A 72089-nucleotide genomic window follows, 5' to 3' on the forward strand; every position below is an offset into this window, starting at 1 on the left:
TTTCGAGGATAGATGGATTTTTTCCCAGTAACAAAAAGCCCAACTTGAATGGTATTCTTGTATAATTAAGTGTTAAATTTCCTAAAAGCTTGAGTGATCACTACAGGAATTTGGTCCTATAGAGACAGCAATATAATTGATATGGACCTCACACGTCTCAAAATTGAGACAGAAATAAGAGACCGAATTTGAGACGAATTTAGGGACGACAAATTCTGTCTCATTATAAAGAGAGACGGAAATGTCCATCTCACTTTCTGTCTCTTAAATTGGAGCGGTGGACTTTCTAAAAAAATTTTAATCAGAGTATTGGGTATTCCTCCAATATGGAAAAAGTTGGGCTCAAATCATATTAGGCTTTTATCAGACTTTAGTAGGCCCAAAGACCCATTTTGTTAGGGTTTATTTTTCAGTACAGAGGCAGCAAAACATCTGTTAATCTGTAGTACAAAGAAGCTGCAGAAACAGAGCTGAAATTCGGGTACAGAGGGCAGTGCGCAGTTGGAGATCAAACCTCGATCGGGACGTCAAACGAACTCCAATTGAGACGAAATTTTGACAGCAGTTTCACGACACGTGGGTTAAGTTTTGAACGGTCAAAATTCCTATTAGAGCTTTGTAGATGCTGTTTCAAATGATTTTGTAAATCACCGTTATGGGTGACGAATTTCGCTGTTTTGGTGATCCAAGAGAGTGTCTCTTGAGTTGGCGATCCATTGATTTATCCTTGATGAAAAACATTGTGTAATCTTCATTGATAGTGGATCATTGATTCGGAGTTGGTCCCGTAGTTTTCCCCACATCGGGGTTTTCCACTTAAAATTCTTGGTGTTCTTTTACTTCACTGCTTATTGGTTGATTTGGTTGGTTATTATCTCGATTACACTAGTAGATGAGGAAGATTAATCGTTGCGTTGTTATTTGGCTGAGCACACCCTTCCCAACAGCAAGTTAAGCACAATTCAGCTCACGAAGAATTATCCTCGCTCATTTCTCTTTCCTATCTGACAACTCTTGTCCCGCCATCCAAGACTGCGAACCACCAACCAACCCAGGAATGGAGTTCTTAAGGAGAACAGCCTTATTTGACTCGACTAAAGAAAGAGAGGGGGGAGACTCTGTACTAGTCTTTTCCTCGTCTAGCATATGGCTTGCACCCTATTTGAGACTAAGGCAGGTTTGGAACTGGAAATGCCATAAAGCGTGAACCAAGATCTATACAATGTCCGTCTCCATTTCCGCCTCTATTTTGAGACGGAAACAAAGACGAACTTTGCCATCTAATGATAAGGCGAGAGGGAAATTTCCCTCTCTATGTGCTTCTCTAATTTTAAGACGGAAAAGTCCATCTCCAATTCTGTCTCTGTCTATCTAATATTTAATGAACAGAATCGTCTTTTTGACCTTTTCATCAACTTCGGTCTTAGTGCTACTTCCTCTATTTTCAGGAGCCGAACCCGAACCTTTCTAGGGTTTCCATCATCTCCGTTTTTTGAGGCAGATCATGAGACGGAAAACTCCGTCTCTTAATATGATGAGACGGATTTTTCTATCTCAAATTCTGTCTTTCATTGATACGAGACGGATAATATTGTCTCCCTTTCAGTCTCTAGACTAAGACATAACATGAGACGGACTATTGCATCTTAAGGAAATGAGATGGAAGTTTCTGTCTCAAATATTTATCTTTATCCATATGAGACGAAAAGTTTTTGTATCAAATTTTTGTCTATATGGATCCAAGTACTATTTATAAATCCAAACCTTTATTTCTCCTTTTTTTCCCTCTTTTTCCATTATGTATTTTTTCCTCTCCTTATGTAAAACTCAAAAGTTTTCTATACAAAACGTTTCAAAAATTATCAAAATGAAATAACTAATACTAATTTTACATTAAAAGTTTGAGTAAACTAATAATTTGTCCTTCAAAAGATTGATGTTACATTAAATCAGACCTTAAAAATTTTTTACATCAAATTGGACCATGACAAATTAAATGTATATCAAATGACCCATTTCATCTGCCCACCGTCCAATAGTGAGCGGAAACATCTGATGTGACATTATTTCTTACTTTTTTTACATTAATTTTGACATTGACTTATTAAATGTACATCATATTGCCCCTTCCGTTAGAGGGTTCTGTCGAGTTTTTAATGGCGGACAGACAGAAGGGGCAATATGATGTACATTTAACAGGTCAATGTCAAAAATGATATAAAAAAAATTTTGAGATCGGATTTGATGTAACATCAATCTCTTGATGGGGTAAATTGTTACTTTATTCTAAAAGTTTTCTAGATGGAAAATAAATAAAATACAGACAATAGATAAATAGTATTACGAAAAAATATATGAACTACAATAAGGGTGTAGATATCAAATTTGATGGAGGCATTTAATACATAAGTAATAGAAAACGTCAATATTAGTTTTAAAAAATATCATATATAGAATAAATACAATAAAGTTAAAAGGTAACAAGTGGGAGCGGCTGGGGATGTAATGCGCGCGTAAGCCAAGGTAAAGCCCCCTGTTCGAGTCTCTGCCGTAGCACTCACACATAATTAATTCTAGGCAGACGAGTTAGAGAGAGAGATGGAAATTTCCATCTCAAAATGGCCGTCCCTACGCAGTGTGAGACAGACTTTTTCTTCCCATGGTTTGCAACAAGGAGTTTTGTGAGACGGACTTTTTTGTCCTATGGTTTGCAACAGGGAGTTTTGAGACGGACTTTTCCGTCTCAATTGTTGTCTCTATAGGCAGGCGAGGTGGAGAGAGACGGAAATTTTCGTCTCAAAATGGTCATCCCTACGCAGTATGAGACAGACTTTCTCATCCAATTATTTGCAACAAGGAGTTTTGTGAGATGGAATTTTTCGACCATGATTTGCAACGGGGAGTTTTGCAACGTGGTGCTTGAGAAGAAAATGTTCATCTCTATATCATATTGAGACAGAGTTTCCCATCTCAATTGTTGTCTCTATATAGTTGAATTCTTGTAGTCGATGATTACTACGTAGAACTTACATGACCCACTTCTTTTAAATATCTTTCTAATAGTTATAATGGTACTAATGCATGTTATGTTGATATAGCGATTCTAAAACCATCAATAATTGACGAACTTATGGATCCATTTGCAATTCTTTTGGACATATTACCTAAATGGTACTTCTTTTTTATATTTCAAATCTTCCTAAGGTATATTACTTCGGAGGCAAAAGTTTCTAAAGTGTAACACTTTTGGGTGAAAAGAAAAAATTGTAATAATTTGGTGCACAAGGTTTCAAAAATGTTTTAATTAAGGGTAGTCCGTCAGCTCCAATTCGAAACCGTTAGCCCGATGCTTACGTGGCTTATGATGTGTCAGTACTTATCCAACATGGCTTATAACCTTGTGCCCCATATTGTTATAACTTTTTCTTTTTGCTCCATAGTGATACACTTTAAGAACTGTTTGCCCCCGGAATAATTTACCCTCGATTTCTTATGAATTGCCTGCGAATAATCAATTGCAGGCTAAACGAACTCCGAAAACTATCAAAAAAAGCAAGTTTCACTAGTGTGCAGACCCGAATTTCATCTCATTAGGACCCGCATGTGTGCACACTAGGCACGCACTGCCGCCCACGCAACTAACGGTGGGTCGTGCCTACCTTTGCAGGTGAACTACCAGCAGCTCTCAATCTCCACCGATACTAGACGATTCACAATCCCGAGCGCTAGTCCTACCCACGACACTATCACCCTGCGGCAACATCCAGAAGCAACTGAAGCATCCTCAACGAACAGAATGATGGATCTTCCCAGCCACGCGCAACAATCCAATGTCATCCCCAATGAAGACCCAACCGTACGCCTAGTGGACCAAAATCAATCCCTTTCTGCGCTTTGCACAATTCCCAAACACCATCCGCCCCATGCACTTTAAGACAAGTGCCATCTTTAAATTCTTGTCGGGCCGAGTCTCACCTTTAAATTTCTACCGGTCGAGTTCTACCTTTATATTCCAATCGGGTTGAGTCCCACCTTTTCTTACATGTTAGGCCAAGTCCCACTTTTAAATTCCAATCAGGTCAAGTCCCATCTTTATATTCCAGTCGGGTCAAGTCCCACCTTTAAATTCCTGTCGAGCTGAGTCTCACATTTAAGTTCCTATCGGATCAAGTCCCACATTTACATTCCAATCGAGCCGAGTCTACCTCTACTTCCCTATCGGGCCGAGTACCACTTTTACATTTCTGTCAGGTTGAGTGCCACTTTACTATCCTATCGGATCGAGTTTCACCTTTACATTCCAGAGTGGATGGCCTCTAATCACAACGCACCTCGCCGTGGAGAGGAGAATACTACAGGTGGTCTACTCGCAAAGATGGGCACGAACTCGCTGTCTTGCGAAGATGTGGGGGCCAAGATGGACTCAGCCTCTAGTCACAGCGCATCTTGCTGTGGAGAGGTGAAGACCACCAGTGGTCTACCTGCGAAGGTTAGCACAACTCACCTGTCTTGCGGGAATGCGTGGTGGCTGCTGTGCAAAACAATAAATATATAATGCATGTGATGGGTGAGTTTTGAAAATAATAATACGGTCATTCATATTGACTCAATAGATTCAAATTACAATGCAAGTTTTGAAAGTAAAATCCTAAGTCGGTTTTCCATTGCGCTCGGGGCACGAGTGAGAGTCCCTTTGGAAAGCACCGGTTCTAGGCAGAGACCTCAATGAGGTATCTATCCTAGGGTGTGTGCGTGGACCTCTATGGGTCTTCTTCCTAGTCTTCTCTAAGGCGGCGTTCGCTCGAGCCAACTCTTGGTCGCGTCCTTAAAGTTCGGCTCGAGTACGAGCGTTCCCTTTGGAGTTGATGTTGGTCGGTGAGTTCTTCGTCCTTCCCAGCTATCTCCTAGTGAAGACGATCCTGCTTGATTATGGTATCGGTGAGCTTGAAGAGGAAGATGTCCTGGCAGGTGTGCCGGTCCCGGTCTGTAGAGGCTCAGTGAGATCCTCGTGCGCCGGTGGATGAGGGTGCAATACTTCTCGATGGTCGGTGTGGGTTCGGTGCTCTAAATGTTGAAGACGACATGTACTGAATCCCAAAATGTAACGGTTGGCCCCAGAAAGCTCCAGTTCACCCGGCGAGTGGCAAATAGGGGTATATTTCCGACGAAGGCGGTGATGTAGTCGTGGTCGATTGGGTGCAAACTCGTCCAAATGTGGGTGATCTCGTCTAGCAGCAGTGTGACGCAGTCGAGGGGCGACCAAGAGGTCGAACGTGACATCCCTTATCAAGATGGTAGAAAAACCGACTTAAAATTTGTCAACATGAATGACAACCAAAATTTCAAAACTGCGTGAACATGTTTGTGGAAAAATAAATGACGGCGGCTTAAAGAATAGTTGCATGTACATATGTCTCAAAACAAAAAAAGACTCAAACGCCCATAGGTCGACTCAAAGGATAGTCGTTGAAGTCGATTGGAGGATGGCATGATGGCATAGCATGATGCAGGGTTTGGTACTAAAGGGACCGTACTATTTAGGAATGGGGGCCCTTGACTCAATAGTGTGAAATCCTTGAAATCAGGTAGGGTCTTTTCAAGGCCGTAACAGCATCCTAGTTGCGCGCTGTGCCCCTACTTTGAATCCCTATATAATCTTGTGCTTCCTAATATCGGTTGTGGGACGCGACCTATAGGTACCTAGGACTAGAATGATATACAATGCATTTGCATAAAATTGCTTTGCATGAAGTAAATAAGCAGAAAATAAATAAAAACGGTAAATACATAAACACAACGAACATGCAAACGAGATCGAGCCCAAACCCTCTAATGTCCCCAGTGGAATCGCCGAGCTGTGTAGACCTGAATTTCATCTCCTCGGGAAGCGCATGCGTGTACACTAATCGCACGGTTTGGGAATGTCCACCTTCCCGAGAGACACGTGACGGACATGCTTGAGAAAGAGTCGCCAATAGCTGTTTACGTCACGGAGGTCGATGGCCAGCGAGTTGTCCGAATCTAAGGGTAATAGATACACCTAGTTTGCTAAGACACATGATCTGCGGAACCGAGAGTTTCAAGTTCGAAGATTCTGTTAACTCGATTTTTTATATATTAGTTTTATATATTTCTTATTATTTTAGAATTATTTAAAGGTAATCATTTTCATGATTCATGATTCTTATTTTTAACATGTTAAATATTACTTTTCAATATGCTTGTACTTATATATGTTTAGTTTTGATGATAAATTATACATATGTTTAATTAATTTTCGTAAGAATATCGAAACTTTTATATCAATTTCTATAAGCTAGGCTCAATTTTTATAATGTCACGTTAAGTTAATTGCTTATATACATTTATCACTTATATAAAATTAAGAAATTACAACAAAATTTTTCTCCTAATTGTATTTAGTAAGAGATATAGGTAAATTTAATTGCATTTATTAAACATTTTAAATTATTATTCTTTGTTTTTTTAATTTTTTTATATTCTTTAATTTTTTTTTAATCATTATACATAGTGAGTGGGAGATTTAGATATATAACAGCATTTATTAAAAATTATTAATTATTATATTTATTTTTAAATTTTCTTTTTTCATATTTTAAAATTTTCTTTAATGCATTTATTATGCACCCAATCTCATTTATTAAGCATGCAAGTAAATTTTAGTTATATATAGATTAGCACTAGCATTGATGGTAAAAACACTATTATGAGACCATTTAACGCAAAAATTAGTAGACTTTACCTTTTATAGCCAATTTATTAGTGTTGGGAGATAGAAATTAATAATTTTAATATCTTATTTAAGAATTTCAATTATTGATCGTAATTTATTTCTCTCCATATATGTGTATATGTCATATCTCTTCGCTGAGATATATTGACAACAAGACATTATACACTCTAATCCATTAATTGTAGCTCCAATTTGTATAGTTTTAGCTAAAACGACTCAATTTTTTTCATGTGAGATCAAAGTATATTTATTTTGATCAATTCTCATACAATTATTTGATTTTTGAGGAGTAATTTTAAAAAAAATTATTTTTTATTTTTTAATTGTATATATATTTACAATTACTTCACTCTTAATTTGCATTTAATTGATGTAAATATATCATTAATATAGTATTTATTTTCTTTGAATTAGAATATTATTTATACATTTACATTTATGACCTTATAATATTTAAAAGATTATCTTTCTAACCCTATTTAATGTTTAGGATACAACTTTATATATGTATATAGATTAGGATATCTTTAAAAAGAATCTAATAATTTTAGAGATTACACAAGGTGGAAAGACATTACCACATAAAAACATTAAGTCTTATTAATTTATGACCTTTTTTATTAAATTACTTTTTGCTAATACTTAAGTTTTTTTTTTTGTGGACATTGGTATCCGGAAGTCCAATTGGATCCCGACTAATTCAGTCGAGTTATGTCGACCCAATAAGAAGTAAAAGTCTCCCAATGGGGATTTTCTACATTCACAAGAACTCAAACTCAAAACCTTACTTAAGCGGAACAAGTATCGAATCGATTAAACTAATCCATGTTGATAATTAAGTTGTTATTCAAATAATACAAAGTATTAGAAATTTTGAAAAATACGTGAACTCTTGTAAAGGGATAACATAAAGTTCTTTTTTGGGGCAAAAAAATGAAGTTTCTTATTTGAAGTGAAAGGAAATGTGGAAAATATTTTATGGGATTTTTCCAAAAAAAATCCCAATCAGCAGTATTTGACCGTTCTCTTTAACCTTTGTACCTCTTCCACCTTCTCTTCTATCAATATTTGACACATGGCAAACTTCGGATAGTTCTTTGGAACTCTCCTTCGGCAAGTTATATATATATATATATATATATATATAGTTATCTAGTCCTTGAGTTTCATAGTAAAGGTGGTTTGTGTTTGTTAGCGAGACTTTGTTACTAAAGAATGTATCACCAGCTTAGGAGACTTGTTGAGTTAAAGAATGCAGCACTGGGGATTGGAATCCGATGGCAAATTTCCGAAATCTTCTTATTAGGTAAATAAAATGTCTGTATACAGAGTTGGAGATATATATCGTCTTGGAGCTTGACAGTAATGATTTCTATCGAATATATCCTAGGAGGGCTGAAACTTTATATAGAAAACATAGCATGAGCATTGACAAGCCTTGAGATATAATCAAAATCATAAATAAATAAACAAACTGCGTTGAACAATCTGAAAAGGAAAAGAACAGGATCAAACGTAGCATGAAATGATCAACTAAAACCCTAAATATCAGTGATCCATATTAAATTTCTATTCCATTCCAACAATTCCATTACATCGAACCAAACATGACCTAAATATCAGAAAGGGATCATCATGAAGGGCAAAAAGAAAAACTTCTGACAATGAAGTATAGTTGCTACTGTGATTTAGAAAAGTTGGGAAGGCTATTAGCATTGTTGTTGGCTCAGATATCATGCTTGTTGCTTGACTCTCTGTCTCGGTTCCAGCCAATCGCCTCAAGCATCACCTCCTTCCTCAGGCAGCGTCGACCTTCTCACGACAACTATGGCCATGTAAAGTTTCTCCGGAACTCTGAACGACCAAACCTGGATCACATCGCCTCTTCGCAAATTTTTATCCTCCACAAAATCGCTCCAAACCCTTGTCGTGAGCACATACATAATAGATGTCTTCCCATTTCCCTTATTCATGTGCCATCTCCTGAAGCTCAGCGTGTGCCTATGGCGTGATGGACCTATTACCTGAACTGGAATGCCTCTCTTTTCCGCTTTTGTGGTCGGCAACTCCATTATTTCTTTCTCCTCTTCTCTGAGGAACTCGAGGGATAGGATATGCTTCTTAGATAGCAACAGACGCTTGTGATACCTTGCCACATCAGTCTTGGTCAGCTCTTTTTGGATGACAGGAGTAATGTTGGTCCCACTTAGCTCGCCCTCTATCCAGTCCCTCCACTCTTGAGGCATGTCCTCAGGATCAAAAGGCGTAGGGCCTTCTCTCCGATTTCAGGTTTTAATCCTCCCCTAAAGTCTGCACTTCCTATATTCTTAGAGTTCTCCAATCAATAATGGACAGATGGCCCCTACATTTATAGGGGAAATAGATAGATCCTTTCGGATATTAGAAATAGATAGATCCTCTTATCTAAACTCTTATCTCCAATTTTACTGGCCGTCTTATCTTTACAGGAAAGAGATTCATAATATGTAGGAAAATAAGATCTTGTTGCAGTAGAAGATCGAAATGCTGCTAATCAATGAACCTCCAATATTACAAACTGAATATTTGTAAATCATATCTCACTCCTTCAGGTATATAATGACATAACTGAGTTTAAATTAGGATATCCTTCTAGAATGATATCGCAGTATCTCTGCACCAACCCAAAAAAAATTATGTGAGATATTTCATAATTTATACTTATCGATTAATCCAATGGATCCTAGCTCGTCGAAAATGCAGGATCGATTCGGGTCATATATTTCAATTTGCTATTGGAAAAAGGAAAAAAAGAAAAAAGATTATAGTCTTTTAAGATAAATGAAATTGTAATGTAACAGGTACCAAACTGAAATAGATAAAGAAAGAAAATATTGTAATCCATTGGTTTATTTTGATTTGTGGCGCGGATTCTGCTCCGTGATCTTGACTCTGATCTTTTGGGGAGTTTTATATATCCCCGAGAATATAAAGATGACTATCGTTCAGTATCCCTTGAATGAATTGCTTATTACCAAAAGAGATCTGCCAAAATAAAAAGGAAATTCTAGCATAGGACGCTAAATAATGTCCATGGTAGGACATATACTTTTTTCATCTTTTAAGTATTAAACTTATATTTTAACCCGCAGTTTTTTCAATCTTATTACAATATCATCGGGTCACATTAAAAAACAATCAAATATGTTGGATTGATAATGTGTCGCATGTAGACGTTGACACATGTCACAATTACTTTTAACTGTTCCTACCCGAGCCATGACAAGCCTGACCTGACTTTTTTGAACCAAACTGTTTTTCAAGAAAACCGATTTAATACGAAACTATTCATAATTAAATCGGTTAGATTTATTGGTCAGATTTGTAGACTCGGTTTAAACATTTAGTTATTCTTCTGAAACAACATCGTCGGCCATGGCATCCATCATCGCCGGAAAATAGAAAGACGGATTTAGGTTTTCATTTGAAGAATTACAATCGAATGAAATAATACATAATCAAGTGAATCAAACGAATAACTTTAGTCAACTTATGATTAAGTTTCATGAACGATTTATGTCCGACTATGCTCTTATGTGCTAAAGACGACCATTGGTGGTTGTCTTGTTGTGCAGCTGGACAAAAATCAGAGTTGGACGAACACAACATGGTAAAACACAAATTTATGAAACGAAAACGAGATTGTGAAAAGGAAACGAGATTATTGTAATAAGGCTCAACATATTTTAAAGATCATGAATGCTGTCGTCGATAGCGGCTTCTGATGAATGAACAATTGTCTTTTCTTTTCAGTTGTCTAAAAAGAAATAATATGGGAAAAAATAACTTCCTAATTTAACTTCCTAAAAATATGAAATATTAATTTTTATGGGGATCACTATCCCTAAAATTATGGAATTAAAAAAATAAATTAAATTTAGGAAAATAGGTAAAAAAAATCTAAAAACACGATTCATCCAATCGTCATTTACCTCTAATCGTGCAATAATTCGTGTCATCCTTTTAGTTAGATTTGCTTAAGCGGATTATAGAATTGTCCAAGGCCAATATATAAATAATATGAACTTGTTAGTTTTTCATCAAGGTCCTTTTCACCGATGATTTTTTTTCCCTCTCTGGCAGATATGATAATTAGCTTGAGCCAATATAAAGAAACAAAATAGAATTTAGTTTTGTTCCAAATATTTGTTTCTATCTGATAGTCATCATCATTGCTACATTCATTAACAATTGAGACTATAAAAAAGGAATAGAATATGAAGGCCGCCCTTGGCAAGTCATTCAATCAACCAAAATCAGTATGCTCAAAGTCTTTAACAATTACTAGCTATTATCCTTTAGTTAGATTTGTTTAAGCGAATTATAAAATTGGTCTAGGCCATTACATAAATATATCAACTTATTAGTTTTTCATCAGGATCCTCTTCATTGATACTTTTATTTTTTCTCCTAAAGAAATTTATATCCATAAGACTATTTATAGCACAAGTGAGCCTTGATAGACATTATAATTAGCTTGTGCCAATATAAATAAACATAATAAAAGTTAGTTATATTCCAAATACTTATTTCTATCAAATGATCGTCATCATTGCTGCATTCATTAACAACCGAGACTATAAATAAGAATAGAATATGAAGGTCCACCTTGGCAAGTCAGTCAACCGACCAAAATCATTATTGCTCGAAATCCTTAACAATTACTCCATGTTATCATTTAGTTAGATTTACTTAAACGAATTATATAATTGACTTAGGCCAATATATAAATATATAACCTTATCAGTTTTTTATCAAAGTCCTTTTTATCGATACTTTTATTTTTCTTTCTAAGGAAATTTATATTCTTAAGACTATTTATAGCACAAATCAGTTCTAGCAGACAAGACAATTACCTTGAACTAATAATACAAAACAGTTTTACAAAGAAAAATTAACTCAATTAACGAACGAAATATCCTTAAAAAATATCAACTTACCGGAAAAAAAATTGCAAAATATCCCTCAATATCAAGGAATAACATAAGAAAATTATTGTTGCCAAAAAGAAAAACTGATTGGAGGCCAAGAAAAAAAATGAGAAAAATCAAAATGGCCGACCTCTGATGAAATCTCCAAGAATACAACGGGAAGCCTTGAGCCATGGCACAGTTTGACGAAGTGAAGCAAAACATGTCGATAAGAATTGGCCATCGTAATCGAAACTACTTTCTCGTCGCAACAGCAAGATGTTCGGCATGAGACTCTTTTTATATTGAAAGCATCGAAAAATTAATAAGGGAGTTGAAGTTTCAATTCTAGTGAACAAAATTTTCAACTAAGTACAAAGAAGTGCGAAAACTAATTGTTTGTGCAAACAATTTGATGATCGAAAAGGCCAAAACCTCTGTATCAATTGTTAGATGATGATCGAACGTGGTGATCAGAATTGAAAATGACAGAATGAACCAATGAGAAACCAAAGAAACTGGTTAAAAAACGATAGAATGAACCAATGAAAAATTGAACAAACCGGTTGAATAAATAAGACCAAATCGGATTTGCAAAAAATCAGACTATTGGTTCGATATTAGTCCGATTAATTAGGGTGAAACTCGACCCTAATTTATTTATTTTTTTCAGCGAAAAATATTAGGGTCGAGTTTCACCCATTACCCGATTACATTTTGTCTCGCGTCACGTGTGACGATGTGATTGGACCATGTGTCGAATGAGTGAGAGATTAGTGCAAATTATTGTGGGTAAAAAAGCCTTTAAATGAATAGTTTAATGATTACAATTTTAGGGACAAAATATGTAAATTATGAATGGCCAAGATTTCATGTTAGAATATCTAATTGATAAGATTAGTGTCTCACCAAAGGACATTATTTAGTGTTCCATGCTAAAAGTATTCAAATAAAAACAGATTATTGCTTTTAATTAGTAGATAAAATTGTAATGTAACGTTTTATACAATTGGCAAAGATCAAGAAATAATTCGGCAAAAAAAAATTCAAGAAATATTTAGGAAGATTTCCGCAGTGTTGGTTCGTACTTCGTAGGAATGGAAATAACGGGATTAGAATTGATAAGGAATTATAATACGAGGGGGTTAGAATGAAATTTTGGATTCAAATCCTTCACTTGTTTGCACTTTAGAATTAACACAGAATGTAATTACGAAGATTCCAAAAGACAAAAAAGCCCCCATTTCAAAATAAAATATTATTAATTAAATAAAGTATTACGAATATTCATATAAAAAAATGCTCCTCAGGCTCGACGGCAGCCATTGCTACCGCCCATCATTGTTCGTGGCAGCCCATCAATTTCCATCCCGAAACTAGTGTTCGGGCTTGATCGGTTTCAGCACGACGAGGCATGTATGGCCTCACCGTTGGCCACATCTGACCGACAAGATGAGATTTGGCCACAGAGTGATTGGGTCAAACCCTTGGGAGATAGCTCCTTCATGACGAGTATTGAGAAGGCCCCCAAGGCTTGACTTGGGCCTAGGAGCTCATGTGACTTCGCTCCGTAGTTCATTTTGTGTTATGTTAGTTTTTAAAAATAAAATATCAATGATTAAATTAATAAATTTATATTTACATATTATTATATAAGACACTATATATTTTAGTTTTAAATCATAAATATATGTGATGCTAAATTATTTAATTTAACGTCTAATATGCCATTATTTAACATGATTGATATATAATTTTTAAATTACATATAAATTTCTATTTACAAAAAATTTACTTATTTTTGTGGTAGTGCAAGACTTGCCGAGTATATTGTGCCTACTTTGATTTCAATTGATAACAACACTAACGGATGTTCATGCTATATTATTTGACATAGATAATATGATTTCTTTTATTAAATTAAATAAGTATCTAATTTTTTTTAGAAAAAATGACTATTGCTTTTGGGTTTAGTATCTCCAATAGATAAATCGATTGTCACGAATAATTAAACAACTATTTAATTGGACGCCATAGCAGAAATGAGAATATTACGATTCTCAATTTTGGTTTGAAAGAACGGATAGGGAGTTGTACGATAAAAGTACGAAATTACCCCCGACAAATATAAAAGATTTACTTATTATAAAATAATATTTATTAAACAATAATACTAAAAACTAAATTTAAAAAATTATTTTTTTAAGGAACGTGTTCATCACCATCCTGGTTCGTCGAAGCCATGGGTGCCCAGCCTGGTTCAACAAGCACAGGGCTCGGTGCCTGGGCGTGGCTCAAGGCATGGCTCAAGGCTCAAGTTGCTCAGAGAGGACGGGCGTGGCTCGAGGCATGGCTCAAGGCTCAAGTTGCTCAGAGAGCACAAACCGTCCTCTAGCCGCAGCCGCAGCCCACCCCCCGGGCGGAGCAGATATGGCCTCGCCAAGGCCGAATTAGGTCTGGCTTATTGGAGGCAATTTGGAGGGTGTCATCATTTAGTCTAAGGTTGAAGGCCGACGGTGGGTAGCCGACAATGGTGGAGCGGCAGCATTGGCGGAGGAGGAGAGGCATAGGAATGACAACTTTTGAAAATTTGAAAATTAGTATAGGGTAAATTTATAATTTAAATTCTTATTGCATACACTTATTATCAATTACGTACAAGAAGGTGGAGGATGGTAATTCAGTCTTCATCGTGCATCGAAAGCCCCTTCTGCAATTAGTATTATGTGCAGTTACGGGTGTATTTAAATAAAATAATAGGAATTATTATCAATTACGTACAAGAAGGTGGAGGATGGTAATTCAGTCTTCCTCGTGCATCGAAAGCCCCTTCTGCAATTAGTATTATGTGCAGTTACGGGTGTATTTAAATAAAATAATAGGAATTATATACGAAATAGATCCCTATTACTGCTAACCGGAAGTGCTCTTAGTTTCCTTCATTCCTGCAACAGCTAATCAATCAAGACAAGGGTGAGTAATTGCAAATTAATATGCAATAATCAAACTCGCTTAATTTCATGAGAAATAAGGTTTGATTCGGTCACTACGTGTTATGGGGCCCAATGAATAGTGAGATTTGTTCAAGAGGCCACAAGGCCCAACACACGGTCTGGAGCCCCATTGGAGACCGCGACCAAATCCGGTGGCAAAGAGAGTGTGCCTGCGGCTCTTGAAGGAAGATTACGTGCAATCTTGGCCATTGTGGCAATTTCCCTATTTAAGGACCACCCCATTTTCTTATTCTGAATGATATTTACGTAGATGGTTTTCATTTTCTTCTGGTTACAATCGAGACGCCCAAAAGGAGAAAGGAAAATGGTTAAGGAAGGGATATACAAAAAGTCCGAATTATCACCGTTTGGTTCCAAATCGAGAGTGATATTACTGCACCATACTTCATTTCTCGATTTATTTTCATTTTGTTTATTTGGCCACGAGTATATTTTTTATGCATAATATTATTGGAATCAATGTATAATATGTAAAAGTAGAAACGCGAAATGTAAGAATTCCATTTGATAACCCTCGTCTCCTCCTAAGGCATCAATAATTGCTCAAATCAATCAATTTGATAACACTAAGTCTATTGTTGCATGACCTTTCAAGTGAATAACCTAATAATGGTAAAAAAAAATTATTAATCTATCTGTTAATTTAAATAAAATGAATTTAGCCAGATTTTACGTGCATAGGTTCAAGGAATTTAAATATTTGTCTACATTATTTGTATTTAGGGTTATAAATAAATATTACTTTTGAAAATCTCAGAACACTCTCCAAAACTCAAAAGTATTTCTCAAAAAATAAAATATTTTCCTAAGTTCAATGTACCATGGGTCCTACAAATAGAATATGAAAAAATTCATTTTTCTACACTATTTTCTTTCTAGTTTTATTTCTCCTTATAGCTTACCCCGAGCAGTTTCTCTCATAATCTATATACTCGTACATATTTTATATTTAAATTGAAGTGATAACTGTTTCTATTATATTTTTTATTCATGTCGTTTGCATATATATATATATATATATAAAAAATTTTTTGTTTTTTTTTATTATAATCTCATACAAATCAAGTTAGATTTTCTTAATTAGAATTTATTCTTTTAATTTTATTGAATAAATTCTCATTCATAACAAAAATATATTATATATTATATATTTTACAATATCGTTTTTGTATGATGCGATTGTTGCAATTAGTCCTTTATTCCTACATTGCTTAAACTTATTATCTATTTTAAACACATGAAAATTGTTTTAAAAAAAACCATATGTAACACGCGGGAGCTCCATTTTGATAATACTTAGTTTAAGCGTTATTTATTTTTTAATTACTTTATCTTCACAAAATTGTAATATTTAGTAGGGGTTATTACCATTATATATCTCAATCTTTACACTTTTTCTTAGTTTTATCCCAACGTCGATTTTTTCCCTGAGGTATAGATTTGAAACAAAAAAATAGCAACGTCAGGATACCTCATGAAAAAAAATCAACGTTGGGATAAAATTAAGAAAATGAGAGAATATTGGGATACATGGGAGTATTACCCCTATTTAGTAGTATACTAAGAATCGCAAATGGTAAAAAATTTTAAACCGAAGGGTTCTTTCAATTCAAGAAGCTATTAAAAATTCTTTTAAATATTAAAAATTATATATAATTGAAATAATTTTTCAAACTGTGAAATGCATAGACATGTACCTAGTTCATATTTATGGATGTGTATTACTCTCTCTAGGGAGCTAGAGACCTATAAATAATCCCTCCTACGTTAATGAACTTGAGGTCATTTCCCGACTATCTGTAATAGTACGATAAGGAAAATATTTGCGGATCATAATAGGAAACATACATTATGATAAGACTCGGCCTTCGGGTGCTTTGTCGATGGGATTTTGTGAGGCGTCCTACTCGGGAGAAAGATTTTATTGCAGCTGGTGACCTTGGCCCCATATTCAAGTTCGGCAGCTATTGAATCTATGAAAACTATTTGATAACCCTAGTATGCACGGATTTTTTTAGATATCATGGATGCAAATCGAACGAAGTTATAATAACACTTGGGAAAACGGCACAGTTAATACAAAATCTTTTATTAAAGTAACATTTTAATAATTGATAAAAAAAAAGAAACACTTTGGTCAGAAAACTAAAATTGTAACAATTTTTATAAATATATTGGGCCGGTGTCACATAAAACTATGTAGATTAAAATTCACATGAATAGTGAAGGATTTTAAACCGATAAATTCTTCTTTTATTCTTAATTTCGGGGTAGCACTAGCACCCACTGCATAAAGGATATAGCGCTCGTCCGCTTCAATTGGTTATTTTCAAAGCGGAATTGGGGCAGACCAAAATAAGGGGAGCGTGACACCACCAGTTGAAAAAGATTTCGGTAAGATGTCTATTGAGAGTGTTAACTCACCTCGTAAAATCAATCACAAAACTATAAGTTTATATATGACTTGGATACTATCACTTAACAGCTTGAGTTTTTAAATGAAAATGAACTCAAACCCATATAAACCCAACGAATATTTAATATGGTATATCAGAGCCACGGTTTCACGCGACAGTGCACCATCACGCCACGTCAAGACTAGAGTGTTCAAGAGCAACCAAAAAGTGCACCTCATGTAAGTTCCTCTCGCCCGAGCACGGAAAAGGAGCTCGACTTGAGATCAGTTGTTAATGACGGGTGTTTAAGAATATGTGATAACGTGTAGACAAAAATAAACTATATATTACACATAATTGAGAATGTTAACCCCACGATGAAAAATTAAGAAGAAAACCATGAATTTATATGTGACTTTGATACTACCGCTTAACCACTTAACTTTTTAAGTGAAAATAGATCCGAGCCTATACGAGACCAAAATATATTTAATAACATCGAAAATTAAACATGTAAAACTTTTCTCACTTATGTAGCATGCCAAGTGGAATTTTATTTTATTTTTATTATGGATGACTTGTTGCATTTAATTACTAGAAACTGTATGTACGTATAGGAGGATGTCCATAAAATCTGGAATGAACATGGTTCTTTGCACACATCCATGTCCTGATGGGGCTTTCTTATTTGGTGGAGGACTAATTTCATTCTTCTTTGCTTTCTCTGGTTTCTCCTCCGCTCCAACGGTCTAAGTCATTGTTCGATTTCTTGTTTAACTATTTGTAGACTCAAATGGATATTTTCTCAATGTGCTCTTCCTTTGCTAGGCAGTTATTACAATCCAGTATCACGAGGTCAGATAGTATAACAATGCTGGATACTCAATATTAACAATGAATGAAATTTTGATCGATAAAGTTATATGCGTATATAAAAGATCACTAAGCACCTTAATACCAACATGGTGATCATTAATTTCCTTCATCTAGTGCTTTTATTCATTTATTCTCAGAAAATTGTCATCAATTTATTCATTCGAGCACCCATTTTACTCAGGAATTCATTTCATTCTTAGAAACGCTCGACCTTCCTCAAGCTTTCCTCGAAAAGCCCTCTTGCGCGTTAAAAAAATTGAAAAAAATTATTAAAAAAAAAAAAGCAAGTTCAAGGTGATGAAGCCGCTCTAGTCTAGCCACCTCGACACCGGGCTCAGACGTCAAAGCTGGGGAGAGACACCACCCATCCAGCAAGGCAGTAACCGGGTATGGAGTCAAGGTGGTCGAGAACAAGCCGCCTCCGCACCCTCGAGAAAAAAAAAAAGGATGAAGGAGACATGACACAATAGATTAATTACATTAAATGGAAGAGAGATTCTAGCATGACGCGGGTCATGGTAAATCTCGTGAGGGAGCTGTTGATACATGTGGAACCCGCGTACGTAATTGCATCAAATGGCTTTCATGTGGGGTTATCTTGACTCGTGTCATGCTAGAAATTTTCTAAACGGATAATAGAGATTAACGGCAACATGAGGTGAAGTAACACCAAGTCCAGTACAGCTAGATTGGGCACTCGCCCTTGGGCCGGGCACTCTCGTGGGCGAGTGCCCCGCCAATGAGAGTAGGCTGCATGGCCAGCTCCCGAGCCCACGTGAAATGCCCTCTACCTTTCTTTTTCCTTTTAGGTCAATTGAAACAGCTCTTTGACCGTTGCTAAAATCAAGTTTATTAAATTAGTCGTTGATTTCTTTTTTTTTTTGGATAAATGATGAAACTTCATTGATAACAGATGAATTTACATCAGAAACCAATACCATTTTCCTCTTAAACGGAGTAAAATAAAAAATACCCAGAGCTACTCCCAAGTCAAACTAGTTGCAGTAAATCAAATGGTGAAAATATGCCTCGCAATGATAGAGTGTGCAATTTTGCATGAGAATCGAGGGAGAACAACAACTTTGCTTTCACATCCGAGAAGATCCTTCGTATTATAATTGCTGGAGGCGAGACTTGATTCCGTAGAGCCTGGCGTTCCTCTCCGTCCAGATGCAGTAAATGTAGTGAGTCCAGAGAAGTTTAAGACAAATAATATCCAGCTTCTTTCCACGGAGAGAGGAGACCCAGCAAAGTTCCGTATTCCAGTCGACATTGTGTTTGTTCATTCCAACACGGTCAATAAACTTCTCCAAATCCCTTGGTGATAGGGCATTCAAAAGAGGTGATTTCGGGTCTCCAATTCAAACTACAGAATTCGCATTCGGGTGCAGTAATCGAGATTCTCCAACTCATAAGCCTATCTTTTGTACTCAATCTATTATGAATACAAAGCCAGCTAATGAAGAGGATCGAGGAAACTGCCCCTCAAACCAGATTGCGTTCCTCCATTCCATCTTCTGGCTTCTGGGACTAAAGCATTTCCACGCACTAGCACAGAAAGAAAATGTCTCGGATTTGTGAGCCGTCCATGTGACCCTATCACGATCAGAGAGTTGAATTGCATTAGCGAGATCACGGAGCAGGCCAGCTTGCAGATCCGAGCTTCTAGGCAATGCCAGCATCCATCAACCAGAATCGAACTAACTGTTGCGTGCTCCCTAATCGACGGAAAGCACTGGAGCCCCCTGGTGCAATAGTTTATTAAAGAACCGACCGGTAACCACTTGTCATACCAGAAAGATACATTCGTACCAGGGCCAACACAATAGCGGATATAGGGAGACATCAAAGTCCTCAGCTGCAAAAGTTTTCTCCAGTTCCAAGAACAATCACCAGGTATCCTTAAAGACCAAATACTTCGGTCTTTGATTAAATATTTAGCAACCCAGGCCACCCAAAGAGACCCTGAACGCACGAGGAGAGACCAAAGGTTTTTGAGTACGCATACCTTATTCCACAGGTTAGGTCCTTGATACCGAGTCCTCCATCAGACTTTGGAAGACATAGAGTTTCCCAGCCGAGCTTTCCTCCTCCTCCTATATGCTGCTCAAGGCCTTTCCAGAGGAAGGATCTGCACTTCTGCTGCACCAACTTTATGACTTTCTTGGGAAGAATGAAGTGGATACACCAGTAGCTGGCCATGCTGAAAAGTACTGAATTGATCAACTGTACTCGTCCCGCGTAAGACAAGTGTTTCACAGACAACACTCCTTATACGCTTTAGGATTCTCTCAGTAAGAGCCTCGCAGTTCTTCGTGGAAAGCTTGCCCGAGACAAGAGGGAGCCCCAAGTATCTCACAGGAAGAGTACCTTTCTTAAAACCCGAGCTATTCACCATATAGAGATGCCTTCCTCAGTGATGCCTCCCGTGAAGATTTCAGATTTCTCAGGGTTCAGCTTGAGCCCAGGCCAGTTGTAAAAGGTGTTCAACACTTCCAGAATGGCAACAAGAGACTCTTTGGACCCGTTTGTGAACAAGAATAGATCATCAGCAAAGCAGAGATGGGTGAGCTTGATAGACTTACATCTAGGATGGAAGCCGATTCTGCCTTCGTCTGCAGCAGTGTCCAAAAGCTTTGAGAAGACCTCCATGGCAATAACAAACAAATAGGGTGATAGGGGGTCACCTTGTCGCAATCCCCTTTGGCCGGCAAAGTAACCACATAAGGAGCCATTGACAGCCACTGAAAAGTAAGGAGAGGTAATACATCCCTTGATCCATCGATTATTTTAATTTATTTATTTAACTTATTAAATCTTATAAATATAACAAATACCAAAATACTTTTCCACACAATTTCAACAATGAGGTGTAAGCGTTAAAGTCCAAACAAGCAAGTAGAAAATCTCTCTTTAGGCTACGTTTGATTCGCTGAAATGAAATTAATACAGAATAGAATAGACATGGATTAAAATAAATAGGGAATATAATAGAAATTCTGATGAACTTTTATTTGTTTGATTGGAGGGAATAACAAAATTGAGAATTATAATTCTAAAGTTTGGTTTGCTTGAATAAAAAATGGAAAAAAACAAAAATAGGACGAAAAGACAAAAATGCCCTTCATGCCAAATCTAATAATGTTTAATAGGATAAATAGATAACTTTAATGAAAATTTTTATAATTAATAAAAAATAAACATTTTAAATAATTAAAAAAAGTAAATATTTTATAAAACTAATTATTTTAATTAAAGTTAATGAAAATTGTGATTATTAATAAAAGTAATTATTTTAATAAAAAAAAAAAAAAAAATTATTCATATTTATTTTTATTAATAATGAATTAAAATATTATTTTTATTAAATGTAATTATTAGAATTACTATTTTAATAAATTAATAAGCATAATTATTTAAATAATTAATAATTTTTTTCTTAATAAAAATATATTATCTCTCTCTCTTCTATTCTGATTCTCACTCGACACAGATCGAATCGAAAATGGAGAAACCAAGAAGACGAAGCAAACGAAGAAGAAGATCATCAACGGTTGATCAATCGACTGACAAGACCATGTCGGAAAGAGACGACCTTGAAAACCCTAACGGTCTTACCACTCAGTCGTCCTCATCTTCTTCTTCTTCCTCTTCTTCCTTCGTCTTGACTCTCAAAATCCTCTTCCAGTCCATCGCCATCCTCCTCCGCCACCGGCTCCACTTCCTCTCAATCTACGCCCTCACCGCCCTCCCCATTTTCCTCCGCCTCTTCTCCTTCGCCGTCTCTGTCCACCCAGTTTCGCTATGTCGAGAGAGAAATCAAAACCGAAAATTTATAATTTATAAAAAATAAAAAATAGTTAAATCAGTGGTTGAACCGGTTGACCAGCTGACCCACAACCCGGCAAAGAGGCCGGTTCAATGTCCTGGCCGGGTTTGAAAACATTGCTCTCTCTCTCTCAAGCCCCACTGTAGCTTGGCTAGGGTTTTCATTTGGGTCACAATCAATCCATCCTCCACAGCTCGGCTTCCCGGAGACCTCCTCAGTGTGCGGCATCTTGCTGAGGTACTGCTCGTCCATTCTCATCTCCCAGCTCTTAGCTCGCTATTTTACGTGTTTGAGATGTTTCTGCTAGGGAGCTAGCTCGCTCTGGTCTGGCAATTCCGATCTGTGGCCTGATGGAGCCATTTCAGAAGCTCTGAATGTGTTCTTTGAGCTGATTTCCATACCACATGCAATCCTTATTGAAGGAATTTGCTGTCTCTGTTAATCTGTTCTCCGCTGGAGATTTCTATTTCACTTATAATTTATCGATTACTCTTTGTTTTTCACTTTTCCATAATCCTGTCGAACTGCCCGTGATTCTCTCACTGCGAAGCTGTTCACCGCAAATCAGTCCCCATTGGACTTTGAAAATCGTAGTTCTATTTGATCCAGCTCGTTCGTATTAGCAGTTTGACGACAGTAGGTGCTTGGATGGATTCAATAAAGTTGATTTTCAGTAACAGTTTCGGAAGGAACATCTCTCTGCTTCGAATACAGACTGGAAGAATGCAATGCGATAGTTCTTCTTTCATCCCGAATTTTCCAGTAACAATTTTAGAAGGAACATCTCTGTGCTTCAAATTCAAAATCGAAGATTGCAATGCGATAGTTCTTCTTTCATCTCGCCTTCAATATTGCCTTGCCTTTTTTCATATTTTGGCCACTATGTTGTGTTTGTCTAGGAAGAGCAAAAGCTAGCTCGAGAAAGCATAATGAAACATTATTTGATTTTTGTACGAGTGTATCAGAAGAATTGACAATGTTCAATTAGTTTTCACTTATGGACTTTTTCCAGTTATTAGTACCATGGAAAATGTCAACATATATATATATATATATATATGTATATATATTTTATTTCAAATTTATAGCAGCTGCTGTGGATGATCTAATTGGCAATGGATGATCATTAGTAAGCATTAATAAGCAAAGTAAGACTTTAGTTGTTACTACAAGTAACAACTGGGCTTTCTTGCTCGTGCTCTATAAAATTCAAGCTCATATCATGATGACTGCAAGGTGCAATATTAATGTTAATATGCTTGTGTTAGTAATTATAAAAAATGGCCTGTCTTCAGCTACTTCAACAGCAATGTGGACCTTGTCATGATATTATGTCAACTCATCTACCTGATCTGGTTTGGCTGAATTTTGTGGAACTTTTGTGATATCAGATTTCCAGCGGTGCATTTATAAAGAGGGGAGTGGACGAGGACGCCATCTAAAGAGTATAGAAGGAAGGGAGGACGGGAACTTGGGACCAGAATCTGTTGAAAGCAATGGTGAATGTGCTCTTGAGGCCACTCTCGGCCACTCGAGTCCATCTCCTCCGTCAAAATGCGTTCCCATCGGTGATGTTTCAGACCAGCGCCGTCAGGAGCTACTGCTTTCTTGGTTGTCTAGGTCGACGGGTGATGTTGCTGCCTGAACCCCACAAAATGGAACAATCTGCTGCTGGTTATCAACTACGTTGTCAGCGTAAGCCAGAGAATTTAGTTTCTTTAGGCCGCTCTTTTAGGTTCAGCAGCATTCGAGCAGCTCATGTTAATGACCCTGGTTCTATCGACTCCCCTCTCATGCTGTCCATGGAGCAAAAGGTGCATACTCGTCACCTTCCATTTACTGCTCTTTCATTGCTTCTAGAATCGATGCTAAGCTTTTAATTTGTCTCTTGTGAGGCATGTAAAAGTGCTGAAGCCTAATTGTTGAGCTAATAGGCGTGGAAGACAATAATTTAAAAATGTAGAAATTAAAATTGATGCTAGAATATGCTAATATAGTTTTTGTAAGTGAGAATGTTGCGTTTTCAACCGCCAAAATTAACCAAACCATGGCCAAATATTGCTTCTGCTACTTATCAATCCTCCACTGCAATCCTAGATGGATTTCAATCAAATCACATGTCCGACATTTTCCCTAAAGGATGCCTTGATAAATAAGTAAGATGAAAAATTTAAGGTTGTGTTTGGTATTAGAGTTAAGTTGAGTTGAGTTTTGGTTTTAATTGGTTTGTAATGACTGTGTTGTTGAATTATGAGAAAAAGTGCCGAAAAAGTAATGAATAGTTGAGAGAAATTAGTATTAAAAATTGAATTGAATGGTTAAAAAATTGAAGAAAAAAGGAAAAGTAATAATTGTGTTGTTGAATTGAAAGGTGGAGTTGAGTTATGTTGAGTTAAAAAAAATTTCTAAAGCCAAACAGGGCCACTCAACATGGAAATGGAATGTTGTACTAGAGGAATCAAACCAGCCCCAGGACTGATCCACAGGCCCAAATATATAATGTGCTCAGTAAATGCAACAAATGCCTCCACTCTTTTTATGCAGGAGAATTGTTCACAATAGAAGAGATGGAAGAAACATGTTGGTTGGTGAAAGGGTGCTAGCGTCTTTCGCATTCCCTGATTCATGTAATGTTAATCTCTTAGGTGCACATGCTACCAAACTAGTAAGCAGCTGCTGAGATAATCCACATGAACTTTATCTGGTTTTCACCCATCATCTGACCATTTGAGCAATGTTGAAATTCTGAAACCATCCTTGCGAATGAGTGTGATACACTCTGAATGATTATACACTCTTAAGCAACCATCCTGTGTAAACTGAGAACTTCTACCAGTCCCATTTTTTATATCAGCTTTTTCCTTTGGGATAGGTTCTATACACCTTGATGTTTTGTTTTTAGTAATATTGTTTATTTAGTACGGTTTGATTCTGGAATTAGCAGTGTTTCTGTCCGATAAAGCAAGACCATGAATTAGAAAAGAGTCTAGTGCCCTGGGAACCTAATGAATTAATGCCATTAAAACTTCGCTTCCTATTGGGAATGTGAGTCAACACTGTTGACAGCACAAGCTGAGAGCGAGAATTCCACAACATGGGGTCTTGATAAGCAAATGAGGCACATAAGATTGGGCCTCGTATAATACTTGACTGAAGGCCCTCCTGCTTTCCAAATATTATACAAGAAAAACTCCTTTCGCCATCTCCGAGTCGGTGCATAATAAAAGGCATAGCAATTTTCCCTTAGCTCTAATAATTTCCTCGAACTCCAAGAACCATTGCTGGGAACTCTTAGAGACCATATGGATATCTTAGGGACCAAGTTGCCCGAAGCAAGCCTGCATTAGTGAATATCAGTATATAAATATTCAAGCTTCGTTCTTTATTTTCGCACTGCTTTCCAGGTTGGCACCTTCAGCAGTAAAAATGACCCTGACACTTTTGTTTGCCTACCTTGCTCAGACAAAGCTGTGTTAGGAGTTATTTTGCTATGCTGATTTCAAGCATTGAATCCGAACTTTGTCTCAAAGCAGCTTCCTCCATCTTTATAACATGTACTATGTGCTTCCTCTTTTCCTCCTGAAACACAAGCAACTCCCTGCAGTATCCCCGACAGTTTCAGATTGCATTTGACATAGCTCCTCTCTCAACCTGCGAAGTTGCACCTGAGGCCTGTCACTTTTGAAACACCTCCTTCAACTTCATCTTAAGCCTCTTCAGTATACGATACAACGAGAATATAGGGTCCCCGGGAGGTCTCTTGCTTCCATTTTACCCTTCTAGTACCCTCCTTTTCCATTAGTGTCTGTTTGATATCATTATGTGTAAGGAAAACCTCATGACAGTTAAACTTTGCCTTATAAACCTGGTGGAGCTTCTATTTTTTGCTATGTATGATCGGCATCATGATGGCGCTAGGCACATATTATCTTTTCAGCTTGTGTTAGTTACCATTGCGCATATAATTTGACCGCCTGGTTTCACTTTTACTCAGAGAAGTAGTGGTTGAGACAAGGATGAAGGGACATGTATTTGTTGCCTTATGTGATGATGTAGGGTTAGAGTAGGAGGGCCACATGACACTGATCTATGATCGGCATCATGATGGCGCCAGGCACGTATCATCTTTAGCCTGTGTTAATTACCATTGCGCATATAATTTGACCTCCTGGTTTTACTTTTACTCGGAGAAGTCGTGGTTGAGCCAAGGATGATGGGACACGTAATTGTTGCCTTTTGTGATGGTGTAGGGTTAGAGTGGAGGGCCACATGACACTGACCTAGGCAGAAGAAAGTGGATGAATATACTTTCTTGATCACGGCATATACACTTATTGTGAATGTGCTCTCATGTCTGCTATAGTTTACTTACCTAGCTACAGCCATGTTGCTTCAACAGATCAAAGAACAGCTCAATGCAGAATCAGTTAGTGTAAAAGATGCTTATGGAGATGGCCGGCATGTCAGGTAAGCCTATGTTTTCTCCCTTTGTTGGTGGTGTTACGATAAGTGGGTTGAAGCAATGTTTGAGAATCGAGACATTTATTCCTTGATGTATCAGAAACTGTAGTTTCTTGTTATAATTTCCACCTAGTAGTGCAGAAAGAATGACTCTGGAATGTCATGTTGCTACTCCCTGAACACTTGAAATGCACGAAGAAAAGTTACTATTGCGAAAGTGATGAATTCTGAAAGACTTGTACACTTCATGTAGCATTGAGGTGGTGGCATCATGCTTTGATGGACAATCTGCCGTGAATAGGCAGAGGATGGTGTATAAAGCCATTTGGGAGGAGCTTCAGAGCACCGTTCATGCAGTTGACCAGATGACCACAAGAACCCCGGCCGAAGTGGCAGCAGCGGCGGACAAATAATAGTAAAACTACTATTTGTCATTCAAATATTGTAATTCTTTAACCTTTTCATTTCATTTTGATGTCTCCTTCCTCTCCCCCATCCCTCCCCCTCTCCCCACCCTGTTACTGTATAAAACAGAAAGCAAACCTTTTAGTTTCCTGCCTTTCCCTATACTGGTTCATGCTTTGCTGTTTGTACCGTTACTCGGTCTCCATTTTAGTAGTGCCTTCTCCAGTTTACTTGTCCCCATTAAAAACCCTAAACTAGACGAATAGGTCCGCACAAAAGCGTGGGTTAGAGGTATTGGTGCAAATAGATTTTTTCCTTTTTTTTTAAAAAAATATTGTTCTACAATTATAAAACATAACCATTAATATAGTTGATAGTTGAAAATGATATTTTTACATGCTAACTTATATATGAGAAAAAGCTAAGAATAGAGGAGAAATCTTTTTGCATTTTCTTGAAAAGTTCTGTACAACAGTTAAAAATTCTCTATAGAGTTAAACAATTGATGGTGGGTTTTGTGTAATGTTAGTAAATTAATGTTTTTCGTTTATTGGTAAACATAAATTAATGTTTTACTCACTCACTACGGAGCTACAACTATTATATGTATGGACGTGTATTGGGCTCTGTTAGGATATTGGTTTTCAGACCATAATCACTTGTAGACCACAAGTCTCGAGTGACATGCAAAATGGGAAAGAACGGGAGAGAATTTGATTTTTCTCTCCGATATTTAAATGAGTGTGCGCTCGGAAAGAAAAAGAAATTGAACGTAAGATTTAGGGGTACTTGGAGAGGTATTTGGAGGAGTAACGATATATTTGTATCAGAATATTATAATTTATGTAGAATATTTAATAATAAATTACAAGTAGATGTATTTGCCACATATGTGGTTAGAGATAGGAAATAATATATCGTAAATAAGATATATTGATAGAATATTCTAGAGATAGTATATGAGATATTAGGATATGTATGAGAGAAATATCATCAATAGAATTTAGTTACCCAACTTGGAGTATGAAAGTGGGCCTAGGACGATAAGTTGGGCCAAATGAGTCTGGCTAATTTTTTGGTCCGTAACATAAAAGTCCTCCACTCTCATGAGTTCGAACTTCAAGAGGTCGCGGGAGTAGATTAGCGTAGTCGTTGATGTCGCATTGTAGGCAATGGTTTTTTCATGTTGTGGCTGGGGTGACGTGCGTCGAGTCTGTTGTGCCCTTTGATGTGAGGAATCCCGTTGTTGTAGAAAGCGATGGGACCTTCGCTGTAGAAAGCGAACGTCAGTATTCCATCACTGTAATAAGCGAAGGTCATGGTCCTCGATGCCAAGATGAAGAGATCTATCGGTGTAGAAACCGATAGACCCTTAGCTTTAGAAAGTGAATGCCAAGATCCATTGTTGTAGAAAACAATGGTAGTAGTCCCCATACGGATGTGAGGAATCCCCACGCTATGAAAGCAAGGGCTCTTCGCTGTAGAAATCAGAGGCCATCGTATCCTAGGTGTAAAAAAGCAAGGAATGTGGTCCTCAACAAGGTGAGAAAACACATCGCAATAGAAAGCGAGGACTCTTTCGAGGTAGAAAGCGAAGGCCAATGGGCATCCTTCGGTGTAGAAAGTGAAGGCCCCTTAGAAACCAGAGGCCTAGGTCCTCAGAGAGTTGAGCCGCGATTGCAATAGTCACGTGACACAAGCATCTTGTCAAAGTTGGAGCTTATACTCAACCTGCAAGAAAGGTTGTGCATTGGGTGAAAGTTTTTAAATTGATGAGAATGATTGCCTCAAGTAGGGGGTCCTCGAGCGACGCGTGGGTCCTCGAGAGATGTGGGAGGTCGACGCGTGATATGTCATTGTGATTCTTTTTCTTGCACAATGGATGGAGTGATCCAAGATCAACTCGAAAGTACAATTATTTTCGCAGGGATGACCAAGATCGTCACATCTCCCTTATGTTGATAGCGAAGAGTTTGAGATCCTCAAGGAAGAGATGTTAACATCGTTTGATGGATGTCACGCAGGGGGAAAATATGGTGTAGCCCCCCAGTCCCTCAGTATTTTCCAAATCCCTAATCCTCGAGAGATAAACAATGTATTTCGTGATGAAAATTTAGGCTCACTGTTAGGATGTCGGTTTTCGAACCTTGATCATGTGCAAACCAGTGACCTGCAAAAAGGGGGAGGATTGAAGGGGAATCTCGATCTCCCTCTCCGATGCTTACATGAAAATCTATCGAAGAAATGTAGAAGAATCGAACTTAGGGTTTAGGGTTACCTGGAGAGGTATTTATAGATGTATTTGCCATATATATTGTTAGAGATAGAAAATAATATCTCGTAAATAAAATATGTACATTAGTAGAATATTCAAGAGATAATATTAAAAATATTAATAGATATATGAGAAAAATATTCTTAATAAGATTTAGTTGTCCAATTTGGAGTATCAATGTGGTCCTAGAACAATAAGTCAGGCCGAACGAGTCGGGCTAATTTTTTGATCCCTAACATAAGCCCTCCACTCTTGTGAGCTCTAGCTTTGAGAGGTCGTGGGAGTAGATCGGCGTCGTTGTTGGTGTCGCATCGTAGGTGATGGCCTTTTCATATTGTGGCTGGAGTGACGTTGTGCATTGAGTCTGTTGTGCCTTTGATGCTAGGAATCCCGTCGCTGTAGAAAGTGAGGGGACCTTTACTGTAGAAAGCGAATGCCAATATTCCATCGCTGAAAGCGAAAGTCATGGTCCTTGACGCTGAGATGAGGAGATCTAACAATGTAGAATCGATAAGACCCTTTCGCTGTGGAAAGCGAATGTCAAGATCCACCGTTGCAGAAAACGATGGTCGTGATCTCCAAACGGATGTGAGGAATCCTCACGCTGTAGAAAGCAAAGGGCCCTTCGCTGTAGAAAGTGAAGGCTACCGTATCCTTTGTGTAGAAAGCGAGGAACGTGGTTCTCAACAAGAGCTGAGAAAACCCATCGCAATAGAAAGCGAGGGCCCCTTCGCTGTAGAAAGCGAAGGCCTATCGAGATCCATCAGTGTAGAAAGCAAAGGCCCCTTAATCCACTAGTATAGAAACCAAAGTCCTAGGTCGTCAGAGAGTTGGGCCGTGATGGTAATAGTCACTTGAAGCGAGCATCTTGTCAAAGCTGGAGTTTATACTCAACCTGCAAGAAAGACTGTGCATTGGGTGAAAGCTTTTTCATTTATGAGAATGATTGCCTCAAGTAGGGGTTCTCGAGCGATGCGTGGGTCGTCGAGTTATGTGGGAGGTCGACACGTGATATGTCTTGATTGCTCTTTTTCTTGCACAATGGATGGACTGATCCATGAACAACTCGAGGGTGCAATTTTTTTCATGGGGATGATCAAGATCGTCACGTCTACCTTATATTGATGGCAAAGATTGTGAGATCCTCGAGGATGAGATGTCAGCATCATTTATGGATGTCGCGCTAGAGGAAAATATGGTGTGGCCCCCAGTCGCTTAGTATTTTCTAAATCCCTAATCCTCAAGAGATAAACAATGTATTTCGTGATAAAAATTTAGGCTCAATAAATGACTAGATGTAATGATTCGTGTAATGAATATCCATGTATCGAATTGGGAAAGCTTAATATTTTATTTCATCAAATAAAATCTTTTCTTCTCTTAATAGATATTAAATTTTGTTAAGGAAAGTCAAAAAATTGTGATGCGACGAAATTGAGGGGAATTCATTGGATTTGTGGTAAGATTAACAAACTAAACCTTGATTTAAATTTCGAATATCAAAATTTTCTTTTTGATCGATCACGAGAGCAAAAGCTGAGAAGCAGGAACTTAATTAGTGATATCCTCAAACTGATGGTTCGTATATCCTTCGCGAGAACAGTCACGGCCGTCACGAGATAGCCCTATTGCGCAACTTCGTGGTCCCTGCAACTTACTGTGAGGGGTACGCATCCCCCCAATCCTAAGTTGAGGTTTGCTTCGCTTCTTGTTGTAAGAATTATCAATTCTAAATGTGGTGGAAAACAGCCGATGTGATGACTTTTCGTGCCGTTTCCCACTGACGGCGCCAATGTTAGCATCTCGGTTTTCAAACCTTGATCACATGCAAACCACGAGCCTCGAGTGGCCTGCAAAACGGGGAGGATCAAGGGGGTTCTCGATCTCCCTCTCCAATACTTAATTGAGAATATATCGAAGAAAGTCAAAGGAATTGAACTTAGGGTTTATGGGTACCTAGAGAGGTATTTATAGGAGTCACAATATATTTATATCGGGATATCGTAATCTGCGTAAAATATTTAATAATAAATAACAAGTATATGTACTTGCCATATATGTGGTTAGAAATAAAAAATAATATCTCGTAAATAAGATATATTGACAGAGTATTCTAGTGATAATATGAGAGATATTATGATATGTATGAGATAAATATTCTCAATGGGATTTAGTTACCCAACTTTGAGGTTTTAATGTGGGCCTAGAGCGATAAGTCGGGACAAATGGGTCGGAACAATTTTACGGTCCCTAACATGCTCCTTAAGGGGTTATATTGTAGAATATATAATCCTTCCAACATGAATGAATTTGAGGTAATTTCCCCATTATCTGTAACAGTACGATAAGAAAAATATTCTTACAACAGAACAAGACACGTACATTATGACATGACTCGGCCATCGGGTGCTTTGTGGATGGGACTTTATGAGTCGTCCTAGTGAGGGGAAAGGTTATTGCAACGGGTCACCTTGGCCCCAGCTGAAGTTCGGCAGTTAGGGTATCGACCAAACTTATATACATGCATGGACATTGCATTGTTTTGGTTGTGGCCTACACTACAAAAGCTCTTGTAAGAGTAAGATTTCCAGATAGCCACCTAGCAACATTAAAAATTTAAAAAGGCCACCGTGTGCAATAATGTACAGTAACTTCATTAATTTTTTCGAATCGTCCTGATTTGGAGATGGACATTTTGATCGTGCATATCCCATCTCTTGCCCAAATGGAAATCCGCATGGACGTACCTAATCTTATTTGGTCTACCAATGTGAATGCTCTTCGAGAGCTACATGGGCATCGAATCTGGCCTTATTACGAGGTATAATTTAGGAGTTGTGGGAGAAATTTAAGGTGGCACCCGACCATCCTCGTTTATTTTTCTGCATGTTCAAGTCCCTCATATCTATCAAGGGTTTTTAAAACGATAAATTCCTTCTTTTTTCTGAAGCGCTCCCTGTATAAAGGACACTAAAAATAGATGTGAGGAGATGCTTCTATCATAGGATTTCGTGAAAGAACAAAAATAAGAGAGATCGGTCACCAGCAACGAGGAATAATGGCGTCTGTTTGATTTGGATTTTGCACATGCAATTTCGAGAAATTCAATAATCAGAGGGCCAAATACCCTTGGATCCTACTTCAAATTAGAGGAGAGCTTTTACACTTTTTGTATTAAAAGACCAACTCCTTGGGTTTCTTGCCCAGTCTCTCACGCCCATGTGGCACCAAGAGAGACGGTATCAGAGACGGCTCCCCGCTCGAGGCGTCTCTCAGCAAGAGACGCGTTTCTTTACAGAGAGACCAATCATTGGCCGTTGCGTGGTAGCCGTAAGTCCCACGTGGTAGCTGCTTCTCTTTTTTTTTTAAATAAAATTATGGGACCACAAGAGTCCCAATCAAAGACAGGTTATAGGAGTTTCGAGTGTCTTAGTGACGCAGCGCGGATCACGGTTTCTCGCGCCTAAATCTGAATTTTAGACTCGAAGGGAATAGAACACGGCTAAACCCTAACAATATGCTGAAAACAAAGAGTTATGGCAAACTCAAAATATCATTCAACAAAAGGTATTTTTCTGCCCCCTCTTACAATGAGGTGAATAGCCTATATATAGAGGGAATACACCTCCATTGACTCTAGAATAGGAAACTGACACCTATACTCCTCTAGATTACTTTCCTAAAATTGAACAAGGAAATAATCTGAAACAGGAAACTTCAGACTCCTAACTCAAGCTAATATAGGAAACAATATCTAATTAAGAGAAATTGTACTATGGCAATATTCTTCTCTAGTAGCAGCCGAAGTCTTCTAGAATATGGGCTGTCACTTTAGGCGGGACTCCTCGTCAGTCTCCCCCACTTGTGGAAAGCTCGGCCTCGAGCTTGTGCTGAACTCAGGATATAATGGCTCCTTCGAATCATAGTAGGGGTAAATGTCCGCCACATTGAATGTGCGTGAAATACCCATGGACTCGGGAAGATCTATGACATACGCATTGTCATTTATCTTTTTCAACACCTTGTATGGACCATACTTCTTCGGCTTCAGCTTGTTATAACTTCCAACTGGAAATCTTTCTTTCTGAAGAAACACCATCACCATATCCCATTCTGAAAAGAGTCGCTCTTTGCGATGTTTGTCGGCGGCCTTCTTATACTTCGCATTTGTAGCTTCCAGCTTTTGATGAACTTGTTGCTGCATTGATTGTACCTCCATTGCCATGCTTTCAGTTGCAGCATTGCCTTTGTAGGTCTTTGGTGGCTTGATCAAATCGATAGCATGCCTTGGAACCTTTTGATAAACTATAGAGAATGGAGACCTCCCAGTAGCACTATGAATGGCACTATTGTAGGCAAATTCGGCTTGAGCAAGAGCGAAATCCCATTGCTTCGGTTTTTCTCCACAAATGCGACGAACCATATTTGCCAAGGTCCTATTCATCAATTCCGTTTGACCATCTGTCTGTGGGTGAGCTGTGCTACTGAACTTTAATGAAGCATCGAACATTTTCCATAAGGTAAGCCAAAAATGGCTAAGGAACCTGGTGTCTCGATCTGAAACGATGGACTTAGGAACACCGTGCAAACGAACCACCTCTTTGAAAAACAATCGAGCCACACTTGAAGCATCTGTAGTTTTTCGGCATGGTATGAAGTGTGCCATCTTTGAGAATCTATCTACAATAACAAAGATCGAATCCATACCCCGTTGAGTACGAGGCAACCCCAATATGAAATCCATTGACAAATCCTCCCATATATCCTCAGGTACCGGCAACGGTAGATAGAGACCGGTGTTTTGCTTCTGTCCTTTAGAAGTCTGACACGTATGGCACCTCCGCACGAACTTCTCCACATCACGACGCAATTTAGGCCAATAAAACCTCTCCGAAACAGCAGCTACGGTCTTGTCACGTCCAAGATGTGCAACTAGTCCTCCACCATGTAAATCCCTAATCAGTTTCTCTCGGAGGGATGAACGAGGAATGCAAAGCTGGTTACCTCTCATCAGAAATCCCTCATGGTTGTGAAACTCTCCAGCCGCTTGGCGATTTTGCACCTTGGACCAAGCTTCGGCAAAATCCTCATCATCCGCGTACTGCTCCTTCAATTTTTCGAACCCGATAAGTTCGCTTCTCAACATTGTCAGCAGTGCTGCACGCCTGCTTAATGCATCGGCAACCTTGTTTTGCACACCTGATTTGTGCACTAGTTTAAAAGGAAACTTTTGAAGAAACGTAGTCCACCGCATGCATGATGTTACTGCCGATCCGCTTCTGACTATTCAAATACTTCAGTGCTTGGTGATCAGAGTACAAAATGAACTCCTTGCCTATAAGATAATGCTCCCAATGCTTCAACGCACGGAAAACAGCATAGAATTCCTTGTCATAGGTTGACCAGCTCCGACGGGCATCGCTAAGCTTTTCACTAAAATATGCGACTAGCCGTTTCTCTTGTGATAGAACAGCTCCAATGCCAACACCACTCGCATCGCATTCCACCTCAAATAGTTTCTCAAAACATGGCAATGCTAGAACTGGAGCTGAGCATAACTTCTCCTTGATCAATGCGAAACTAGCTTCTGCTTCTTCTCTCCAATTAAACCTCCCTTTCTTCAAGCATTCGGTGATTGGGGCCATGATCGTGCTGAAGTCACGTATAAACCGTCTATAGAATGTAGCTAGGCCATGGAAACTTCTTATTTCTCCAACCGTTTTTGGAGTAGGCCAATCTCTAATTGCACTGACCTTCTCATCATCAACCCGAATGCCTTCTGAGCTTACTATATACCCAAGGAACAGTAAGCGCGACGTCATAAAATTGCACTTCTTAAGATTGATAATCAACTTATTCTTCCGCGGCACAGTCAATACCTCACACAGATGCATGAGATGGTCATTGGTCGATCTGCTATATATCAAAATATCATTGAAGTAGACAACTATAAACCGGCCAAAAAAAGGTTTGAGTACCTGATTCATCAATCGCATAAACGCACTGGGAGCATTTGACAACCCGAATGGCATTACCAACCACTCATAAAGCCCATCTCTAGTTTTAAATGCAGTCTTCCACTCATCTCCTGGACGAATTCGAATCTGATGGTATCCACTCCGAAGGTCAATCTTGGAGAACACCACCGCCCCGTGTAATTAATCCAGCATATCATCAAGCCTTGGAATGGGAAACTTGTATCCCACTGTAATCTTGTTAATGGCCCTGCTATCGACACACATACGCCAGCTCCCATCTTTCTTCGGAGTCAATAATGCAGGCACGGCACATGGACTCAAACTCTCTCGAATATGACCTTTTCTTAACAGTTCCTCTACTTTCTCCTAGAGTATTGCACTCTCGTGTGGACTGGCAACTCCTCAGGAATGATCTCTTCAAATTCTGCAAGTAGGGGCTTCACTTCCTCTGGCACCTCCACGATTTGCTTCTGCAATGGTAAATCCTTCACAATCAGCACATGCAATTCCTTTGACTCTTAAAATCAACTTCAATCTCCCGCTCCGAATGAGTCTTTATCAAAAACGCTTTACCCTCCACTTTCGGGACAGCTTTGGGCTTAGGTTTTTCTGATAAGGGTACTAGGGTGTAGCGTACCCCTTCCTTTACGAGCCGATACACATTCTCTTTGCCATGGTGTTTTGCATCAGTGTCATACTGCCAAGGTCTCCCAAATAATAGGTGGCAAGCTTCCATATCCACAACGTCGCAGTACACCTCATCTCGATATTTGCCAATGGAGAAAGGAACCTTGCATCGTTCGGTCACTCGGATATCACCCACTGACTTTATCCAGCCAATCAAATAAGGATTTGGGTGCTTCTCAACTAGCAACTCTAGCTTCTCAACCACAGCTCTTCCTATGATATTCTCTTGACTTCCGCTGTCAATAATCAAGTTGAAAGTGCGTGAATGAATGTTGCACCTAGTGCGAAATAACTTGTTTCTCAGGGATTGGTCTTCTTGCTTAGGTGCGAGCATCAACTTCCGAACCATGTATGTTTGCTCATAATCATCATCACCGCTGTATTCTTCATCTTCATCTTCCTCTTCCTCTTCCTCAGGATCGCATAACACATCTTCAACATCTTCCTCATGCTCCACCAAAGCGATAGCCTTTCGCCGAGGACAATCACTTGATCGATGACCCGGCTGGTTGCACTTGAAGCACTTTGCTGTGAATTGCTTGACAAGAGAATTTTGGTTCCTTGAAGCTCCAGTCTCGGTGACCAACTTTTTGCCAGCTGATTTATCGAAATTTCCTTGACCTTGCTTGTTTAATCCGGGTTGTTTAGTAGCTTGGCTTCTTTCTGCAGAGGCTTGTGATGATTCTGCATAATTCCTGCGATATGAATTTCCCCTGTCTTGCGTCATCATCTCAGCCTTGAGAGCTAAGCTTCGAGCATCATCCACCGTTGCTACCATCTACACGCCAATCTTGTCCCGAATAGTTGGCTTTAAACCTTCCATATACCGGGCAACTTGTTGGCTCTCTGACTCGTTTAGTGCATTACGCTCCGCCAACCTTAGGAATTTACCAACCACTCATAAAGCCCATCTCTAGTTTTAAATGCAGTCTTCCACTCATCTCCTGGACGAATTCGAATCTGATGGTATCCACTCCGAAGGTCAATCTTGGAGAACACCACCGCCCCGTGTAATTAATCCAGCATATCATCAAGCCTTGGAATGGGAAACTTGTATCCCACTGTAATCTTGTTAATGGCCCTGCTATCGACACACATACGCCAGCTCCCATCTTTCTTCGGAGTCAATAATGCAGGCACGGCACATGGACTCAAACTCTCTCGAATATGACCTTTTCTTAACAGTTCCTCTACTTTCTCCTAGAGTATTGCACTCCGTGTGGACTCATGCGATAATGGGGCAGATTAGGTAAGCTTGCTCTGGGATCAAGTCGATTTGGTGCTGAATACTCTCATTGGAGGCAACTCATCTGGCAACTCCTAGGAATGATCTCTTCAAATTCTGCAAGTAGGGGCTTCACTTCCTCTGGCACCTCCACGATTTGCTTCTGCAATGGTAAATCCTTCACAATCAGCACATGCAATTCCTTTGACTCTTTAAAATCAACTTCAATCTCCCGCTCCGAATGAGTCTTTATCAAAAACGCTTTACCCTCCACTTTCGGGACAGCTTTGGGCTTAGGTTTTTCTGATAAGGGTACTAGGGTGTAGCGTACCCCTTCCTTTACGAGCCGATACACATTCTCTTTGCCATGGTGTTTTGCATCAGTGTCATACTGCCAAGGTCTCCCAAATAATAGGTGGCAAGCTTCCATATCCACAACGTCGCAGTACACCTCATCTCGATATTTGCCAATGGAGAAAGGAACCTTGCATCGTTCGGTCACTCGGATATCACCCACTGACTTATCCAGCCAATCAAATAAGGATTTGGGTGCTTCTCAACTAGCAACTCTAGCTTCTCAACCACAGCTCTTCCTATGATATTCTTTGACTTCCGCTGTCAATAATCAAGTTGAAAGTGCGTGAATGAATGTTGCACCTAGTGCGAAATAACTTGTTTCTCAGGGATTGGTCTTCTTGCTTAGGTGCGAGCATCAACTTCCGAACCATGTATGTTTGCTCATAATCATCATCACCGCTGTATTCTTCATCTTCATCTTCCTCTTCCTCTTCCTCAGGATCGCATAACACATCTTCAACATCTTCCTCATGCTCCACCAAAGCGATAGCCTTTCGCCGAGGACAATCACTTGATCGATGACCCGGCTGGTTGCACTTGAAGCACTTGCTGGAATTGCTTGACAAGAGAATTTTGGTTCCTTGAAGCTCCAGTCTCGGTGACCAACTTTTTGCCAGCTGATTTATCGAATTTCCTTGACCTTGCTTGTTAATCCGGGTTGTTTAGTAGCTTGGCTTCTTTCTGCAGGGCTTGTGATGATTCTGATAATTCCTGCGATATGAATTTCCCCTGTCTTGCGTCATCATCTCAGCCTTGAGAGCTAAGCTTCGAGCATCATCCACCGTTGCTACCATCTACACGCCAATCTTGTCCCGAATAGTTGGCTTTAAACCTTCCATATACCGGGCAACTTGTTGGCTCTCTGACTCGTTTAGTGCATTACGCTCCGCCAACCTTAGGAATTTCGCTGTGTAATCATGGACGGACCTCGACCCTTGCACACACCTCTGGTATTTCATGAACAAATATTGCTCATAATCTGGAGGAAGAAATCTAGCCCTCAACATTCGCCTCATGCGTTCCCATGTTTGGATGGGCTACTTCCCTACACGTCCTCGGTTCTCTTGCACACGATCCCACCAAGCAGATGCTCTTCCCTTCAATCGGTATGCCACCAGCTTCACGCGCTTCTCCTCTGGAACCTCTGCGTATTCGAAGAACCGGTCGACTTCTGAAAGCCAATCCAAGAATTCCTCGATGTTTAAGCATCCGTTGAAAACGGGAATATCGGCCTTCAAACGAAAGTCTCCAGCATCTTGGCGATTTCTTTGATTCCTTCGTGGATGAACAAATCGATCGTATGCAACTCCACTCTCCTCGTCTGAATCTTCATAATATTGGATCCTACGGGGAACACGTTGAACAACGGGTGGTTCACGAGGAAAAACTCGCTGTGCCTGACCGCCGTCTACCGCATTCTAGTCAGCACGCAAGTTTAGAGCACCAAGCATGGTACGTAGCTCCTCGAACCTCTGGTCCGGTCTTTGCTCAAACCTCGCTCGAGAGTCCGCTCCATCCTTTCGATCCTCTGCTCCAGTGCTTGAATCGCGCCCACCTCCTGCTCTTCGGCATTAGGGGTACGCAGCGCGGATCACGGTTTCTCACGCCTAAATCTGAATTTTAGACTCGAAGGGAATAGAACACGGCTAAACCCTAGCAATATGCTGAAAACAAAGAGTTATGGCAAACTCAAAATATCATTCAACAAAAGGTATTTTCCTGCCCCCGCTTACAATGAGGTGAATAGCCTATATATAGAGGGAATACACCTCCATTGACTCTAGAATAGGAAACTGACACCTATACTCCTCTAAATTACTTTCCTAAAATTGAACAAGGAAATAATCTGAAACAGAAAACTTCAGACTCCTGACTCAAGCTAATATAGGAAACAATATCTAATTAAGAGAAATTGTACTATGGCAATATTCTTCTCTAGTAGCAGCCGAAGTCTTCTAGAATATGGGCTGTCACTTTAGGCCGGACTCCTCGTCACTTAGGCTTGGCTTTATTTGGAAATATAGTGGAGTTTTGAGTATCTTAATTCCACTATATTCCAACTATAGATAATTACATTTATTTAGGGTTGTAATGATTGTGTTGTTGAATTATTGAAAAAAGTAATGAATAATTGAGAGAATTTATTATTAAAAATTGGATTGAATAGTAGTTAATATAAAAAAAATTGAAGAAAAATGAAAAAATAATAATTATGTTGTTAAATTAAAAATAAGTGAAGTTAAAGTAGAGTAGAGTAAAAAAAATTACTCATTTGCCAAACAAAGCCTTAAGGTAAGTCTCTCAATGATGTGGTGTCTATATGGCGAAAATTAGGCCCTCTTTAGAGACCCGTGGAGTCTCTTCGATTGGATATGATCTAACTATAAACAGTGGAGATTAGCGTTAGATTTCGACCTACATCTTCGGTCGTCTTTGAATCCTCTTTTGGTGATATTTCTCTAACTAAAATTTAGTTTGGTTGACTAGTGGGGAGTGTTGGGACTCTCAAGAAATTTATTGCTTGATGAGTATTTAAATTGATTGTAGCCGAGAAAACTATTATTTTGATCATGTAACTTGCACCGCCTTTCTATTTTAATCCTTTTTCTCTTTTTTATATTTTTGTCTTACATCTTTTATCAGTCTTTTATATTTATCCTTCCGTTAATTAAACGGTTAACTTAGCTTATATGGAACCAAGAAGATGCTAGTGTCACGGGCTTGCTACTTTATCTAGCGTTCCCTACCCGTGCAACCCTAAAATTGCAGTTTTAGACAGCCTTTCGCTTATCAGAACTTTTAGAAAGAGAAACTAGAGAGAAAAGCTTTGGAGGAGAATACTTGTATTGCTTTCTCAAGTGTAAGTACAAATAAGAAAATGAGATCCTTATATAGGCACTCGGCATTTTATGTACATCCAACTACTTTTACCATCTACTGGTATAAATACAATTATCCCAACTACCGACATTAATTACAGAAGACTCGAGAGACTTCTAGAAGGTTCGGGGACCGAGGCTCTCTAGAAGACTCCATCTCATGCATTCCTTGGTAAGCCTTAGCAACTTCGGGCTCACTCGATCATCTTCAAGGTTGGGAGGGTCCACCCGTAACACTAGCATCATGTACAATAAGCACACATGTTGATGGCATATGTCTATGTTAATTTTGAATTAGTACTCTAAAGAAAAACTCATTAAAAGAAAAAAAAATTAAACCATTATTCCACTGCTCATCTTCTTCGACAACATATAGGAGCACAAGTCAGCAACTAACGGCAATCGAGTGGTCGTCTCGGCCACTGTAGGCACAACACGGATTCAACGAACACTTCTTTACCCTTCCCACCCGCCTCGTCTATCTTCATATGGCAAATAATTTTTGCTTGACATTTTAAATAACAAAGAGGAAATTCTTGAAATCTATTTGATGAATCAAGTTTTCTTCATCACTTTAATGAAATTTGGGATTGGGGTTGTAACGGCCCGAAAATCCTTTGAGTTTCAATTTCGAAAGAACTGAATTACTTTAAAATCACTGCAATTGTGAGGAGAATTTTGATAAAATTGGGATGAGAAGATGAGGATAACGGCATTGAGGCATCGTTTCCTTCTTGATGTCTCAGTTCATTCTGCATTTTAATCTTCTTCCTCCATCTTCTTCTTTAAATTCCTACTGCTTTCTGCAATATCAGTTTGTCCTCTGAATTCTTCAAAGTTTCACTATTTCTTTGCAATTTCTCCATAGAAGAATGCACCTTCTGACCAAAATTAGAAGCATCGTAGTTCCAACAACAAAAAGCAAGCTCACGATCTCGATGTGAGCAAATACTCAGGTGAGTATTCCTCGTCTATTTGGACGTGTAAGACCCAATCAAGATGCTCAAAAGTGAAAAATTAGCTTCGCAACGGGTCACAAATTTTCACTTACAAGCATTTTGATTGGTTATTATGTATTAACAGTGAATGAGTAATATACTCATTGAATATTTAATCTTTGGGTGGTGCTACACTTCACCAGCTGTGTAGGGTTGGAGAGGGTGGTCATGCCACCGCTGCCTAGAGTAATTTCCTTTTTTTTTTTACTTTTTTTTTTCTTTTATATTTTTTTCTTTCTCTTGGTTTTTACTTTTATTTAGGGAAAAATATTGTTTTGGTCTTGTAGCTTTCATCACTTTTTTAGTTATTTTTCTAATTTTTTTTTATTTTCTTCCATACCTTTCATTAATTTTTTGTTTTCTAAAAAAACCATACATTTGATCATTTAAATTTGAATATTGCTCTGTTTTAGTCCTTTTTCTATTTTTTATTGTGTACATCTTATATCTTTGATTGCTTTTTTGTTTTAATCTTTTTCCTTTTTCTTGGTTTGATTTGTCCAATACATTTGACTACTTTTCTGTTTAGATTCTTTTATCAAAATAATTAGTAGGAAAATTTTAATTTTGGTTCTTAAATTTTTATTGCTATTTCTTTTGTCCTAATTCCTTTGTCTTTTGTTTAATTTTTTCCTCAACATTAAACTTATTGTTTGTCATAGTTCTATCACTCTATCTTTGTAAAGATTACCGACATTTCATATCTTGAAATAAAAATTACATTTTTTCAAAATTATAAAAATAAATTGATAACAATCAAAATAATAACATGAAGTTTGTGAACCTACTCGAAATTTGAGGTATTGGTAACCTCAACTCGAGTGGTACTAACTCTTAAAAGGAGGATGATAACTTGCGAGGGAGAGAAGCAGCAGCAGAGGACGACGACGGGCATCACCACCTTAGGGAGGTCAGTTTAGGTATAAGCCTATAGATCTGTTAACATCGCTCTTCACAATCACACCTATTATTGCACTTTACAACATCATTCCTTAAAGTAAGGTCACCCTTTCCTTCCTTAGTATCATAGCCAACTTTATAAGCATGGTTGGTGGCTATCGAGCCATAGTTGCCTCTATTTTTCCTATGTTTTGTCATTTCTTTGCTCACAAATTGGGGTATCGATACTATCTACACAAATCGCCACTGCCTTTGCCAATATTATTTATGGTCTACACAATCGGGCCCACTCATTCTCTTGAGTATGTTCATGATCTTCATTTTATTAGTTTAATTATTTTTGTTTTATTTTAGACATTTTATGGAAAATTAAGCTGCAAAATTATAAGAAACAAAACATGTAATATTAAGGAAAAATTAAACAAAAGTAGATTTAGGATGAAAAAAGTAATTATAAAAGGTTGAGGACCAAAATTAAAATTTTCTCTAATAAAAAATTTGATAAAAGGATGGAAATCGAAAAGTAACCACTAGTATTGGATGAAAACGAAGCAAAAAAAAAAAGGAAAACAACTAAAACACAAAAAGTATTTGAAGATATAGATGCAAATGACAAAAAAAAGAAAAATGACTAAAATTTAAAAGTAATCGAACCCTAAGAACTAATTGTATAGTTTTCCTTTTTCTCTATTACAGCAGTATCGAAAACTATTGAGGCAGTTAATGAAGAAAATTCATACTGAGAGAGTTTTACATCATAATGAACTGATCCGATTTGATCTGGATTAGACGGGGCCCGATGGGCTTTCAAATGCCAAAGTACACACCGACAAAAACTGTCGGGGCAGTTTAATACAAGGTAGAATTACCTGGGTCAACTAGAAGAACGTAGCTTGCTACAATCATATGAGGACAGTATATAAATTTCATGACTTCGTTCATCCTTTAATCTTATTCAATTTCATTAGCTTTCATTATTTTTCAGTTATAAAACAGGCTCATCAGTTAATCCAATGAAATAAAATATCCAAAAAAAAGACATAAGTAGTGAACATCACAAGAATGTGCGTTAGTGTAGGTGCTCCTTCTCTCCATTCGCTTCAATTGTTAACTTTATATTAATGAAGCCCCGTTTCCAACTAGGAAAAAGTCTTTATATTAAGGGTAAATTGTACTTATGGTCCAAAATATTTTACAAATGTTTCATTATAGTCCAAAAAGTTTTTTTCGCTACATGATAGTACAAAATGTTTCAAAGTTGTTTCATGATGGTACAAACCGTCAATTGGCCCTAACGCCGTTAACATTTTGCTGACTTGGCGCGTCCTATGTGTCACTTTTGTTACGTGGAACCAATCATAGTACGCCACGTCATTTAAGAGAAAATAAAATTTTAAAAAGTCCTAAAAAATACAAAAAAATAATTAAAAAAATAAAATAAAAAAGAGTAAAAATTTTGAAAAAAATAAAAAATATTTTAAAATTTTGATTTTTTTTAAAAAAATACAAAAAATAATAAAAAAATACAAAAAAGAGTAAAATTTTAGAAAAATTTAAAAAATATTTTAAATTTTTGAAAATTTTGAAATTATTTTTAAAATTTAAAATTTTTTATAAATTTTTTTTTAAAAAAATAATTTTTCCAATTTTGTAAAATTTTCCTCTTTTTTTTAATTTTTCCTTTTTTTTTTTCCCTTAAAAGTTTTTTTTTTTTCCCCGTTTTTCCCCTCTCCCATTTTTTTCCCCGTTTCCCCCTTTTAAAATTTTTCGAATTATTTAAAATTTTTTCGGCCACGTCAGTAAGGAGGTGACACGTAGTAGCCACGTCAGCGTCGGCTTGATAGCGTCAAGCTCGAGTTGACGGTTTGTACCATCATGAAACAACTTTGAAATATTTTGTACCATCATGTAGCGAAAAAAATATTTTAGACCATAATGAAATATTTGTAAAATATTTTGGACCACCAGTGCAATTTACCTTTATATTAATGGAAAACTTATGGACATGACGGGAATCATGTCGCAAGCTAATAACCACTTGATGGTCAATATATCTTCTGAACCGAAGCCGTGATATATGCTTGCTTCATAGTTACTCAACATCCTTTCGTGTATTTCGAAAGCTACATGATTTATGGGACGTTCTTTGTCGTACTCCTAGAACATCTCTTATCTCACCTTCCTTTCGTGTATTTCGAATTTGACCCGAGTGTTCTATTTGAGTCCATACATACATATATATATATATATAATCATATATATATGAACATAAATGCAAATATGTACCTATGTATTAGTCGGGATTCGTTGGACTTTCGGATACCATGGTAAGCACCGAAGAAAAAAACATGTACCTATGTATATATATCAAACCATATAGTTTTTATCTTATAGGTATAGCGCAATAATGCACCCTTTCACCTAGTAATTAAGAATTTTCAGGTTAAATATTCGTGTGACATTATTCGTGCTCTTTTATTAACTTTATTAGGTGTTGGGATTTGTACCTTGGGACGAATGGTTAGGAGACGAAGGCAAAACCAAACTTGAGGTTGGGGAAGACAAAATTTGGAGATGGTCGAAGAAGACGATGTCGATCATGAACTCGGAGTCGAAGAAGATGACAAACACGATTTTCGATGTTAAATAATTGATTCGAGGCACGGGTTAATACTTTTCGAAAAGAGTTATTCACCGCCACATGAAGTTGCTATAGGGTTTCTGGCGAGTCTCTTTAAGAATACAACGAAGCCTTTGTGTGCTCTACGACTAGTAAACTCGTAGAATACCTTACTCTTATTCAATAATCTGAAATTTTCTCGATTAGTTGAGTTTATTAACTTTGTACACCAGAGTTTCTATTTATTTGTTTTTAATGCACACTATCGGGGAGGAAAGATGTTTATTTTATTTTATTTTATTTTGGGACATTTTATTTTATTTTGGGACGTGTCCCATGAATTAACTTTTATTAATGATATTATTTCTTTCTTTTCGAACAAACACTTCCGGTCATGAAAACCTGGCAAGATAATTGCATGCATCGGTCAACTAAAACAAGAACCGTCATGCACCCAAATCTCAAGAATAACTGTTGATAGCCAATGAACAAAATAACTGCCCATGGATCGGTCAAAGGATAGTTGACCACTATATATATATATATATTTATATATACACAGTCAAAAGACTTTCTGCCTCAACATGTATAAAATATATTTAATCCAAAACTTTTTATTTACGTCCATTAAATACACAAATTACACAAAGCAATTTACCAAATAATATGCCCATGAATTTGCAATCTAATATACTTATCATTAAGATTTTTATTCCATTATACTAAATCATGTGTCTTCCTTATAATTGAAAAAACATATAATTTTCCAAGAAAATGAGTTTGATCCAGTGACATCTCCCTTTATTTGGAACCGTGCTCTTATATTTTCTTGAGAAAAATATATGTCATAGCATAATCTTTTATTTTTATGTCAATTTTATCACAATATTTTAAAATTAAACTATATAGCACATCGATTAGGCCGTATTGTCAATCATTACAGAACATTTTACTTTTGTATCAATTTTATAATAATCTTTTAAAATTATATTATATAGCACATTGTTTAAGGTGTAATGTCAATTATGTGTAGTGTCAATTATGTCATGACGTCAAATTTTCCATAAAAAATTAAACGGGAGGCTAATGTGGCGCACTCGTGGATAAATAGTGGTATCAAACTCTTGGCACATGCAAAATAACTCATATTCCAACCCGCCTTATGCCTTTTACCCACCGGACTCCCTCACTATCAATGCCCGAATTCCATTCCTACCTCTTCACACATCTCTCGCCTCTTCACACATCTCTCGCTTCACTTCAGCCCAAAATTTCTCTTTGGTTCCACATTTTGCCATTTCTTCATCCTATTCACCCATGACTTTGTCAATCTCTCTCTTCACACTTCATACTCTTTTGTTCTCATAAAAGAAAACGAATTAAGATTTGCATTTCATTTGACAAGTATTAGCTTTCCTTTTCTTTCTAACAATTTTTCATCCATTGTTCACTTTATGAACTCCAAAAGTTCAACATGTGATTTTTTTTCATTTTATTGATGGTGTGGTTATTTTCAAAAAGAGCAATTTTGTATGTGAAAAGGCGGGAATGAGATTTACGTATTGATGGTGAGGGAGTCAGGTAGATAAAAGAGCAACGGACGAGTCAGAATATGAGTTATTTCACATATGAAAGTCTGGGCCCACTATTCATGCACGTGTGCGCCACATCAGCCTTTCGTTTAATTTTCACGGAAAATTTAAATTCATACTATAATTGACACTACACCTTAAACGTTGTATTATATCTAGTTTTAAAAGGTTGTGATAAAATTGACACTAGAGTAAAAGGTTGTACTATGGCATATATTTTTCCATATTTTCTTTCTTATATTATTTTTTAAGTTGATGGGTTTCGTTTGTAACCTAAAAAATATATTTTTTTAGATTTCATGGTGTTAGTCATATGCTTTAAAATTTGTCATAGAAAACATGTCTTGTTGCAACAATCTCGTTGCCGTTTCATAAATTTGCGTTTTGTCATGCTGTGTTCGTCCAACTCCAATCTTCATCCAACTGCACAACAAAACAACCACCAATGGTCCTCTTTAATACATAGGAGCATGGCCGGACATAAATTATTCATGAAACTTAATCATAAGTTGACTAAATTCATTATTTGATTCACTTGATTATGTATTGTTTCATTCGGTTGTAATTACACCAAAACCTAAGTTCGTCTTTCTATTCTCCGGCGATGATGAATGCCATGGCCGACGATGCTGTCTTAGAAGAATAACTAAATGTTTAAACCTTGTCTACGAATCAGACCTACAAATTCGAGCCGATTTAATTATGAACAGCTTTATGTTAAGCCGGTTTTCTTGAAAAATGGTTATGAACAGTTAAAGGCCCGGGTAGTAATTGTGACACGTGTCAACGTCTACATGCGACACATCATCAATAAAACATATTTGATTGTTTTGGAATATGACCCAATGATATTATAACAAGATTGAAAAAATTACATATTAAAATGTAAGTTTTAAAAGTATATATCCCACCATGAGAAGTTATTTAGTGTCCCATATTAAAATTTTTCCCAAAATTTTATCCCATTATTTGTTGAATGTCAGGTTTCAATTTGCAACTCATTGCATTGCCCATGCGAAGCCGGGCCCATTCACTAGTAGATTATAATTTGGCAACATCTAAGTGGGGATGTAAAGCACTGACGAGAATTTTGAAATGAGGGACATTTCCAATTTCTTGAAGAAGACAAAAATAAAAAGATAAATCTTTGAGTTGCAATTCAAATGTATGTGTGTGTTTTTCTTCCTCCCAAAATCATGACCAATTATCTTGGTTAAAGTAATTAAAAGACATTTTGACAACAAGAAGACCAAATACTTGACCGATTCATGATAAATGCTATGAGATAGGAACCATGAGATTTTCCCGTATTTATTCGCTCATTTGTTTCTTAGGCTTAGTTTGGGAGTATCATTGTTAACGAAAAAGTGATAAAATAAAATTAATTACTGAAAAAAAAATATTGATTTCGATATAGATTAAAATATTTTGAAGACAATAATTTAAAAATGTTAAAATTAAATATTATTTTTGAAATAGAGAATAAGCATGATCAATTTTTATAAATAGCATTTCTAACTTGTTTTTAATGGTTAAAATTAATCAAATCATAGTTGTATCAAAATTCACCAAAAACAACTTCTGTTTAAAAAACTTTGAAAAAAAAGCATTTATCCAACCTCTATCGCAATTCCATCCCCGAAAAACTCTTAGTTTTGCCGAGGAAGAAGGGATAATCATGATTTATGCTATGGTGACTGTAATTTTTCTTGGATTTACTGCGGAATATGCCATAAATTAGAGTTTCCTGATGAGAGGCAACACAGCTCATAATTCTGCACGCACCGACACCGCTCAGTTTCATGACAATTATTGGTGGTTTTTGAACTTATCACACAGAGATATTAATTGAGATTTCATTTTTCTTTCGGTTTTATTTAAATCTTGGACAGTGAATGAAGACATTGCTCAGAAAGCAAAAAGAATAGATATAGGTTTTTTTTGGGTGTGCCTAAGAAAAATAAACGAAAATTAGAAAAAAAAAATTCGACAGTGCAAAAGTTTGAGCTAAGAAGTCCTAATCAAAATGCCAAAAAACAATGGTTGATAAATTGCCTGGAGGATCCTCGAAGACGCGTCAACCTAGTCCTTGTAGGACTAAGACATCCAATCGGTGCATGACTTTTTATGTGATCCATAATATTCCGGCTTAAAATTCTCAAATGCTACCATATTTGAATTTAAATACTGAAAATTCATTATGAGATTAAGAATTCAATGGAATAAGTGCTTAAATGATATAAAAAAAATTACCGGGTAAAGCAACTTGCAAATTGAGGTTTATTTTTGGTCCAACGATAATATTTTATTGAAATTACCATAATCTACATTGGGAGGTCGCCGGCCTAAACAAAGACTAGACTGCTGGCCACCGGGCCAGCCAAATGACTACCGCGGGGGAGGCAACCACACAAACCCTGCCGACTAGGGAGTAGCCACACAAACATGGATGAGGAAGTCATCATTTATTACACAAACCAACAGAAAAAATCTCATATCTTTTTTTTTGTTGTTGTTTTGGCTAACCTAGGGTGTCCGGGATTTGCCCGACTAATTTCCGAGACTCCGCGAACCCCCGGCGATGCACGGAATGGGTAATCACGCCAAAGGCGCTCTGGTGGCTCCAAGGGGTTTCAAACCCGAGATCGGGTGGAGAACAAATCTCATATCAAATATAGATAGAACACACCCAAAAAATCTCTGAGCAACGACCCTCTAACCATATCGAGAAAAACACGGTACAAACACTAGAAAAGACAACAAAACATCCACATGAGTGTCGTCAAGCTACGTCAGTAAATCGACAATGATCAAAGCCTGAGCAACCAAGGTTTTTTAATCGGGAACATAGAGGTGACCATAACGGGTTCCAGATCGAGTCTCGATCAGGATGGGTTGGTGAGCGAGGTCTTGATCTGCATCGAGGCAAGTCCGCGGGGAGGGCCGATGGTGATCAAACGGGGTGGTAAAGCTGAAGTGGCGTAAAGCAGAAGCGGAGAAGCAACCAATAACATAGGGGCCATCAATCATGAGCAGTAGCGACGTGATATCGAGCTCTGATGCCAAATTGATACCGGGGTGGTAAGGGATTATCGATGTGGAAGGGGATTGACACTTCAGTCTTAAAAGATACATATATCACCACCTTAAAGAAAGAAAGGCAGGAGTGGAAATACTATATAAGTCATACATATATCACCACTTTAAGAATCGTGTAGCTGAATCACTACATTAGAAAGCCAATTCAAGGATATATAAATGATGTTCACCACTTTAAAGAAATCCAAAACGTGAAGAATGCATAAAGCAAACTCCAATATTATTAATTAACCAAGTCTTTCTCTTACAATGAGAATAAATCCCTGTATATAGATTCAAGACAACTATTTGGACTCTTAGATAGGAAACTGATAAATATGACACTTCTTAATGTAAAATAGGGAACTAACATCGACGATACTCCCCAAACATAAAATAGGAAATTATGAGGTTCCTTCTTGAATTCAAAGATAATGAATATATTCTCTTTCTAGAAAATTAATAAAGAAAATAAGAGTCATTCTTATGCAACAGCATCTCCAAGAATGGAAATGATCTCGTCTTGTACTTAATCTTCTTTGTTCGACAGATCCACCATATCATGGCACATGCTCCGCATCACGGCTGTAGGCGATGATCAACATAGGGTAGAAAGAGGGGCTATGGACACAGAGGAAAGAGGGAATGGAATTGATCGGAAGAATCGATTGAACGAGGGGATGGAATCGGCTAGAACAGGGAGCAGGGAGACAGTAGAGGAGGAGGCGGAGAGGGGCTGATGAAGCACTATAGGAAGAGGAGAAGAATTCAATCGAAGCGAGGGAAAAGGCGCCGCCGGACGTGTTCAACTGGAGCCAAACTTTATTAAGAAACAATGGTTTATTTTTTGTTTGTTCAGTTTTGACCTAGTACTTTTTATATTATATCATTTTGTGCAACTTCAAAAAAGAAAAAAATTATATCTATTTGTTTATAGACAAATTAAAACTTTTGTTCCATATTATGCGAGTGGGGTGTGACTAATTAAAACTCGTTCCGATATTGGGACAAGAGGCGCGAGTGGGGAGCTTTTCCACACTCCCCTTTTTTCCAAATTTCATTTAAAATTTTTTTTTTACCTTTTTTTAAAATTTTCCTCTCTTTTCAATATTATTAAATTCGACAAAAAATGTAGCAGGTAATCCGATCGACCATTCGAGACATGATCCTATCGTTACTGTCCGATCAGTTTCCCTGCGAGTGCTTTATTTTTTTTAAGTTCCCATTTTGCTTTTGTTTAAAATGTGCCCTCTTTTTTTAATATTATTAAATTCGACCGAAAAACTAGTAGGTAATCCAGTTGACCCATCAAGACATGATCCAATTCTGATCAGTGCCTCACGACTGCTTAATTTTTTTAAAAAAATTTCCATTTTTAAAATTTTTACATTTAACCCATTTGTTAGTATTTTAAATTCGACCCGACCAAGATAGCAAGTAATTTGGTTGGCCATCCTTATAAATAATATGGTTATTATGATCAGATCAATTATTTCTTGAAATATATTTTTTTACTGAACATTTTTCTAGAAAAAATCAGAAAAAGTTTAGTATTATCAATGCCAAATATACAAATAAGTATATATGAAACTTTTTCTTCAAATTTAGATTGCAAATGAGAAACCAGCTCCCTCTCTTGGAAGTTATTCTTCACGGACTCATAAAAATTCCAAACACATAACCTTAAGATTTTAATAAATAAGCATTTATAAAAATAATAATTTTGATATTATATTATATCTAACAAATAATTTGAGACAGTTTTTGAAATGGTGGCGAAGTGAGGGCATATAATTCCTAGTACTAATTAAAAAAAAATAAATTGAATTGTCCTTCGATCATAGAGGGAGGGAGGCAGTAGTGGCTTTTACTCCGACACACCACACAGGCAATTAAAAAAAAGGATAAGTTCCTAATTATTAATAATTAAGTGATTTTTTTTGTTACTGATTAAGTTCTTTCATAATTTAACTTAGGGTTAATAACAAAAAAAAGCACAAACTTTTCACGTTTTAAGAATTCTAGCACGAACTTTTTTTCTTAATCTAAAAATGCATAAATTTTGATTTGATAACAATTTTAGCACGACGTCAAATTTTCCGTTAATTTGGATGGAATCAAGGCTACAGAGGGGGCTAATGATCACAATCTGGGGGAGGCCGCCAGCAACCTTAATTCGGGAGGTGAGGACCTTGATTCTCCCGATTTCGGCGGGTGGAGCCACGACCCCGGCCATCACCCCCTGATTAGGGTCGTTGGTACTCTCCTCCCTATTGGGGTCGCCGACGCCTCTGTGGCCTCGATTCTGTCTAAATTAACGAAAAATTTAACGTCGGATTAGAATTATTATCAAATCGAAGTTTGTATATTCTTAGATTAAGGAAAAAAGTTCTTGCTAGAATTATTCAAATGTGAAAAGTTTATGCTTTTTTTTTGTTGTTAACCCTTTAACTTATAAAAAATGAATAAAAATTGTGTGAAAAGGGGCTCTGGTTTCCAAGTTTTCTCAAATTTACCACGGCTTTTTACTCGCGATTTTAAAAAGCATGACATCATATTTTAGTGCCAAATCTATCTCGACATCACAATTACATATTCAATCTAATTATACTTTAGAAAATAAAATAAAAATCAAAGATAAGAAATGATGAGAAAAGAGAAAAATGGAGCGAAAGAGAGAACGTGAGTGAAGGAGTGGGAACAGGGCATCCCTCATCGGCTGAGGTCGCTGGAGGCACCATAAGTTGCTGGCAACCTCAATGATAAGGTGGTGGTTTGATGACAAGTGTCTGCACACCACTGTCATCCTCTTTGTCTTGCTTATAAGAGAGAGAGAGGACGAGTGTCGAGTGCCTACCACTGGCCATGGTGATGAATTTTATATAATCAGGAGGACATAGTAGAGATATAAGCGATACGTGGCGGCCATAAGGTAAAAATCTTGCTAGTAAAATATATTCATTGAATAGAACGACTCAATGAATTACACGAAGATCTCGCTAATTTATTGGCTCAACGACATAACAAACTAGGAAAACAAATGAACTAAAAATATTGTCATAATATCAAAAAGAGATATTGAAAAATCTTAAAGATATCAACTAATCTAATCTTATTTAGTATATCCTATGTCATAATTTGCCAAGATATTGTGTCCAACACTCCCCTCAAAATGAGCATACTGCGCATCGAAATGCTTGTCTTGCACAATCTTATTCCAATGGTTAAATGTTGAGGATCTTATCGAGTTTGACAGCAGCAAGGGCTCTTTAGCTTGATGATAATAGCTATGAATTGATTTGGGTTCTTTGCCCCAACAGTCACTCAGAAATCAACTCGAACTCCTTGACTTCACATCTAGATGCATAATAGTTGACTTGAGTCTTCTTGCCTTCATAAGTCGAATAATTGGCTTGAGGCTTTTGGCTTTAGAGGGCAAGGAGGGTCGAATTGAGCTTCCTACCAATGGCCCGATCGTCTTGCTCTAATATCATGACGAATTTCATATAAAACGGAGGAGATATTAGAGTATAAGCGACACATAGTGGCCATAAGGCGAAAACCACAAGAGTAAAATATATTCATTGAATAGAACTTAATGAATTACACGAAGATCATAGGCTCAAGCACCTGACAAACTAGGAAACGAATGAAGTCAAAATGTTAGCTTAATATAAAAAAGGAGATATTGAAAAATCCTATAGATATCAACTAATTTAATTGATTGATATGATTATTCATAATATTCTAGATCCTAATTTACCGAGTTATTAGCTCAATGAGTGCCGCAACTTATTATTTTGAGCTTTTGAATTATAGGCCTAATCCTTTGTAGGCTCAATGGAAGTTTTACACATTGGCCCGGCCGTAGGTTGTTGATGACTTTAGCGGGAGGGGATGGTTGGACCAGACTCCTCGATCATTCTTTCCTTTTGTTTTCTATTTCACCTTTTTTTATTATTATTCAAAAATTTTAAAATAAATGTTTATATAAGCCATTAATGGAAAAGTTAACTGAATACTAGTAGAATGATAAATCTGGAACCGAAATGATAGTTCGTGTGTTCTAGTCACGAATGAAATGTTGGAATATATTTGAAAAACTATTAAACTGCATGTTTTTTTTTCTCTTTACATAATTTTCCATTTGTGATTGATTTATTGAATAAATTCAACTAATCAAATATTGAAAATTTAATTTTAACCCTTAAAAGAAGTTATCAATCACCAGCTTAAAACGTACAAGTTAGAGGGAATGGGATGTATTGTAATCGCCTGCTCTTATCATAAATTAAGAGATCTCAAATTCGACTCTTACTTGTAAAATTACATGTATCCATTTATTTCAAATTTTAAATTTATATTTTTTTTAATCTTATTTTCTTTTTAAAAGGAATACAAGTCAGGGAGCGATAGCAATTTAGTAAAAAATTGACCGACCTAAGAAACGGAAGAAACTTCATAAAGATATGAGGAGTTTATGTTTTGATTTCTCGGATTCTTGGAGTTGAGATTTGCGACTCTTTATTTAATATACTTGTCAGAACAAACAGCGGTAATTTATATATTTCTTTGATGGGAGTTCTTCTAATTTCTTTTCATTGTTATAACTTATAATTGAGAAAAAAAAAAAAAAAGAGGAAACCCCAGGGCATGTGGATGTGCAATCAACGGCCATGATTCCTTCCTCTTGTTTTGTGCCAAATAATTACTTTAGTTTTATTTAATCATGTGATGAGATGGGGTGCAGTCAAAGTAGAAACCTACGCGGTCGGGCGTCCCACAAAAAGTATGCCCACTCATGATAGCTTTCGGAGGTCTTAGTAATCAGTATAGTCATTTGACCAATGATGTATTTGCCAAATTAATTGTGTGTTTGGTTTTAGAGTTGAGTTGAGTTTTGATTTTAATTGGTTTGTAATGATTGTGAAGTTGAATTATAAGAAAAAGTGTAAAAATGTAATGATTGTATTATTGAATTGTGGAAAAAGTAATGAATAGTTGAGAAAATTTATTATTAAAAATTGAATTGAATGATTAAAAAATTTAAAAATAAAAAAGTAATAATTGTATTTTTGATTTTTATTGTGTAGTGAATAGAGTTAAAGTTAAAGTTAAAACCATAAAATCAGATTGCGAAATCAAACGGGCCGTTAATCTTTTCTTTTGAAGCGTACGAATGATTTTATAGCGCTTTTGTGAAATAACTTATCGATATTGCCATAATTTGACTTTAAATTTCTACCAGCCAAGTACAGAAAGATAATGTTGGGAAAAATATACGAGAACATAACTTTAGATCAAATACAAGTTAAAAGTATCCTGTCCGGCATCATATTTCCTACGTTTTCTATCGCTCCTTTACGATAAGAACACAATCCGGGGCATAATTTCTTCAGAAATTGATCTCATAAACATCTCATCGGTATAGGGTAAGTGCGTATGAAATGATGATGCTGAACTTGTGCTCTCAGTACTCACCGCGGAGAAAATATTAGGTGGTACGAATCTGTTAAGGTGGCCCACGTTAGTTTCAATCAAAAGTCGAGATAAATATAAAATTAATATTTTCTCCTCACCTATGTTGCATTATTTTCTATGATCCTGAAACATAATATCAAGGTATTCTCATATATTGTATTATAAATGTAGAAAATCTATACCGTAAGAGTTTTATTCTTCTTTATGGGCGGATTCAGTTCGAGCTCAATTAGTTAGGATTCATTGGATATTCGAATATCATAATACATACCGAAAAAGTTAATCAACACCAAATCTAACAAACTAGACCCTTTTAGAATAAACAGTCGTAATTATTTCAATATTTCACGGAAACAGCTGATGTAGTAATTACGGTAATGTGATATTGATAAAGTATAGACGGTTGTGATTACTTTAAAATTTCTTGGGAATTTCTCAACCGGTAGTTGCTGGACTCAGTCAACTCTTGCTAACTTGATGTGCTCAGATTTGAATTTCAAAGGTGTTCTCTATTTTTGGGTGACCAGGGGTGTCCGGGCTTCGTTTTACTAATTCCTTGGGCTCCATGAACCTCAGGGGACGCACGAAGTGGATAATCACTTCAAAAGCATTTCGGTGATTTCAGGAGATTTCGAACCAGGAATCAGCTGGATATATGAACTTTTCCTCAACTATTAGGTCAAATCCTTTGGGGTTGAAAAGTAGGGTTATGGCTATTGCAAATCTGCATCTGGGGGTCTCCATTTGCTCCAATAGCTAGATCGATTCTTGAGTTGGAGACTGCATAGTCCCTTTGCATTTTATTTGTTTGTTCGCTCCTTTGAGGGTTTCTTGGATAAGTGCGTAGGGCACATCGTTTGCTCTTAGTATTATCAATTTATCATCATTCATTAAGGAACTACATATATATTGATATGGACAGGGCCTATACATGGGTTTGAGCCTGTAACAATCGGCCCATGGGCTTGATCTATTCGGGCAAAAGCCCAATGACAGAAGGCAACACCCGGCCTCACTACTACAAGAAGCAACCTTTCCCGTTGTGTAAGGGGAAACAATTCATTTTTTCCCGCCCAATCCTTCTCTCTCTCGATAACACACCTCTCTCTCTAATAACTGACCGGAATCCTCCATCTCTGCCATCCCAATCCTAAACCCACCGTCGTCTCCACCGTCTCGGGGCTCTGGCTCTATCATATAATATATATTCACACGAAGGATTGACGTAGTAATTAAGGCAATTTGATATCGACAATTTTCTTCTTGATCTCCTGCTTGGGCTGGTTCATTGCACCTGGTCAGGAGGCTGCAGGAGGCCCACGGGTCGTAAACTTATTTTCCAAGAGAATGCACCTGGGGAATAATCAGCGACTAACTTTGTGCCAGCAGCCGCAGGGTAGAGGGAAAACTTCACCGTTGTTATAAAATCTTTTTGAAATATAGCACTTTCATACAAAAATAAAAAATTGTAACGGTTTCATACAAAAATTTTATATTATGTTTTAATGTTCAACAATTTTTCAATTTATGCTAACGTGATTCCACGGTGACTATTGATGTGTCAAACAATATTGACATGGCGTCTCACATGGTTAATATTACAATAAAAATAAAAATAAAAAGGGAAAATACAATAAAATTTCAAAAAAGTGATAAAAAGTTCCGAAACATGTAATAAAATCTTAGAAATATTAAAAAATCGAAAAATATTAAAATTATTTTTTCATAAATCTTTTAAGAAACTCAATGAAATTTCACGAATTTATTTAAAAAAGCGCCACTAAATATTGAAAATTCAATAAAATTCCAAGAAAATAGAAAAAATTCAAAACATAAGAAAATTAGAATATATTTTTCAGAAAACTTTTAAGAAACAACACTAAATCTTAAAAATACAATAAAAATTTAAGAAATATAAAAATAAAATGCAAAAATACAAAATATCAGAAAAATAGCAAAATAAATTTGCAAAAATACAAAAAATTCAGAACATAACAAAGTTTCCCAAAAAACTACAATATTATCCAAAATTTTCTAAACCACCACTTAGTTGTTTGTTTTTCAAATAATAATTTTACTCAACCCAACTCAACTATATTCTTCCCTATATTCAACAATATAATTATTTCTATTTTGTCTTTTTCTACCATTTAATAATAATTTCTCACTCATAATTTTTTCTAACCATTTTTATAATCAATTTTTTAATAATAAATTTCTCATAAACTTTCACATCTATATATACATACATATATATGTTCTCACACATTAACATATTTGTCAACATCTACAATCATTGTACAAAATCAAATTGAATTGAATCATTTATCCAACTCGAAAACCAAACACAAGCTTAGTATTTTTCAAGAATTTTTTGTTATTTTCTAAAATTTTATTGTATCTTTTTAATTTTTTTGTTATTTTTCTGAAAGTTTCATTGTATTTTTAAGATTATGTAGGCTTTTTAAAAAACTTATAGAAAAATTTTCTTTAATTTTTAGTATTTTTTGAAATAATTTTGTTATTTTACTGAAATTTTATGATATTTTTCCAATTTTTTTTGTTATTTTAAACATTGTTGCATTTATGGATATAGTGGTGATTTAATTTTTTTGTTATTTTAAACATTGTTGCATTTATGGATATAGTGGTGATTTAAAATTTTCTTTAAAAAATATTTTCATTTAGTATTTTTGAGACTTTTTTTTATTTTGTGAAGTTTTATTGATTTTTTATTTAGTTGTGTTTTTTAAAACTTTTCTAAAAAAACAAATTTTAATATTTTTTGAAATTTTTGTTATTTTTCTGAGATTTTATTGTATGTTTCAAAATTTTATCATTTTTATGATATTTTATTGTATTTTCTCAAATCATTTTTGTTTTTATTGATATATTAATGATGTGGCATGCCACTTTAGGATCGTTGGACACGTCAACTGCCACTATGGTGCCACGTCAGCAAAAATTGATGGATTATTCAAGATTGAAACATAACATAAACATTTTGTATGGAATTGTTACAATTTTTATTTTTTATATGAAAGATTTACATTTCAAAAAGGTTTTGTACCAATTGTAGAATTTCCCTAGAAGACGAGAAGTGGCTGATCTTCTGCACTGCTTCGATCTAAGAGAGCTACACCTCATTATTAGTCTTAGAACAAATCAACATTTTGTAGAATCATTACAATTTTTAAATATTTAAATTTCAAAAAGGTTTTGTACAAATTGTAAAATTTCCTCAGGTAGATGAGAAGTTGCTGATCTTCTGCACTGCTTCGATCTCAGAGAGCTACACCTCATTACTAGTCTTGGAACAAATCAACGTGTTAGTGGAGGGAGTACTGAATAAAGTCGTAAGGCTGAAACATTCTATTATGAGTGAATAACTTTAGTGAACTTTCTTAAATTTTTTGTTTTCCTGTCCGTAAGTTTACTCGCATTCAAATCGACTATGGAGAGAGATCAGAGATGGCGGACTTAGGAAAATTTTTGAAATCAGTGAAACGGAGATGCCTCATTAACTCCCTAGACAGACCTCCGTTAATTGCTGAAGAGGTCGCCGACCTACACTTTTTCCACACGTCAACTTGTGATTGGAAGGTCTTATCACGTTACAGTGCTGACATGATACCACCGTTCCTTTAAATACTTTCTCATGATTAAATGTGAAAGCTGCACTAATTACATTGATACGCAATTCATTCAATAAAATTCATTATCAGGGATGTAAACAGTTAAAATGAGAACCGCACCAATTGATGCAATACTCAACTACCCGATACTAGCAGAGTGGCAGCAGCTTTTCATGTGTTTCCTCGGCTGAATGGTAGTTGGTGTCATGGAAAGATGTAATCTTGCAATTACCCTTCCATATACACATTGATATTAAAAAACCGAAGAACGCAAGTTGCTTCGAAAAGCATTGGCAGCAATTGTTACTCCGACATCGCTTCCCGAGAAAATTTGATTCGGCAACAGACACTAGCAATCGCCATCAACCTTCGATCACCCCAAGCAATAACCTTTAAGGGAATAAAAATTTATCGGACTACGTATTTATACATACAAACATCCGTGTATTCGCTTCTCTGATTTCGAACTTACTTCACATTCCGGCGTGGGGCTTTTCATTACAAGACATTCCGCATCAAAATTTACATTACGAGCTTGACCTAGTTACAAGAGTGCATTACTAATATATCAAGGGAAGCAGAGAGGACTGACCTCCGCGTCATCGGAGGATCTCTCTGACTAGAACAGCTCGAACTCAAGTTGCTCTCCCATAGCTTTACACTCTAGATACTTGCTCCCCGACTCCTGAGGCTCCGTATATTGAACTCCAAAGTCATAGCAGTCAGGCAGCTCCGGTGGGATTGCACAACGAATTAGAGCCCAGTTCAAGCCCTCGAAGAATGGATGCTGCTTGATCTCAGCAGCCCCCTTCTCAGTTCCCAAGCGATTCTCGGGCTCTTTTACAAGCAAGCCCCTGATGAGGTCCTGAGCTTGGAAGCTAACCATTGGGCTGTCGGGAAATTTAAGGGACTGCAATACCACGTTAGCTAAGGTCTCCTCATTTCCTGAGCCCTTGAAAGGGGTCCTCCCATAGAGGAGCTCATAGAGAAAAATCCCAAATGTCCACCAATCTACTGCGGCCCCGTGGCCCTCACCCTTTATGATCTCAGGGGCCAAGTATTCGTGGGTGCCGACAAAGGAGTTTGATCGTGCATCAGTTGGCTCTGCCACGAGTTGTGGCAGTGACTTGGAACTACCGCTGGGGTCGGCCTTTAACTTCCCTGTCTTAGCGTTGGGAGGCAGGAACCTTGGGCTGAAGCATGGGACTCGACAGGAGGGCTCAATGCAGAAGGGCTGAGCACAGGTCGATTCCGTGCATGGGCCAGTCCCAGAGACTTTTGGGGGCTCGGGAGCATGAGACGATTTTAGGAGAGTTGGGCTCACCACGCACCGGAGGGATAAATCAAAATCAGTGAGCATTATATGACCGTCTTCCCGTACAAGAATGTTCTCGGGCTTTAGATCTCGGTATACAACTCCAAGCATGTGCAGATACTCTAGAGCAAGGAGGACTTCAGCAACATAAAACCTGGACATAACATTACAAATACAGTTATGTGAGCATTCAATTAGGTGAAAAGAATCAGATAAAACAGTGTATACGTTAGTGACAAACAAACAAGGGAATACTGAGATAAAATTAGAAACCAATAATAAAAAATCATAGAAACCTATACGATTCCCTGAATGACAGCATATTTTCCATTAACCCATAACCTGTTGCCTAAATTCACATGCAAGCATTGGTAAGGACAATTTTTGCTAAGAACTTTACCGTGCTGCTGGTTCTATAAAATGCCTTCCTGGTTGCCTCTGCCGAAGAACATGCAGGTCTCCCCCAGGACAATACTCCATTACTAAGCACGAGAGATTATCTGATGTAAACTGAGCAAACAGAGTCGGGAGAAATGGATGGTCCAGCATCCTCAGTATTTCTCTCTCGGTCTGGGCCCTAGGCATCTTCTTCCTCCGTGCCAAAAACTCATTATCCATTACCTTTATAGCAAACAAGCAAGTTGTACCAATCAATTCTGCCAGATAAACTGTTCCAATGTCCCCACAGCCAAGCTTCTTTAAGAGATTAAAATTGCCCAAGCCAAGGGCCCCACATTGCCTTCGAACATGGCGGATGGCTTCCCACCTAATATCCTTTGACATGTGAGGCCTGTTGCTGCAACTGGACCTGCTAAGGTTGCTCTCGTCACTGATGCTCGTGGTGCTGCTACTGTATTCCCCAAGGCTACTTTTCGAACTCTGAGAAAACTCCCCCTTATCTCTTGATCTTGAGTTGTCTTTTGCAGTTACAGCAGCTATTGTGCCGCTGTTTGCTTCGGTTTGTTCGGCAGTTTGCTTTGTGTACTGAGATGACGCAGGAGCCTGATTACATTGCACATTTTCGCTCTGCAAAGAACACTGACATCTCTTGCAAATGAATTGACTGGTCGTGGGATTTGTTTCAGTGGCTTCAGTATACTTCTCAGAACTAGCAGCAGCAGAAACTAAATCCTGTTTGGCCTTCTTCTTGATGCTATTCTTGTTCCTGATCGCAGGTTTCGCAATACGTGAGGTAGATCTGGCAGATTTGGCAACCCTTGTGCCACTGACCGAGCTAGAAGATGAATGCAGATTGTGCAACCTGCCTTTTCTTCCTGGCTTTGAAGCTGATGCTTTATTCGCCAATTTCCTTGAGGCAGAAACAATACTATGGGGCTCTGCAACGCTCTCATCATCATTCAAGCAAGATAGAGATGCTGATTCTGGGACACTCTCCTGCTGCTGCACCATCTCTTCCTTTAATGTCTTAACCAGAACCTGCTCTGATGTAGGAACAGCAGCAGTTCGAGTTAGATTACTGCCCCCATCCTGATGCAGTTTAGCAGCTAGAGATCGAGGAGAATAAAGCCTTTGAATTGATGCCTTCATCTTAGGTGCTCGAGAGTTCTTGAGTGATTTCATCTCAGGTGCTCGAGAGTTCTTGAGTTTATCATTGGAAGAACTTGATGAAGGCAAATTGTTGCCTTTCTGGATCACCCCTGTTTGAATATCGTAGCTTGAAGATTTTGGTGAAGGGCCCTGAGCACCATAGTTTGATGATTCTAGAGGGATATCTATTTTCTGAGCTGTTTCTGCAGGAGAGCTTGAGCCACTCTCCTCTGGCACCAAAGATATTTCCAACATACTCCCTTTGACTTCACTTGATGTTGAGGCAGCAATTGTATCAACTATCTTTGCATCATACAGGTTCTTTATCCTTCCTGCTTCTGAGTTTCCTGAAGAAGCACTCGACTTCGATAGTCGTCTCATAGCGGCCATCTCTGATGCCTTTGATAAGCATAGATCCCTGAGTGCTTGCTTCAGTGTCACGGGCTCGGAACTCCCAATTCTTGGCGAGCGAGGCATACCTACGACAATTGGCTTCTTCAAAGCATTCTTCCTGAGAGGGCTCCCATCTACCGGGTGCGAAGGGCTTGAAATCCGTGACGAATTTTTGAGATTGAATGATTCAAAGAGCTGATTAATGTCATCTTCTAATGAATCCTTAAATCCCAGTCTGAGAACAGGAAGCTTTCCGTCTTTGTGACTCACACTCAACCCAGAGTTCTTCCTTGAATGTTGAACCTGATCTAGTTCATCTGTTAGCTCAGAAATTTCACAAGTAGCAGATAGCGAACCCATGGCTAGGCTATTTATCCTTCTTGGTTCTCAGATGAATTGCACAAAAAGGTGCTTTGCAATACTACTGACCAAGTTTCCCTGGATTTCCTTTTAGCTGAGAACGCACTCTAGAGGATGTGCAATGGGTCAAATACATCCCCTCCTTATAAATTAACCGCTGGAAACCTGACATCACAAAAGTTCAGAAAAATTCAGCCAATCCAGTTCAGGTGGAGCAGCCGACATAATACCATGACAAGGTCTAAATTGCAGTTGAAGTCGCCGAAGACGGGCCATTTTTTATAATTACTAAAACGAGCATAATAACAGTCATATTTGCACCTTGCAGTCGTCATGACATGAGCTTGAGTTTTATCAGAGCACGAACAAAAAAAAAAAAAAAGACATTACTTGCAGTAAAAAAATAAACTCTTACTTTACTTACTTTTAAGTTATCATCCATTGCTAATTAGATCATTTAAAGCAGCTGCTATTAATTTGAAATAAGAAGAAACATTTGTGTTGACATTTTCCATGGTATTAATAACAGGAAAAAGTCCCCAGGCGAAAACTACTTGAACTTTGCCACTTCTTCTGGTACATTCATGTACTAATAAGGTCAAATCAAAAAAAGTTTTGTAATGCTTCCTTGAGCTAGCTTTCGTTCTTCCCAGACTGTGACGAGGTTATATCTTCAAAGAGTATCGAGATAAGAGGCAAAACACAACATAGTGGCCAAAGAATGGAAAATGACAAAGCAATGCTGAAGGTAGGATGAAAGAAGAACTATTGCAGTGCAATCTTCCATTTCTGTATTCGAAGCAGAGAGATGCTCCTTATATATTGTTTTTGAAAATGTCCAATTCATGTTATCCATCCAAACGCCTTTTATTGACGACCCGTAAAAGAAGAAGCTACATCAAAATTCAAATAGCGCCCCGATATTCAAAGTCCCAAAGTCCAATGGGGACTGATTTGCTTTGAACAGTTTCGCAGTGGGAGGATCACCGCCAGTTGACCAGAGTTTAGACTATCGAAGAGCTAAAAGAGACAAATTTTCCGCTATCCCCAGTAACTGCAAAGGGGGGAAAAAACAACCTCAAAGTCCAGAACTTTGCAGAAATTGGCCGCAGAGATCAGAGAAGAAACGATGCCGATCAAAGAATCAGAAGAGAACAGATCACATCAGCTCAATGAAGCCAGGATCCAGATCAAACAGATCAGAAAAAACAGAGCGTGACACAGCCAGCAAGCTTCTGCGATACCGATTGCATGTGGTATGAAATCAGCTCAAAGCAAGGACTCAGAAGCTTCTGAAATGGCTCCGTCAGGCCACAGATCGGAATTGCCGGCGCAAAGCGAGCTAGCTCCCGACCATAAACATCTCAAACACATACAGTAGCGAGTTAAGAGCTGCGAGATGAGGATAGACGAGCAGTACCTCGGCGAGATGCCGCACATTGAGGAGAACTCCGGAAGCCGAGCGGTGGAGGATGGACTGGGACCGAAATGCAAACCCTAGCTAAGCTACAGAGGGTTTTGAGAGAGAGAGGGGGGGGGGGAGCAGTACGATGCACAGAGAGAGAGAGAGAGAGCAGTGTTTGCTTCTTTCCATACTGAGAGGGGCAGGGGGTGGGGGCTCTGATTATTTCGGAGAGGGTGGGGCCCACCCTGTCTCCAGGTCCTTTTTTCTATTTTCGAGAAAAATGGAAAAATGAAATTAATAATAATGGAGTGGGACAGCAGTAACTATTCAAATTTCTTTGAAGCGGTTACTGTTGTGGTGACTGCGGGAAGTGCTCGAAAATGACGCGAATTACCTCTTCTTTCACAAAGTATCATCATCCCGTTTGAGGAATCATGTATTGTATTGTAAACTAAATGGCATCACAAAAGGTTGATATATATTAGCTTATAATATGAACAAGGAAGATTTCATAGACAAACCAGATGAAATTTATAAGTTGCCTCTTCTTTTATGAGAAATCATCTGATCCCTTTAAGAAATTATCCTTTATATACGTAAATCTTCAAATAAATTTTTTGTAATATAAATTTCACACCACAAACGATTGACCCATTGACTTACATGAGGAAGGGACGATTCCATATATGAATCATAGAAGATATTGAACATGCAAGTTACCTCTTTCTTTCACAAAAAATCATCAAAGCCCTTTTACAGATGATCTCAGTCAATGCCATTGGTGTGTTTGAACTGTTTGTGGAATAACGTTGGAATCCGTTCTTTCTCACAATTGCAGGGAGAAAGAGTGGACAAGGTAGAGTCAATGTCCATCATTATGAATTTAAATAATAATCCTCTCATTTATTGTAGCTGCAATTTATTATACTGTCTTCTGGAAGAAGACATTATACTCGATTTTAATAAGCTAATTAAAACTGCAATTTATTGAAGGTGAAGGGCAATTTATTGAAGCTGTAATTTACTAAACTCTCTTTTATAATCTAAGACGCTCATTATTCTTTCTTTTTCTTTTTCTTTTTTTTAACAAAAAAAAAAAGGAGCACTAGAAGTATTACAGACAAAAACCGAGCTCATAAACTCTTATTTCTAAGTAAGGGTATTTGTTACTGCAGACAATCATATTAATATGTTGCAACTGCATACTTTCTTAATGGTAGGATCCACAAGATTGTATAATATCGTGCAAGAACTCTCCGTTCTATGTTAGAATTGATGATTTGGAGTTTTACTAGAGAAAATTAACATATCAAGATATAAATTATAAATGGTAGCATTCCAAAGCCTTGCTGCTACTAATAGCCTTTTCCCTTAAACGAGAAGGAAGAAAGAAAAATTCATTTTCTTCTTCTTCTTTGGTCTTTTCAGTAGGTGGGATGATAATAATTATTACTTAATCATAATTGATCCAATGATGGATCACCAAATAATTTGACTTTTGCCTGCTGCTGTACTGAATCACGACAAAAATGCAAGAAAAATACGTGTTCACCTCTATGACCGACAGTTCGATGGATTAATTTCGTAAAATTTATCGTTCGACCTGTTTATGAATAAACTCATTTGCCAATGTGCAATTAGATCATAGACCTTACGTGAATTGTACCCCCAAATAATTGACGTAAAGGCTTATAATAAAGAACCACGATACTTTTCTTGAGATTCGAGAAAATTTGTTAAGTGTAATCATAGTGTTGACGAATACAAATATATTTGCACTATACACTTTTACAATGTCTATCAGTTTGTCAAATAAATTAATTCAGTAAATACTAACAAGATATTGATTGAATGATAAATAATTTTAATCCTCGAAAAAAGGAAAATGTAATTTCAAATATAGAGAAACGTATTTAATTGAAAAAAAAGAGTATGTTTAATATTCAATTTCTTGAAATTAAGAGAACAACACTTCCCCAATTTCACTGAAAAATTAAGGGTCGTTTGGATTCAAAATTAAAGTTATTTTGATTTTGATTTTGATTTTGATTTTGATTGTGAAAAAAGACAAATGAGATATGATTATAAATTTGACTTGGGAAACGTGTGTTTTTGTTGTGTAGTGTGTTGAGTTAAAGTTAAAGTTAAAATTTTTGAATTGAGAAATGTGTATTTTTGTTGTGTAGTGTGTTGAGTTAAAGTTAAAGTTAAAGTTAAAGTTAAAATCAGTTAACTCTCGATCCAAACGGGGCCTAAGTGTAGAGACTGATATATAGAGTTGTACAAGCAAGGTTGTTGGTTTAGGTGGTTAATTCGATGTCTATTCCCCTTAAATAAAATCTCGATTAGTTTCCGTTCTTGTTAATGAAGAAAATCCATATTAGAAGGGTTTTATCTCTTAATGGATAAATTCAGTCTAAACTTGATTTAGTGGGATCTATCAGACTTTCAGATAGTAGAGTTGGTGCGTGAGAAATAATAAAACAGAGGCCTGCATCTCATACAGAAAAGATGAAAAAACGGCTTTATTGATTTCTGCATGCAGAGAGCGACCTCATAATTGATTCATATGATAAACAAAAGATTTATAGTCATCAAACTTGTAGGTCCCATTCCACCAAATTAATTTGTGGGTTCCAGAAGCTAACCGTTCGATAAGCGTTTGCATCACTGAGCAGACAAAAAGTGTCAACTGATAACAAGATTCAAGAATTTACACTGCATTCAGAATAAAATCAGATCTAAAATTTAAGGAGAATCAGAATTATAAGAATTTAATGCTTGGCCGCGGCCTCCTCCCCTTTTTTTGTTATTAGAGTATCCCAACGGTATTCCCCATTATCATTTTCAGGTGTCCATTTTGGTGCCCATATGATGAAATGTGGATCAAAGAAAATGGGGACTCACTCCAAAATGGGGAGCCCTATTCCCATTTTCACCATTTCTAAAAGAAAAATAAAAATTAAAAGATGCGCTTGTGGTTGATAGCAGGGACCTTTGTGGCCCATAACAGTAGCCCAATGGAAGGGGAAAGAGCACTACTTCAAAAGAAATAGTAAAGCCACAGCTGGGGCAACGTGGGCCACAACTTTGCCACGTAGTAGGCCACAATTAGAGCCTGCCACAGCTAGGCTGGTCCCCGGTAGCGAGGATCGGGCCTTGTTCATGCTCCCCCCACACAATGGGGGAAATGAACAGGGACCTCCCTGCTGGGCTGGCCCACCAGTCGGGACGCCCATTATGAGTGCTCTTATAAGACAAAGGTTTATGAATCTAGAATGGTATAGAAGGAGAAATGCATGAGAATTCAACTGATAAATTCATCCAAAAAAAAACAGAGAGAATTCAACTGATAAGGAATTGATTCCATGACCTCGCAGTCAGGTTTAAGTTGATGCTCGACAAGATTAATCTTAATTAAAAGGTTGAAAACACTGGACACCTAATTGAAAGAAATGAATCGATTCAATGACTTATTGGTTCTCAGTTAAGGGTGATGTCACCACACCAAAACTCCAACTCAGTCGTACAAAGCCTATGGATTTCGGGGAGAGAATTGCAAATTTAGATTTAGGATTTTAGAAGAATAAGGTGACGGGGTTGATAACGCTGTGGATCTCTAATATCAACATCTACATCCACAATGTTTTTTATCTACAAAACGAGGGTCTAATGATCCCCAGACAGATGAGTCCATTAAGTTTATGAAATTGATAATCGAGTTTCTTTATTAGATATTTAATGAATAGGGTGATGGTATATAATAATTGCAGTAGTAATGTCCTCAATAATTCAGATGGGACGTAATCCATGAGAAGTATTTCATACTTTCATTATACCGTGTGCCAAAATAGTTGGATCAGGGGCGGGCGTGCGAAGCGCATAATCCACACATAATAATTATTTGGTATTAGCAGTGGTTGTGGAATATTAGGCATCCTCGCATTGATTTATTGCACCACGTGACATATGGACTTCCTATAATTTCTTGAGGTATGTATATAAGTACAAGTTTACTGCTGACGCAAACACTTCCCCATTTGAAATGTTTCTTTAATCAATGTGTTTCATTCAATGATTTAGTTTCTTTCCTCAGCAAGGGCAGCTCTAAGCAGAATTTCTTGTGTACAATGGGTATACCATGTGGCATCAGTATAGGTGATTACAAATTTGTGATATTATGCTATTTGAAACAAAAATTAGTTCTTTTGTTGAGTCATATGATATAGTGCCACGTGACATACCTGTTATGCACATGACTTTCTCCGTCTCTGGTTCTACAACTTAAGTTGATCTAAAGAGTTCTCATGCATGAATTAATGTGAAGCTTCTTTTTTATTTTTATTTTTTTTTATGAATGAAATACTGTGAAGCTTTCAAGATATATTTGGGAGGAGGGAGATGATAAGGTTGTAATTCATTTGCGCATGTTGCTAGGCATGCCATCTCGCTAGTAGAACTCACAATAGCTTAGCTTATGTCACCGTCAACTATCAAGTGACGCCTAAGAAAAACTTTTCAAGTTCTTTGGCATCTCCAACCTCACTGCCAGACTGATTCCGTCGTAATGACCATTTCATGTTATTGTATACACTTGATGCATATAGAGGACTCTCATGATCACCTCATTGGCTAGCTTTCCTAGTCCATTCAGAGACAGTGCATAGTGTGGCATCCAAAGAAGTGCGTAAATATTTGCTGAATTTTTTTGTAACCATCAGTTTTTTTGGTCCTGTAGAGAATTTTAGTTATTATTTAGTCGAACGATTAAATATTAGTCCAAACATCATGTCTAAGAACAATTTTTTGTGTGACTTTCTATGATTGTAACTACTAATTTGCTTTGGGTTTTTCTATCACCAATAATTACATGCCATATTTGATCAATTGTTCATTTATTGAATCATATTTGAAATTTTTTTTATGTCTAATTCACCCCTTTCTTTAATCTTGGAAACAGTTCAACTCTAAAATTTTTTCACTACAAAACCAAAATAACCTCAAATTTCAAATCTCAAGCTGGAAATATTCAAAACCTCAAATCATAATTGTAAAACCTCAATAAACATGAAACCCCGTAACATACCCAAAAAATTTAGCGTTTTGGTTTTTTTTTTTATTTTTTTTTTTACGTTTTACGGGTTCAGGTTTTAGGATTTAGATTTTAGGGTTTTAGGTATTAAGGTTTCGGAGTTTTAGTTTTTATGGTTAGGGATTAGAATTAGTGTTTCAAGGTTAGGGTTTTCGGTTTTGGATAGAATTATAGGATTTGTTTATCTCTAAAAATATATCTATTAAATTTAGATATCAAAGAAGAATTATTGGTTATCCTCTGCCCTTAGGGCATAGGTTAGAAAAATGCATTTACTTTCAATCAAAACAATCTTTGTAAAACCATGAGAATGTATTGTAAAAGGCAAATTGCGTTTCGAGCGGACGGATTTTACTTATTGTGTAGGTGCTTGAAATCCATTGGAAGCACTAGCGGCCAAAGCAAAGCTGACGTTGGTACAAGATTAATTTGAGCCATTAAGTTGAGGAGACTTTGTAGTTGGAAAAAAAAAAAGAAGACAAAAAGAAAACTTTGAATAAATTAGAATCAACGTTAAACATCGATCAATTTACCTTTGAAAGTATAGGATCCAAATCTAGTCACTCGCTATCAAAAGAAGGTGTAGCGCAGTGACGCACGCCTTCGCCTGTTTACCTAACGTCACAGGTTTGATACCCAGTGTGATTACTTGTATCTCTTATTAGTTATTTATGATTTCTTTTTCATTTTATTAAGCCTTAAGTCTCCTTTATAACCGAAAAAAAAAATTGATCACTCACTAAATAATATCCGTTTATGACGCCCCTCGGAATGAATAAATATTGGATTGTCAGTTAAAAAAATACTGATTTTCTTATTTCTTAATATGATATTATTTTTAATTAATTTGAAATTAAAGATATTGTACCATCCTTTTGGGACTAAGGGCGCGTGAGTGGAGTGATTTGCTACAATTCTTTTTTTTTCTTTTAAATTATTATTTTTATATAAAATAAAAAAGAAGGGATCAAGTTGACTCTCACGATATTTTTTGCTTTGTGTGGTTAGATGCACTGTCTACCACAACCATGACCTACATCACATCTTACATTTTTAGTTTTTTTTTAATTATAGTAATTCAATCATCTTATATGTTTCTAAAAAAGGTAAATTGCACTAATAGTCCAAAAAGTTTTACAAATATTTCAATGTGGTACAAAAAGTTTTTTTGCTACTTGATGGTACAAAATGTTTCAAAGTTATTTCTGTATAATACAAACCGTCATCTCGCCATTAACGCCGTCAAGCCGTCTTTTACAAGATTATAAATTTTGCACAATCATATAACTTACGTAAAACATTTTGTACTATTAAGTTACAATTTCAAAACATTTTGCACCATCATGTAACGTCCCATAAAAACCGATTTTGCACCATCAGTATCGGCTTGACGACGTTAATAGCGAGATGACGGTTTGTACTATATTAAAACAACTTTGAAACATTTTGTATCATCAAGTAGCAAAAAAAAAAAACATTTTGTACTATATTGAAATATTTGTAAAACTTTTTGGACCACCAGTACAATTTACCCTTCTAAAAAACATGCCAATGCTTTTATGCCTTTTTTTCCCCTAGACTTATGGTATTTAATCCTTCATGCAATTTTAAAAATGCCTCTTCCATTAAAAATATTGAATTAGTTATTTTTTTGGTTAAAAAGTTCGTGCTTATATAATAGGATATAAGAATCAGTAAACACACATATAGTATAATTATCTGACAAATAATGATACAAATATTTATACATATACATATTATATTCCTTTCATTACATCTTCCTTTTTTTTTCTTGAATTATAGTACTTTAATAATCTTATATATTTCTAACGAACATGCCAATGCTTTTATGCCTCTTTTTTTTTTTTCTAGACTTATGGTATTTTATAATTCATTCACTTTTTAAAAAATGCCTCTTATATTAAAAACATCGAATTAGTTATTTTTTTGGTTATAAATTTCACGCTTATATGATAGGATATAAGAGTGAGAAAACACTAGGTGTATAAATGGGTGGGTACGGATGACTTTTCATAAAATATTCCAATCCCCGTTTAGTTCGGATCAGTTTTTTTAGAGCAAAAGGACCACCTTGAGACCAATTGATGGTATAAAAATCCGACCACCCATAATTTTGATTTTTCGGGTGGTTCTTGCGGGGATCGAAAAATTAAAGAAAAATTAAATCAAAATTATGTTCTCCAAATTTGTAATTGTAGAACACGGCAGCAGAAGAAGAAATTTATGTCCGAAACAGAATACAACAGAGAACATAGAACTTCTCTTTTCTGTTGAATAGAGAAGAAGTTTTCTGTTCTCTCTATATAAAATACATATATTTAAAATATAAAATATATTATATATAATGTATAATATACATTCTCTATTCTCTCTCTATAAATAATACATATATTTATTATATACATATATGTAATATTATATAGGGCGGTTTCGAGTAGGGGTGTTTGGGTCTGGGTACCCAGTATTTTTTATTATACCAAGACTCTACTCGGTTGAGTAAACCGAAACCTACCCGGAACCTATATTATATCACAGATTTCGAGTACTTTATTAGAACCTGTAAATTTTTTTGTCTCGCTAAATAAAACCGAAAATGTCGCATCCATAATTAGTAATTACGCAAAACATAGATTTAGATTAATACACAATACATCTACAACAAAGAGTAATATATCTCATCAATCCATTCACAAAATTAAACATTCGTAATACAATCAGGTCTCACCGAGAACACACCTATCATCGTCGAACAAAAGCGGTTGACAATAAGGAATGCGAAGCTTCCACCGAAAGAGAGAGATAGAGAGGCAAATATGATAAATTAAAAGGGAGAAATATATCTGAATATAACTAGGAGAAATTATTATCGGGTCCAGGTAACGGTTTTGGTTCCAGTTTTGGGTACTCTATATGCAGGAACCGAAATTGAAATCTGTTTTCACCGATTTTTAATACCCGGAACCTACCCTATTTTCAATACGAGCTATCCGGACCCTTCCCTAACTAGTAGGTTTCGATCAGTTCTGAGTATACCCAGTATCTGTGCACACCCCTAGTTTCGGGTACAATTTGATTATTTCAGTTGGTCTTTGATTTTTTTAGGTAGTTTTTCTCTGCCTCTAAAACCCGCTCAAAAATTCTATTAGGTTTTTCGGATTTGGTTTTTTCAGTCCCGATAAGTTTGGGTTTTTCGGTTTTTTAGACTTTTACTTACACTCCCAGTAACCACAAATATAGTATACTTACTTGATAAATAGTGATACAAATATATCTACATATACATGTACATATTTATGCATTATTAATGATATGCAAGTTTTTTTTCTTAAATATTATATGCAAGTTAACTCTATTAACTTTGTTCAATAAATTCAATATTGATATAATAATCTCTTCCATCCCCAACGCACGGGGGTCAAAGCTAGTGGTATATATACCACTAGGATGATGGCGGATGCTACACATGGTTATTAATGATGTTATTATGAAATATACGATAATTAATAGGAAAAATTATGTGAGATTAATCATTTTTAAAGTAATAAGATAATTAATGTTCTGTAGTC

At 36.9% G+C, this 72089-nt stretch overlaps 4 protein-coding genes across 4 annotated transcripts; 1 reads left to right on the forward strand and 3 right to left on the reverse strand.

Moving 5' to 3' along the window:
• Nucleotides 1–8532: 8532 nt before the first annotated feature.
• Nucleotides 8533–9000, reverse strand: LOC116212132 (B3 domain-containing protein At2g32645-like). The gene has a single exon (XM_031546706.1). It carries the CDS (start codon nucleotides 8998–9000, stop codon nucleotides 8533–8535), a length of 468 nt encoding a protein of 155 aa, XP_031402566.1.
• A 12907-nt stretch (nucleotides 9001–21907) lies between these two features.
• LOC116211422 (protein BOLA4, chloroplastic/mitochondrial) lies at nucleotides 21908–26909 on the forward strand. The gene is made up of 4 exons (XM_031545795.1): nucleotides 21908–22055; nucleotides 23210–23632; nucleotides 26218–26285; nucleotides 26533–26909. Exons 2-4 carry the CDS (start codon nucleotides 23315–23317, stop codon nucleotides 26690–26692), a joined length of 546 nt encoding a protein of 181 aa, XP_031401655.1. The 5' UTR covers nucleotides 21908–22055; nucleotides 23210–23314; the 3' UTR covers nucleotides 26693–26909.
• A 7266-nt stretch (nucleotides 26910–34175) lies between these two features.
• Nucleotides 34176–36402, reverse strand: LOC116212133. Its single transcript, XM_031546707.1, has 3 exons — nucleotides 35575–36402; nucleotides 35298–35407; nucleotides 34176–34872 (listed from the first exon to the last, which is right to left on the reverse strand). Exons 1-3 carry the CDS (start codon nucleotides 36400–36402, stop codon nucleotides 34176–34178), a joined length of 1635 nt encoding a protein of 544 aa, XP_031402567.1.
• A 22355-nt stretch (nucleotides 36403–58757) lies between these two features.
• Nucleotides 58758–63582, reverse strand: LOC116210763 (serine/threonine-protein kinase D6PKL1-like). Its single transcript, XM_031544806.1, has 3 exons — nucleotides 63426–63582; nucleotides 60105–62170; nucleotides 58758–59858 (listed from the first exon to the last, which is right to left on the reverse strand). Exons 2-3 carry the CDS (start codon nucleotides 62003–62005, stop codon nucleotides 59009–59011), a joined length of 2751 nt encoding a protein of 916 aa, XP_031400666.1. The 5' UTR covers nucleotides 62006–62170; nucleotides 63426–63582; the 3' UTR covers nucleotides 58758–59008.
• Between the last annotated feature and the right edge of the window lie 8507 nt (nucleotides 63583–72089).

Source organism: Punica granatum, chromosome 6, assembly GCF_007655135.1.
Source record: "Punica granatum isolate Tunisia-2019 chromosome 6, ASM765513v2, whole genome shotgun sequence".
Taxonomy (NCBI): domain Eukaryota; kingdom Viridiplantae; phylum Streptophyta; class Magnoliopsida; order Myrtales; family Lythraceae; genus Punica; species Punica granatum.

What these genes read in the sequence shown, in the direction of transcription:
- LOC116212132 (XM_031546706.1), bottom strand. Translation starts at nt 9,000, where the DNA reads ATGCCTCAAGAGTGGAGGGACTGGATAGAGGGCGAGCTAAGTGGGACC.
- LOC116211422 (XM_031545795.1), top strand. Translation starts at nt 23,315, where the DNA reads ATGGTGAATGTGCTCTTGAGGCCACTCTCGGCCACTCGAGTCCATCTC. An exon ending in TGCTGTCCATGGAGCAAAAG is followed by an intron (nt 23,633 to 26,217) that starts GTGCATACTCGT and finishes TTGCTTCAACAG; the next exon opens with ATCAAAGAACAGCTCAATGC. An exon ending in GGAGATGGCCGGCATGTCAG is followed by an intron (nt 26,286 to 26,532) that starts GTAAGCCTATGT and finishes CACTTCATGTAG; the next exon opens with CATTGAGGTGGTGGCATCAT.
- LOC116212133 (XM_031546707.1), bottom strand. Translation starts at nt 36,402, where the DNA reads ATGGTAGCAACGGTGGATGATGCTCGAAGCTTAGCTCTCAAGGCTGAG. An exon ending in ATCGGCTCGTAAAGGAAGGG is followed by an intron (nt 35,408 to 35,574) that starts GTACGCTACACC and finishes TTACCATTGCAG; the next exon opens with AAGCAAATCGTGGAGGTGCC. An exon ending in GTGCAATACTCTAGGAGAAA is followed by an intron (nt 34,873 to 35,297) that starts GTAGAGGAACTG and finishes GATATATAGCAG; the next exon opens with ATCGACCAATGACCATCTCA.
- LOC116210763 (XM_031544806.1), bottom strand. Translation starts at nt 62,005, where the DNA reads ATGGGTTCGCTATCTGCTACTTGTGAAATTTCTGAGCTAACAGATGAA. An exon ending in TTTATAGAACCAGCAGCACG is followed by an intron (nt 59,859 to 60,104) that starts GTAAAGTTCTTA and finishes TGTTATGTCCAG; the next exon opens with GTTTTATGTTGCTGAAGTCC.